Source organism: Salminus brasiliensis, chromosome 15, assembly GCF_030463535.1.
Source record: "Salminus brasiliensis chromosome 15, fSalBra1.hap2, whole genome shotgun sequence".
In the NCBI taxonomy this organism is placed as follows: Eukaryota; Metazoa; Chordata; class Actinopteri; order Characiformes; family Bryconidae; genus Salminus; species Salminus brasiliensis.
In genome coordinates, this window is record NC_132892.1 from 8871235 (window position 1) to 8943323 (window position 72089).

At 40.5% G+C, this 72089-nt stretch overlaps 1 long non-coding RNA gene across 1 annotated transcript; it reads right to left on the reverse strand.

Moving 5' to 3' along the window:
* Positions 1-8251: 8251 nt before the first annotated feature.
* LOC140535990 (uncharacterized) lies at positions 8252-44686 on the reverse strand. Its single transcript, XR_011977571.1, has 3 exons — positions 43853-44686; positions 33100-33281; positions 8252-8734 (listed from the first exon to the last, which is right to left on the reverse strand). It is a non-coding gene; the product is annotated as an uncharacterized lncRNA (long non-coding RNA).
* Positions 44687-72089: the final 27403 nt, after the last annotated feature.

The window sequence follows — 72089 nt, forward strand, 5'->3', positions numbered from 1 at the left end:
CCGTAAAACAAAAGAAGTCATCACAGTGCCCTTGGTACCTTTTTTGGAAGCCTTCTTTCACCATGTGTCTATTCTTCTTTCTCTAGCTTTTCCTTTAACCCAGATTCCAGCGGCTCAGGTTGAGCTGAAGCCAGATCCAGCAGGCCTCTGCACTGGCCTCCAAGATCCTGTCAACGCCAACGCTCAGAGACACAGAGACGCGTGCAGGCAGTAACGCTCCATATACATATATATCAAGGCTGCGTGCACACATATACACATGTTATAAGACAAATGAGTCATCAGTGCTGTTCTGAGCACAGTAATAGGTCTTCAGTCCTGTTCCCTATATGCAGATTAACTATGTGACTGTTAGCGCCTTAGGAAGTCCAAGAAACTGTGAGGACTAAGCTTCCACAGTTCAGTTCTTCACTGCATTACAGTTTGCATTGGTTTCAAAAGAGATACTGGATAAATCACAACTAAATAATATGCCTAGATTGTAATAGGTAAATGCTGGTGATGAAGGGAGGTGTTAACGGAGCCAACACTGGAAGGACAGAGGAAAATCACAGAGAAATCCATTTACTGTTTCCAACTAACATTTGCAATGGCACTGATGACTGATTTATGTTACAAATAGAGGTTATAACATTATAGAGAATGCTAACCTTGGTAACAGCATTCATCACATACCCTTCTTTCACTCTCTTTCTGTCTCTCTTTCATACTGGTGTGTTCCAATGAAGGGTGGGATACTTTCCGTATGCTACCCTAGGGGTTCTGACCTTCAGAGGCAGGGCTACTGGAAAAGGCGTGGATGGAGTTGGTTGCTATCGTATTAAAAGGGAGCAACTGGAAGAAATAATTAGCATGTTATAAAGATGAGGGGGGTGTTGGTGTGACTCTCTGGAGTGTTGAAGCGTGATTGGCGCCAAAACTGTTGAATAATGGAACAATTCAGAGAGGAGGCTCTGATGTATTTTTAGCCGATCCCAGCAGTCTTTTCACCGTTTTGTCATTAAATGAAAATAAGTGGTGGAAAGTGGGAGTGGGGGAGATATATCTTAGCTGCTAACTACCTAACAGACTAGCTTCCTCAGCCTGAAGGAGAGATATTGGGTGTCAGGTATTGATTGATAGGGTTACATTTGCAATCAAAATGATTCAACCCTTAATGCAAATTGGGTTTATTAGCAAAATGTACAAACTTTTGGGTGTTTTTGATAAACCTATGAAACCAGAACAATGGTTCTGCGACAATGGTTTATTGCAAACAGCTAAGAGTTTGTAGATTTTAAACCTAGATAAACTTATATTTGCAATGGGGGTTAAATCATTTTGATTGCAACTGTAGATAAAGATCGGCAGTGGTGACTACATGGGCCCAAAGAACATAACTTAATAATAATACATAACTTACATACCATACTTGTAAATGAGAGTATTTTCACAAAGCATGTCAGAAAAATGTGGACAGACCCTCAAGTCAGAGAAAAGACTTCTGAAAGATTTCTGATTCAAAGACCTTCTTCTCACTTTTCAAGTCTTTTCATAAAATTGCATTATTAATTATTATGCCTGAAATGCTATGTTAACACCTGCAAGATTTCAATGCTGTCAGCACAACAAGAACATAACATGCGGGATCATTACTTATAAGTTAGCACTGTCACAAATATGTTTGTAATATTTCAGTTGTCAAACGACATGGTTTCTCTTACATTTGACCACTATCTTATATTGTATGATGTCTTGATTTTTGTCTTTCCTGTAGTTCAGATAGAATGTGAGATTACATGAGTTGTAACAAAATAGATAAAGATGTCATTCAAAAAGCCATTTTCCAATTTCCCTTTACTGTTTGCAATTAAACCATCTGTCGTCTGCTTTGATTGGCTGCCCTGTTTTATATGATGAGTGTTCCAGTCCGGGCTGGGTGGAGCTAAGCTGCTGAAGGATGAACAGGGGGATGAATGTAAATGAATTGTTACAGGGAAATACAGGGAATGTTTTCACTGCTTAGTTTTCATATTTGGAATCTATAGACTCACGTAATAAAAAAAAAAAAAAAGTCAAGCGAGTACATGGCCTAAACTTTAAAGTTGTTGACCTGAAAATTAAGCTCGACTGGAAGGAAATGGGAGCAGGAAAGTGAACTGCAATGTCTCCTCCCTTAACTTCCACGACTGAGGTGCCCTTGAACCCCAATACCTGGGTGCTGATGTGGCTGCCCACTGTGCTGGGTGTGTGAGCTCACTGCACCTAATTACTAGTGTGAATATGTGTGTGTGTGTGGGGGTGGGGGTACTGCTACAAATGAATTAATTGTGGAGACTTCTGTTGCACTGCTGTGTAATGGCTATAAAGTGTAATCTTATGATATTTGGGTAAAATCAGTATGTGAACAAAAATATATAATATAATATAATAGAATATAATAGAATAGAATAGAATAGAATAGAATAATATATATAATATATACAAATACTACAAAAGTGTATAAAAAGGACACTTTTATTTTATTGACTTCACTTCTGTTTAGAATAGGGCAGAAGTGGGGGAAGGGGAGTAAAGACTGGGCCAGGAAAGGGGGTGGAAAAAGAGCAAGGCTCTGCAGAAAGATAGACAGCAGAGAAAGACAAGTGGTGGGAGAAAAGAAAGAGAGCTGAACACAAAGCTGAAAAGTTCATTGGGTTTAAAGTTCTCACTGCGCCATGTGCATTCTGGGAGAACAATCACACCATATTGGGGACAATCTAAAACACACACACACTCTGCCCACTGGAATGCTCTGGATCCGAAAACTCTCCCATCTGAGTGTGTGTGTGTGTGTGTCTTTGATAGTTGAGCACAAAGCATCTTCCTGACATATTTTGTATACAAGACGCCATATAGTTCAGTTAATGAACACATGCATAATAGCTGTAAATACCTCTCTGTGAAAAAAAGTACTACTAGAAGTAGACCTCCATCATGTTTGACCATAGGGATTATGTTTTTGATGGCCTCGTTTTGTGAATGTGTTTGGAAGTCGATAAAGTTCGATAAAGCCACTATTCAAACAAGCATTCATAGCAATCTTTCAGTATTGTTTTCTTCCTTTCACATCCAGGGAGGTTAGCTACAGTGCCATGGGCTGTGAACTTCTTAATGACATTGCACATAGTGTCTGAAGATGAATTTGTAGCCTTAAGATTGTCTATACTTTTCCAAAATGTTGGTTCTCACATCCTCAGACAATTCTTTGCACTTTTCTCCATGCTCAGTGTGTTACACAGACACAAAAACGGAGTCAAAAAATAGGACAAGGGCCCGAATTCACAAAGCTTAGAGCAGGAATACTGATCTTGGGTCTGTTTCTGTCAGTAAAGTCAGAGTAAATAAGCGAGGAATCTGATTTTAGACCAGTGCTGAGAAGCTTTATGAATGTAGGCCCTAAATACATATGGGCTACTTCAGTACTTGGAACATGTAGAACTTCAATAGAACTTCTTAGTACTTCTGTCAGCTCCAGAACTTTAGTTTTTGGAAGTGATTCATCTGTTCTTGATGTACTCTTGGTCTAAAAAGGGCAAGCTGTGTGACCAATGACAGAACAGTACCAACATAAGAAAATGTTAAGAGAAAATCAACACAGCAAACTCATTAATAACTACATTAATAGCTACATGTTCATTAATAAATCTAAAGAGGTTAAATTATTTAAATCAAAGGAGAACATCCACCAACTTGCAGAGTGTAGCTTCAAACCTGATCCAGGTCATGAAGACATGGACATTCAGGGGCCTATGAATACATGAATACATCTGAAATCTCCAGGGTGGTGGATCTCCAGGACACCCCTGCTTATATAGTCCAAATCCATCAACATTTACATTCATGGCATTTAGCTTATGCTCTTATCAAGAGCACCTTACACTGTTATTGTTCAGGTTATTGTTAGGAGTCTTGCCCAAGGACTTTCATTGGTGTAGCAGACCATAGTAACCCAGACTTACTGCTTACTGCTTGTCAGCATTAGGGCATGAAAGCAGTGTATAATCAGTGTATAGAAGTGATTTACAACTATTGCCTATCCACAGGCCATTTCCACCACTTATTTCAGTCTTTGTTATATGCACATATACACACACACTCACATACACACACACACCTGTTTTACCCATCAGTGACTTAAGAAGCTGCTTTCTGCCTGCTCTTCCTGTCCTGAGTGGGTGTGTCTTTTTTAACTCGGGCTGGTTTAGACATAAAGGACCCCTGTGTCCTCAGAGTTGGCCATTCTCATCACTGTTAAACTTAAGGGTTCTCAGTAAGGCTGAATGACTCAGGACAAAACCATTTAAAACCCAAGACAGATGAATAAGTACATTTATGAACAAATGTTGTCCAAAGAACCATTTGTAGCACCTTTATTTTTAAGAGTGTAGGGGCAATGTACCATAGCCAATTAACCTACCACGTGTACATTACACCAAACTGCTCCCAGGCAGAGACAGGGAACGAAACAGGGATTAAACCCACAACCCCAGAATAATCTACAAATGGCTCTTTGAAAAATCAGTAGGAAAGATTTCTACTTACAGAGATCAGTCTAAACAACCCTAAAATAATGTGACCATGAACTATTTTTACATAGTTCCCAATATTTGTAATTGGCTTTTTTAAAGCTGCCCTTAGAGATAATTCTAGTTTCAGTAGAGGGACTCTTGGCCTACTCGGATAAATACGCTACAAGCTCAACAGACCAAGGCAGTCCAAGCATTCAGCCCTAAACAGCCTCCTGAAATGCGTCAGACTCATAAAATAAACAACCGTTTGAGTACAAGACAGTCCTAATCGTCCGATCGGTTGGCCGTAGCACTGCACAACAAGTACAAAAAGAACTTGGGAGAAACAAAGAGATCAAACATGTGACTTAGAAGCGTACTAATAGATGTGTCTCGAAGGTGTCTGCCAAGATTGCTTTCTCCCAATAACAACAGGACAAAGAAGTGAAAGGAGAGAGGATCATCACACATGTCACTGTAGCACTGTCGTCCGGTTTTCTTTGAAACTCTAACTTAAGAATGCTTAGGATGACCAAATTTTAGCACTCTGCTGAGTTTGAACATGTGTAGAAAAAAGCCCACACTTCACCGCACAATCCACATTATATGAGGAAGGCCTTAGAGCACAGCTTAGAGAGAGCACAAGTCAAAAAGAGCTACACACAGCTGGTAGTTCTACAAAAGGACAACAATAACGTTACTGCAAATGACACTAATCTGTATCTTTCTGGGTCCCCAAGATCATTTGGGTGGTGCCCTTAAATCATTGTGAGGCGTGTAATAGGGAGAACAGTGTCTCTATCATTGCTCGGCATGCCAGTTAATGTACCATGTAACTTTGATAAAACAGGCAAGACAATGCTCACAACCCCGCACATTTTTCACTTTCAGTGATGGTTCTGTATCTCTCAGCTTGTCCAGAAATGCCTGTGTAAAGTGTGTCCTTTTTGAGGGGTGGTTCTTCCCAACTGTAGGGGGAGCACAGGAGCAAGAAATGCTGCTTTAATTGCAGATTATGTTGCAATTTTGCAAGAAGTGTTTGTAATTTAACAGGAGTACATTACTTTAATGCTAATCTAGAGATTAGACTCTCTCCCATGTGCATATGTCCTCACCATGACCAAAACTGCCTCACTCCAGTCTTCTAACCAGCACTCCAGAGTGAAACACCACATTAGTAACACAGTAGGACAGTAACACAGAAGCACTCATAACAATATTCATAGCTTAGAAGCACCCCAACATTATTCACATAGCCTTATTCACAGGTTAGAGTATAAGTACAACATGCAAAACATCTTGAAGGGACAGCCTGCAAGTCTTTAAATGTAGTATTATTCTTTTTTTAAGTAAACATTAAACTGCCTACTGTAAACCTGCTGTGTTGTGACATTGTATTATAGCCATGGCTGATGATTTTGGTTAAGTAGGTAAGGCTATATGCATTATTTGTGTACATGTATGTAAGGAGTGAAGGGTTATGCAACAGGAGGTTTAATGTCTAAGGGAGTACAGGATTGCAAACTGCTGGGGAACCACTGATATTGAGGAATAAAAATAGATTTGGATGTTTTAAATGGAAATATCCCCTTATTCACAGCTTAGACTTTAGTAAAACATGTAAAACGCCTACAATTACAACCTGCATCTCTTTAAATTTAAGCCACAGGTCATTATTATGACACTTCTCTCATTGTATAAATAGAGGATGGATTTTTAGATCTATATTAAAATGCAATCATGCTATATTCACAATAACATCACACCAGACATATATCTGCATACACAATAAGAATGTTAGACTAAATTATAACTACACAATTATGGAGGCAACCTAACTAGAAGGCCTAGCAGAGGCCTAGTTCAAAGCAGAAAAGAGGCCTGAAAAGAGCACAGGAGAGCTGAAAGAGAGCTAAAAGACTCTTGCCTCAGTGTAGAGGTGCACATGTGGATCCAAATCAGTGCCACTAGCATTCACTCTGCCACCTGGTGGTTGTTTCATCTCTTTAAGAGCTCAGAAACCAGAAAATCTAGTGTTAACAGGCACTTCCTACATCCACATACAGGAGGCAGTATAAGCTTAATAAAGATTTAAACATTTTCTGGTTAGACCTTTCCTATTCAAACAGAAGATGGGGCTGTGGACCACAAGTAGTGTATTTCTAGATAAACTATTAATAGGGGTTAAGATTGGTGTGGTGATATGGGTTACTGGGCTGCTACAGCATCCATGTATTGTTGCCAGTTGCCATTGTTTCATTCATTGGACATTGTACCTAGTTTCTCTTCTAATCTGTTTGAAATGATCAGCATAACAGCAGTTTGAGTAGAAAATATGGAAAACTGACATGCCTCTGATGAGTAGATCAGATCTACCTGATAGGTGTTTGAACACAGGCTTAGATTGAAGAGAGAAGACTAGCCTTTTTGTATAAAGGCCATAACATGGTCAGTGTCACAGATTTGCTTATTTGTATATTTACTTCAAAATACAGCAGAATATTGACCCTCCTCATCCTTTTACTTTTAAAAAGTCAAAGCACAATTTTTTCCAGGATTAAATGAAAAAAAGGCTTAAAAAGACACCAAAGGGTTCGTATAATGGTAGTCCTTCTTATACAGTTCAGTCATAACATTAAAGCCACTGACAGATAAAGTGATAAATCTGATTATCTTGTTATAATGGCATCTATTAATGGGTATTAATACATTAGGCAGTGAGGAAACAGTTTGTTCTTAAAGTTGTGTTGAAAGCAGGAAAAATAGAAAAGCAAAATGATCTGAATCACTTTAACAAGGACCAAATTGTGATGGCTAGACAACTGGGTCAGAGCATCTCCAAAACATCAGGCAGGTCTTGCGGGGTGTTCTTAATATGCCGTGGTCAGTACCTATCTAAAGTGGTCTAAGACCAGTGACAAAGTCATGGGAGCCCACGGCTCACTGTTGTGATCCATAGAGGTCCACCTTAAAATTAACAATATCTTAATGCCATATATCACAGGACAACTTCAGACATCTTGTGGAGTCCCTTGATGGGTCAGAGCTGTTTTGGTGGAATAAGAGAGACCTACAGAATATTAGACAGTTATGACAAAAGAAAAAAAACTGTTATTTAAAAACTGCTTTGTAAAGAAAGGCCAGATGATGCAAATTCCACAGCTTTTTAACTACTCTGGCTCTACATACCTTTATCCAACATTTAGCAGCCATGGACTTCTACAATCAGCTGTAATAATCAATTAGCAGGAGAGAACCAATGAACCACAAAGCAGGAGAAAGCTATAAGAATTTAGCAAAGCGTTTTCAGGTAGCCATTTCATAATTAAGAAATGGCAGTTAACAGAAATGGTTGAGGCCAAGTTAAGAAGGTCTAGAAGACCATTCTTCCAAAAGGAACATTACATTACAACACATGCTTTTAAAGGAACATTATAAGACACTTAATATATTACGAAACAAGTTCTATGGACTGAAGAAGTTAAACTAGAACTTTGCTGCAATGAGTAAAGGTATGCTTGTTGAAGAAAGGGATAGAATTTCATGAAAAGAATACATTTCCAACTGTTCCATTCCAGATAACAAAATTGCACTTCTCCACAACTCAATGCTGGAGGGCTTTATACTATTCAAGCCCAGGCATTAGGCATGGTCAAGTCAAGTCAAGTCAGATTTATTTGTATAGCGCTTTTTTACAACAGTTGTCGTCACAAAGCAGCTTCACATAATTTGTAATTAGTAATTAATAAAAGACAGAGACAAAAAGAAGAAATAACGTAAGACATGAAGGATCAGAGACCCCCAGTGCCAGCAAGCCAACGGCGACAGTGGCAAGGAAAAACTTCCTCAGAGCTGGAGGAAGAAACCTTGGGAGGAACCAAGACTCACAAGGGGGACCCGACCCATCCCCCTCTGGTCAAAACTATTTAAACATTAATGATAAAAATTACCAAACGAGGTATAACAGACAGTTAATAGTGGTGATATTAATGGTGGCAGATAGTTACGAGTCCATTTAGGTTTTAACATGGTCATTAAACAGGTAGCAGTGGTAGGAGGGTGTGCCGCTGGTCTGTTATGGGTGGTGGTGGGTGGGGGGTCTGATGGTCGGATTGGTAGGTGGCAGCTGGTCTGACGCAGGTAGAGTGGACCTCATCTTCCAATCCTCAATCTTCCAGCAGGTCGGGCTGGGTGGCCATTTTACTCTGAGAAGGTAAAAAGAGAGAGTTAGTTCTGGGTGGATTTATGGAGGGCAGAGAATGTTGAGCAGTATCAGAATGTGTCTGACGACTCTGGCTATAACAGCCTAACTATAACCAATATGTTCATGTTTGTTTGCTCCTGAGAGTCCTATTCTATTGCCAATACTTCTCTACAGGCACTAGAGAAGCTGTGTGTGTGCATTTGCACATCTGTCAGAACCATGCAAGCACAGTGTCTGTAACACCAACAACTTGCAGGTGTCTGAAAGTGTTCTCTAATTTTGATCATTTGCTCATTTAAGTTTTTTATACTGTGCGTTAGAATATATGCAACTCATGAAATATAAAAATTAATATAAAAAAATAAATTCACATAGGACTACATAGTGACCTTGACATTTAGGAAATTGTGTGTTGTTCTCTAATTTTCTCTGAATTTAAAATCTCCAGTGTATATATATATATATATATATATATATATATATATATATATATTATTGTTTTATTTTTATTTTTTTTCCTCCCTGTTCCAGAATGTATATGTGTTTCGACATAAGCGAGACGAGAAGTTTAGTCACTGTCTGGACTTTTCACCACAATGTTTAGATTTGTTGCTGTGTTTATATTGCATGTCTGCATGGGGAAGAAAGTGTTCCTCTTTTGGTCATTTCCAGTTATCTGATTTATTTGGAGAATATGGAATTTTGTGATATGATGAGTCAACAGGGGGAAAAAGGAATAAGGCAAAGCCACAAAAAACAGAGTTGTGTAAGATATTCTCATATGAATGGACATTTGCTAATTTGCGTGCACATCCTTTGAGGACAGCCTATACACTTGTGTCAGGGGGTGGGACGGCAAATTAGTAAAGTATTTTACAAAAGCCACTTCTGATCTCTGAAAGACGTATGTGATGAGCCCTCTGTGTATTTGCCAGGGTTTGTTTGTGTTCAAGTGCATTGTCCTTAAGTGACTCGCAAGTCGCATAGGAACATTTTGGCAGTGGTGATATTTTTTAAACACAAGACACTGGTGACGAGCTCAACTGCTGCTAATAGTCTCAGCTAGGGCTCCATACAGTACATCCTCTGTTAGCCACACAGTACCCTTGATGTTTTGATAGCGTTTACACTTTGCTTTTTCTGTGACTTAAAAAACATTTATCAAGATTGTAACTTCTTTGTTTCACCTTTGACAAATATTAGTTTGTCAAATTAACTTAGTAAAGCGAGTTTAAAAAGGCTAAGACCATATTGAACATCATGAATCCCATCATTGCCCTCAACTAGGATTTGTTTCTCAACACCTACCTTGAAGAAAATCTTGTTTTTTTGGGCTCAGATGTTTGTAATAGAGATGTGTGAAGAACCTTTGCATAGGAACCTTAATATCAAGTGAAAAGTCTTTAGATCTTTAAAATGAAGAAGGACCACGTCCCAAACTCCACCTGGCCCTCAAGCCTCTTATATACCCCTGCTTCACAATTCAACTCTGTGACGAACAAACGTCGCACACACCTCCACCCATCTCCTGCCCTTCTTCCATCGCTCACCATGCCAATAGGGGGGTCCAACTTCATGCGCAGACCACAAGAAACCCGACCCAGACTCCAAGCAAAAGTATTTTAAAGTTTAAAGTGACATGAATTGCAGAATTTTATTTACTATTGGCAGTACATGCATTTCAGCTGCATGGGCAGTCAGCACAACAGTCACAACTCATTAATACCAATCAATCATCACTTGAAAGCCACAGCCTATTTGAGCTGAGTTGTTGACCATGTGCATCCCTTCATGGACACAATTTGACATGTGGCTACTTCCAGCAAAAGTTGTCTCAAACTGGTTTCATTTACATAAAAATAAGCTTAATGTTCTTCAGGGTCCTTCCTAGTCACTGGACCTGAATCAAATAGAACATGTTTGGGATGTTGCAGGACACAGTCAAGTCAACATGGACCAGAAACGCAAAGGTATGTTTCCAATATCCTGAGAAATCCATGCCACAAAAAACTAAGGTTGTGTTAAGAGCACAGGAGGCCCTACCCAGTGTAGTGTTCCTAATAATATGCTTGGTGAGTATATGTGCTTACACTCATTACTATCCGTATAAACATCCGCGCCGGCATCCATCATCACACACTCACTTCCTCACCCAAAACACAAACATGTGCACACATGGTCAAGCCCCCTTGCAGGTACCCTGTCTCTCCCACTGCACTCACGAAGCCCAGCAGTAGAGGGAAGTGGTGTATGTGGTGAGCACCGTCTGGCGCAGCACAGAGCCAGCTGTGCAAACAGGCAGCTGTGATGTCAGGGCCATGGGGGATTGTGGGTAAGACTGCCACAGACAGACTTTGAAGTTGCTTTTCATGGTAGTCCTGTAAGAGGCTGTGGATGCAGGGATGTGTGAAGAGGGACCGAATGGGCTGAGCGTTCCTGATATGGGAACAGGGATATTACAAAATTATAATTATAAAAAAAGGCGTCAAGAGTCGTCACTGTGTTTATGAGGAGACGAGACAGAAGGAAAAAAGAAAAAAAAGGACAACAAATCAACAATAGCGTGTGCGGTTTCACAATTAATCACACATTCGGACTGAGCTGCAGCGTCTGTGGCGTGAAACAGCCGCCAAGCTAAACTGTTTCAACGTGTGGCAAATCTACTAGCAGAAGAGGCGTACCGCCTATGCCGTGCAAAATATGGTTTGGGATGTTTTGTGAGAATGTCAATCAGTGCTGATTTTGTTCTGGGGGAGCGTGAGTTTCCGTGTGACGGTGGGAGTGAAGGAGGGATGAGGGTGGCAGGAGCAAAGGAGGAAGAATTTCATCTCGTGTCAGGTTCTCCAGACTTCCATGGAGGATTTGGCCCGTGGACAGCCGTTGAACACTGCAGGTGCAGTCAGCCTCCCTTCTTCCGCCCTAATGCCCACCTCTCATTGCGGGGGAGGGAAGGGTAACAAGAAAGAAAGAAAACATTGCCTGGGCGAAAGTGCCAGATGTGCCAGGTCATACCAGCCAACAGGCCGGGGATTAAATGAATGAGAGAATGAGAGAGTGGAGGAGGGAGGCGGGGAGCAAGGTAAGAAAAATAAAAAGCTTAAGGGAAGGGAGGCAGTGTGGTGAAACTCAGCTTTGCCTGCCTCCTCTTACATTTTTACATCCCTTTCTTTAAATCAATCTTTTTTGTTTACTACTAAGGCATCCCAGAACAAGTTTGGTAAATCTGGGGTTTTCCATCATGGGGATATCTTCCTTTCTCCTGCTGCACCACCTATTTTGGTACCTGGAGCACCCACAACCTACCAAATTAAAACAACCCTGTCAGTGGTCTTGGAATTCAACATGCCGTTCAGATTTGGTTCCCTTTCCTCACAGGGGGGCACATTAGAGTGCTACAGCTCCTTTATCTGATTATCTCCAGTCATGGCTCAAGAAGTACCATAGCAAAAATCGCACCATTTTTTTCTTGCAAGCCGCGGACCTGCTAGTATTACACTGAAGCTAAGAGCCAAGATTTGTTGTGGGCTGAACAGACCAGTACAAATCGCTACATCATCCCCAGCCTCAGAGAACAGAAGAGCTGAGTGGATAAAGTTTATTTTTGATGGCACCGTCCCAGCTACAGTTGGCAAAAACTTGTAGGCTATGTGTGTGCCTACTACTTTGTCGGCTTTTCCCACCTGTACAACACAGAACTGGCAGAAAAGCCTTTCCTAAAACAGAGATCAATTAACTCTCTAAGGCAAAAGTGCAGATGAGGGAAATAGAATTATGTTAACTATGTGTTTGGTTTTTTGGTCATTTAGCACTAGCTACTGCTAACACCAGTGGTAATATATTAGATGTAATTATACTGAAAGGGGGGCTAATATTTACAGAGATGCGTTCATAAAATGTCTCTCGGGTAATCAGATTAAGAGGTAGAAATTCACATTTGTAATAAATTAATTCTAATATTTAATTATATAATATAATGTTATGTAATAAAATAATTCTTATATAATATTATAATATTTATTTCATTTCATAAACCACCTGTCCCCACTCCTCACACCTCCATTCCATGCTGGTAAAATTGTGTTCCTAGCCCCGCATATAGCAATTTTCCAGCCGGATGGCTTGCCCAGTTAGGGGAAGAATTTAAAGAATTAAAAAGTACTACAGAGCAGTCCCTGTAATCCAAAAGAACAGGAATGTAATCAAGTTTATTGGGCTAAATAAAACATGGAAAATATGTCCATCTCCTTAATTATAGCCTCATATACATGTTAGAGTAAACATTTATAGCTGGTTGCCAGTCTAGATAGCTGTAGCTATAGCTGTTCAATGCACAATGCTCTTCAGTGAGGCTCAGCTAAGACGACCATGGCAGAAATAAGAAGTTCTACTAGCTTATATCTTATTATGAGAAGGAAAATGGTGATAAGATCTTGATAAGAGCAGTGCTTATGCTGAGCTAACGTAAGTGTCAAATTCTGTTTACCCTATCTGGGCAACTCAACCGAGCAGTCACACATGTTTGTCACATTTTTGCCATTCAACAAAAAAGATAATTGTTAGGAAGTGTAGAACATTATTTAAGATTTTATATAATATATAAGATATAACTAGAAGTAAATCTGAAGCTTCTATTTTCCTTTCCTTAGCTTTTTATAATATCGTTTAACGACACCAAGTGGATATAACACTTCTACACACACAGCTCAAGAAATACTTTAGCAAAAAAGTGGTGTAATTCTTTTCTCTATTCATTGAGGGAAATAAGGTCAAACAGCCGAGTTTCTGTTACAGCAATTTGATAAAAAAAAGATCTACAGTGCAGACAAAATGCCTGTTAAAGGGTGATGGGTTTGCGATACGCAGATACACTTTTCAAAACAATCTGAGAAGTTGTGCTGTTGTGCTGTTACGTCTCTATATGATATTTGTCTACTGGCATTTTTTTGAAGGGGAATATGCAGGAACGAGAACAGACACAACAGTGAGTAGACATGTTGTGAGAATGCAGACTTTCTTTTAGACATTCAATCTAAAGTTTCAGTTCATACTGTAAGATGCCAGCATCAACATCCTGACAGGAAGTCAACCAGCTCTGTATGTAAAAATAAACCTAGGTTTGAGAGTGCAGTTGTGCTGAATAAATGGGAAAGTATCAGTCAGGTGTTTAGGTAGTGTAGACTAGCTGGAAAGTCTAGCTTGAACGTTTTTCTCGTTCTCAATGTCCGGTCAGACCACACACTAAGTGAAAGTGAAATTACAAATGGGACTTCTTTCATGTTTTCTCCATATTTATGCCTGTCTCTCTTTCTCTCTCTTTCTCTCTGTCTCTCTCTCTCTCATCCTCTCACCCTACCGTTCAAGCACAGTTTCTGACACCAGTAAATTACAATGGTTCTGGCATTCACCATGATACACAATCTGTCATCATTGCTTCCAGCCATATGATCCAAACAGGCTGACATTAGGGGGATTTCTACCATATAAATGGTGTGTGGGTGTATTTCTGCATGTGAGTGTAGCCTCACTGTCTGTCCATTTTTTCCCTCACTGAACTTTCAGCAAGATAGAAAATCCAACAATGCAGCTCCGGATACAGCGGCACTGGGTTAACAAGTTGACTGGCTGATTAGTAACGCAGCAGTAGGAATGAATGACATCATTGAGCACGCAAAAGCAAAACTAGGGGACCTTCTATAGATCAGCAGGAAGTACAGTGGTAAAGCTTTATTGGAGTCTAATGTCTTTAACACATACTGACCCAATTCTCCAAGCTTTTCACCTTTTGCACGATGATTCACCGAGCTAAAGGAATCAGCTTTTTACAGTAGAGTAACTTTAAAAGCTGCTGGAAAGGTGGTTCAAGGCAACAGGGGTTGTCCAGTCACGCTGAATAAGGGGCAAATAAAACTGAGGCATTCACCAATGATGCATAGATGAGGAAAGAGTGACCGTTACCCAAAGTCATCATGGTCAGTGAGACAGTCATCCACCTGCCCAGTTTGGATTTCCAGGCACCATAAAAAAGATACTAATCGCTACAGTCAGTACGGCACATACGTCAAGATGGTGACCAGACCAAAAGGTTTCAGATTAATAGGTAATGAGGAAATGAAAGTGGTGTTTTTTGTAAGATGCTGACTCCTGGATGTGTTTCTTGTGGTTTCACAGGGACTTTCAGAGGATGTTGTTAACACGATGGTTGCAGTTTAAGACCTTTGAATCACCCTAGCTGTTTTTTTTTCTTTTCAGTAAATGATACATACAGTACAAGTCCAAATATCGACCTAAGGAGCTTCACAAGTTAATTTATTATTTTTATATTTATTTTTATATTTATATTTATTTATTATTAAAAGCCATATTAAATGTAAGAGCAGAATGTTTGGGTGAAGCTGACAACTACACAACTAACTAATTAAACTGAATTTTATTCATGCACGTTTTGTAGCTCTGTACAAATATATGCCTCTCTCTCTCTCTCTAATTAACATAGGTAGACTTAGTTCCAGTTTTTATAAATGTTTATGTATCGTTACCAGTAATGCAGCAACCAGCATCAATGCAGAAAACCCATAACAGTGCATAATAAATACAAATAATTACAATACAATAAAATAAAAACTAGAAAAATAGAAACATTTTGGCATCTAAACAATAAAGACAACTACAGGTGATTCTATAATTATGGATTAAATGTACCCAATATCTATTAAAGCTGTAGCTGTGAGCAGGCAGCATGTACCACCAGCCACCAGCAGGGGGCCCGGCCAGCAAAGTATGAAAGCTGGTGGGGTTGGAGCAAAGAACTCCAAGCCCCAGAATCAGAGGGCCAGAGAAAGAGCACGTAACCCTTGTGCTACAGGTTTTTGGCACCAGCAGCCAGTCAATCCCACTTGGGAACCCCCACCACGAGAGGCTCCTGAGTCCATGCAAAAATGGAAGAAAATGGAAGAAAAATGGCGGACTCCTCCCATACATAGATTATCGAGGCCTAAACGCGATCACTGTGAAAGACCGCTATCCCCTCCCCCTCATGGGACACGTCAGGCGAGTCCTCCAACTGCCCTTGGAGAACCGTCTCTTCATCAAGTTGGAGAAGTCTGTGTTCCACACAGAGACTGTGTCATTCCTGGGGTCATAATCTCCAAAGGCACCCTTCAAATGGATCCAACCAAGATTCAGGCCGTCAAGGACTTGCCACGTCCTTCTTCTCTCAGGTCCTGTCGCAAGTCCAGTCCTTCCTGGGGTTCGCTAACTTCTTTCGCCGTTTTGTACGGAACTTCAGTACAGTGGCGGCTCCCCTCACTGCCCTGACTCGAAAGACCCCAGGCCCCTTTCATTGGTCCATGGAGGCTCAAAGGGCCTTTGAAGAGATTAAAGTGAGGTTGACCTCACCCCCGGTTTTACAGCTACCGGACCCCAATGAACCATTTGTAGTCGAGGTAGACGCCTCTGATGTAGGTGTAGGTGCGGCCCTGTCCCAACACCTGGGGCCAGGTAAAAGCTCCATCCCTGTCCGTTCTACTCCCACAGGCTAACCCTGGCGGAACGCAACTATCCCATTGGGGACAAGGAGCTCCTTGCGGTGAAGTTGGCTCTGGAGGAATAGAGGCACTAGCTTGAGGGGGCCAAACACCCATTTATTGTTTGGACAGACCACAAAAATTTGGCTTACATACAGCAGGCCAAACGACTGAACCCTCGGCAGGCCCGATTGGCACTGTATTTTGGCCGCTTCCATTTTACGCTGTCCTATAGGCCGGGTTAAAAAAACACCAAGCCAGATGCCTTATACCGGCGGTGGGAACCCCGGGGATCCAATCCAGAGCCAGAACCAATCATCCCTGCCTCTCAAATAGTTGCTCCCCTCCGCTGGAACATTGAGCATGACATAGTGCAAGCCCTCCGACGGGAGCCTGACCCCGGGGGTGGTCCTCCTGGTCGGCAATATGTGCCCTCTGCAGTTTGCCAGGCGCTTCTGCAATGGGGACATTCCTCCCCATTTTCTGGCCACCCAGGTGCGGTCCGGACATTGGAGTTCCTCCGGAGAGGAATGGAATGGTATGTTGCCTCTTGTAAAGTGTGTACCAAAAAAAAGGCACTCCGGTCCCAAACACCTGGCCTTCACTCATCCGTGGTCTCATGTGTCCCTGGACTTCGTGACAGGTCTTCCACCATCCAAAGGCAACACGGTTATAATGGTGGTCGTGGACTGTTTCTCCAAGGCATGCAAGTTTGTGGCATTGCCCAAACTCCCCTCGGCCCAAGAGACAGCAGAACTGCTGTTGCAGCACGTAGTGAGAGTGCATGGAATGCCTTGCGACCTAGTGTCGGATCGGGGACCCCAATTCCAATGTGGGTACTCTTCTCCCTTGTTCGAAGAAAAAGGGAGGAGATCCTGGATCCTACGCTGATCAGGGATTTCAGGCGTGATCGTGCGGCTGGTTTGGGGCTGTCGGGTGCCGTCCGTAGAGGGGGGGGACTGTGAGCAGGCAGCATGTACCGCCAGCCACCAGCAGGGGGCCCGACCAGCAAAGTATGAAAGCTGGTGGGGTTGGAGCAAAGAACTCCAAGACCCAGAATCCCCAGCGGTAATCAACGCTGACCAGACCCACCTGTGTGGCACGGTATAAATACACCCAGCCAAACACAATTCCCTGTCGCACCTTTGTAGAGGGGCGAACGGTAACAGTGGGTTTAAGTTGAAAACAGAAAACAGAAAAGAGAAAAGTTTAAGTTGTGAACAGAAAAGAGAAACGCATTTGAGTTGCTGTCTTTAGTTTGAGTTTGAGTTTAGTTTGAGTTTGTTTTTCCCCTGTTTGCTTTCCCGCCATTTTCTGTGTTGCTTATGAATAGTGTTCATACTGCCACCCCTCACAGCTGTGGTGGCACAGTGGCAATACACTGGGCTCCCATTACCAGGGTTGGGAGTTCAAGCCCAACAGTCACCAAGCACACACCATAAGAGGAGTAGTTTCATTCAATCATAATACAACAAACTCTCACTACACTTGAGTCCACACTGTAACAGTAGCAATGAATTGAACACTGGGTGCAACCAAATCAACCAGGGGGGCAGGGTCAGTCATTCCCTACTGAACTCCAGGAGTTGGAGACTGGACTTTCATCTTTTTAATTTTATTACATTAATAATGAAAATAAAGAATGCTTTGCAAGATTCGGTTTTGCTCCAGCAGCAACAGTACATAGAATGCACTCCCTAAAATAAAGGTACTGCAATGAGCGATTGGAGCAATGCACTGACGTTAACATGACCTTTTCCTGCAAATCAGAGACATTAGCTATATATATGTATATATATACAGTGCCCTCCATAATTATTGGCACCCCTGGTTAAGATGTGTTCTTTAGCTTCTAATAAATTGAGTTTTTTTCTAAATAATATAGGACCACAATGAAAAAAAGAGTAAAATCCAACCTTTAACTCAAGTGAATTTATTCAGTAGGAAAAAAATCCCACATTAAGAAATAATTGTTTAACATCAAATCATGTGTGCCACAATTATTGGCACCCTGATGTTAATACTTTGTACAACCCCCTTTTGCCAACAAAACAGCACTTAATCTCCTCTTATAATGTTTCACAAGATGGGAGAATACAGATAGTGGGATCTTTGACCATTCCTCTTTGCACAATCTCTCTAAATCATCCAGCGACCTGGGTCCTCTCCTCTGCACTCTCCTCTTCAGCTCACCCCACAGGTTTTCAATGGTGTTGAGGTCTGGGGACTGAGATGGCCATGGGAGGAGCTTGATTCTGTGTGTGGTGAACCATTTCTGTGTAGATTTGGCCATATGTTTTGGGTCATTATCTTGCTGAAAGACCCAGTGACGACCCATCTTCAGTTTGTGGGCAGAAGCCACCAGATTTTGTTTTAAAATGTCCTGGTATTTCAAAGCATTCATGATGCCATGCACCCTAACAAGGTTCCCAGGGCCTTTGGAAGAGAAACAGGCCCACAGCATCACTGATCCTTCCCCATATTTCACAGTGGGCATTAGGTGCTTTTCTGCATACTCAGCTCTTGTGTTAGGCCAGACCCACTTAGAGCATTTGTTGCCAAAAAGCTCTATCTTAGTTCCATCTGACCAAAGCACACAGTCCCAGTTGAAGTTCCAGTACTGCTTAGCAAACTCCAAACATTTGCGTTTATGATTGTGAGTGAGAAAACCTGATGGTTGTTTTGGAGACTTTGTGACCCCAAGAAGCTACCATTTGTTGCAATTCTGTAACAGTGAGCTTTGGAGACCTTTTTATTTCTCTTATCATCCTCCTCACTGTGCGTGGTGGCAAAATAAACTTGCGTCCTCGTCCAGGCTTGTTTACCACTGTTCCAGTTGTTTTAAACTTCTTAATAATTCCTCTGACAATAGATATGGACAGGTGGAGGTGAGTGGCTATTTTCTTGTAGCCATTGCCTGACTTGTGGAGGTCAACACACATCTGTCTTACTTGAATGGTATGTTCCTTTGTCTTTTCCATGTTGAAGAGAAATGGGCTCTGTGTCACGTCATATTTATACCCCAGGGAAAAAGGAAGTTGTGAATTACTAATTAAATGTTCCTACATACTCTGATCACTTTCGTAAACTACTGTAGAATTGACAGAAATACTTTAATTACATTTTATTTCCTAAGAAATGTTAGGGGTGCCAATAATTGTGGAACAGGTGATTTTATCAAGAATAATTATTTCTTAGTCAGGGATTTCTTTTTTCCCTTAAAATTCAGTTAAAGGTTGGATTTTACTCTTTTTTTCATTGTGGTCCTATATTATTTAGAAAAAAACTCAATTTATTAGAAGCTAAAGAACACATCTTGACCAGGGGTGCCAATAATTATGGAGGGCACTGTATATATATAATTAGTGCCTATGACCTTATCTATAATGCAACAAGTAAATAAGAAGTTACTTGTTACTTGTACTTGAAGTGTTGTTTTACTATTAAACTCATTTTGCTGTAAATTATTTAAATGTTATTTCTTTAGGACTCCAGATGTAGAACTGTATGATCTGAAACTACTAATTTTTCTGACTTGACTGACTGAGATTTAGTTAATTATTAACTATAATTATTAAACAGATTACTCTGCAAGATGTCACATAGCGAGCATTCAGGTGATTTATGAGTAAATGAAAATCTAGTACTGTCAAGGTCAATACCTATATAATAGCAGTGGTGGAGCAATGCTCTTGAAGAGTAACTTCCAATGTCCATCCAATAGATGTGAATCACTAGAATGACAAGAAAGAGCAAGGAAGGCCAGTGGGGAAATATTCTTTTTTATTATTTTTCTTTTTATAAATATTCTTAATTATTATTCCTCTTGCTAAAATAAACTCATGAATGCACTCACATTGTAAACAAGCAATGGTAGACCTTTGAAAGGTATCAAATTATGTTTTCAAAATCAAAAGGTGTCTCACGTTTTGACACTATGATGGAACTTTGGACTGTAGCTTTGAGAGGCTAGCTGGGAAATGACTCAGAAGCGTAGGCTTTATGGGGGATGTTTTTACACCCTAGTTTCAAAGTGACATGGGGTGGTAGGATTACAGACACATAAATGACATTGCTTTGGCTCATTTCAGATCTAAGCTGTCCTGTTCCGACATGAGCTCCAAAAAATATGTGTACTGGTTTAGTTGATGAGTGATGCAAGTCTTGGAAACTCATGCCTAAGTCACCATTAAGAAATGTTCTTTTTCAGGACAGCAAGAGAAAATGTCTGTCATCATTCTTTAGCAATAAGTAAACACTGTGCCTTTAGGTGGAGCCCAGAACTGAAAGTGTGTCTTTTTCCCCTAAATACATTCAGCCACACACCCCCCGCAACGGGTCATTTATGCCTCAGTGGAAAGAACAACTTTTTTATTCATATAAAATGTTCTTTTTGGACAGCATTCTTTCTTTGAACATTCAAAGCTGAAACTAGTGGCCACCTTATAGTTCCCTCCTGGTTTGGGGGATTTCAAATTACTCAAGCATTTGTAATGAAAGATGATTAAAGATGAATTTCTTTGCTTGATTTTGTTTCATTCACATCAATAACATTCATTACATCAATTTTAGTATTTCTGAGCAACAGTGTCGGGGCCCTTGACCAGCATTGACCCATTCAGGAAGTGGATACACAAGTTCAATCAATCTCGAATACATGTTAGAGTAATATGTAAGGTTTATAGCTACTTCCCTATCTAGACAGCTGTAGCTATTGCTATTCAGTGCATATTGTTATTCAGTGAGTCTCAGCTATGATTGCTATGGCAGAAATAACAAGTATTACTAGCTGATGTAACAAGTAAACTGCTTTGGGTTTTAAAAAAACTGTCCATATTATCTTGTGCAGTGTTTATGCTGAACTAACCAACAAAACCAATTTGGTTTACCCTAAATAGGCAACTCAACTGAGCGGTCACACATGATTTTTGTGGTAACACAGAGATGGATTTTGTTATCAGTTAACAAATATATATATATATATATATATATATATATAAAACTTTCATTTTTTCTCAGCTTTAGGACAATGATCCTTTTACAACATTTACAGTGAATGTAATCACCATTACACACTCTATTCAAACAGGAATAAGGGTCAAAGAGCCAAAGATGGGCTTTGCCAAGTTTTTATTATAGCAATTTAATACTGAAAAAGGTCTACAGTGCAATTAATACAATGCCTGTTAAATGGCTAATGAAGGCACCTAAAGGCATCTCAAAGTAGGCCATTTTGACCTGACCTGCTGGAATCGGCTGAAGGCTTTAACTGTATGTAATTGTATGGGATTTTGCTGTTCGTACCATTGAAATTGACAAGTGTTATAGTGTGTACAGTACATGTTGGCAAAGCCTACAGCCAATACCCAGATGTGTGGTATGATTATTGTTCAGAAAGTTCATGAATGACACAGTCACTACACTATTTCTGTACTGCAGCCCTGCCAAGGCCACATGGTAAGTAAATAGAAGGCTCCAGGCTTTGGGACAACATGATAAACATCCGACTGACGCTGTGAAGACATTGAAGGAACTTACTGTACTCATAGTATTCCCCTTCCTTTTCTTCCTTATAGCAAACAATGTCTATAATTGGTACACAAAGACTATGGTGGTGAACCATATACTATAGTTATAGAGTCTTCTTTTTCTATATATATTTTTACTGTGAATTTCTTTGCATGTCTTTTTAACCTATTTTAATGCACATATTTCACTGATGATTATTTTATTGGATAGTTTGAATACACCTAATCTTACACCTAACCTTGGAAATTTGCAAGGATCAAAAACTGGGCCTCAGAAACCAGGAGACATTCAAGGGCAAACACATAAATATCCAGTGTAAACATTGAACAATGGATAAGAAACACATGAGAGCAATAAGGAGAGAACCTTTTGAAAGTCATAGGTGACAGGCAAAGAGGTGGGCTTAGGGAAGAGCAGGAAAATTCAAACAAAAAGAGTCACATAGCAAAGACAGACAGGAGGGGGGGTTAGTTCATTTCAAAGGCAAGGCAGGCCAAGATGGTTATAGAAATTGTCTCTGCATCTTGAAAAACAGCTGTTTATACATTCAAATTCTTGAATGTTCTTGTCCTAGAATATAAAAAAACAAAACAAAACAAAAACTGGAAAAAATCTGTTTTTCTGAGCCCTGCTGACCACATCATCTAAGCCCTACCATCGCAACACATCCATCAACCGATCTATTAAAAGAACAAACGATAAAAACAAGCCAGTCCTCTCCTCTTTGCTTACATTCCAACTGCATTTTCCAGCCTTTCAGTGACAATAGGTTCCACCAGCTCATCACAAGTAGTGCAGCTGCTGAAGAAAGGAAGCAGAGAGGGGGGAAAAGGCAGAATGTTTTTCACGTGCCGACCCAGTCTGTGCTAATGAGAAGCACATGGCCACAGTCCTGACCACCACTGGGCTTAAGGGCCCAGTCTGCTGTGCTGTCACATTTTCTCCCTCTGCAGACTGGGTCAGTGGGCCAAAGCGCCTACCAACACCCCCCCCCCCCCCCCCCCCAAGACTCCTTCACCTTCATTTATTTGTTCTGTCTGTTCGTATGGTAACTGAGAGCTAGCTTGATGCTTTCTGCAAGGCCAGTCGAAAAACAAATGGTATACGTTCTCAATGGAGGGAGGTAGGAAAGAGGTTGTGAAGACAATGAAACGTTCACAGAACACACAGGCGTATTTGTTTTTATACAACGTCAAGATCATTTAGGGTCATTTTTTCCCACATACATATACAAACCTCACAACTAGATGAAAGAGCTCCTGGGCTGACCCTACAGTCAGAAAGTGTAATTCGCACTTTAAAACACCACTAAAGAAGAAGCTTTACAGGATTACAGTATATTACACAAATATGACCTGTCCTGCATGCTTCTCCAAAGTTATCTAATGCAATTAGCAGTTTGTTGTGCCTGAAGTAGCAACGATAAAGGCACCATTTTCTCTGATACAAGGAGCGACAGTGGAGCAACACAATGATTTTGAAGCTACTATTTGATGGTACGAATGTAGTAGTAGTCAATGTGTTCATGAGTAAAAATCCCCAAAACCTAGACTGTTTAGGTCAGGACCATTTTACTGCTTCAGATATAGTAGGCCATGTCTGTTTTTTCTCGGGTCATACCACAAAGCCAGGGCAATTTTGTTAAACAAAACTCACTGTACAAAAAACAAACTCACTGTATATACAAAAGACCCGAAGAAATCATTTCTTTCCATTATTGCTATAAATTATGCCACACTTGTGGAAAGCGCTGTGAGAGATGCCTAAGCTTACTGCCACTATAAACACCACATATCACAGCAACATCTGCATTCAAAGGTTCAACAGATTTATATGCACATATGGAAGAATGGCTTTTCCAGCATGTGTTTTGATTGGCCGAGGAGACCACAAGAACACTATTAATTTTAGATTTCAGTGTACAATAAGTTGTTGACTTGACTTATTCGCAACCTTAATCAATAATGATATTTGGAACGCCTAATATTGTGGCAGACATTAATGCAGCTGGGTTATGTGGGTTAAAGCTGCTGTAGTAATGTATAATGGCTGTATTTTACTGCAGATTCTGCAACACAAGCCTGAGGTGGACCATCTAGGTAGGGGTGTCTAATAGAGTGCACAGTGAGTGGAGTTTAAAACCCACTCATTCTGACCCACTCGTACCAGCGCAACACACACTAACACACCACCACCATATCAGTCTGTGTCCCGCAGTGTTGAGAATGAGCCGCCACCTAAATAATACCTGTTCTGTGGTCTCTGTGAGTGAGCACTGTGTCCACTTACTGTCCACTCAATTAGACACTCCTACCTAGTTGACCCTGTAGATGTAAAGTCAGAGACAGAAGCTCATCTGTTGCTGCACAGTTTGTGTTGGTCATCCTCTAGTCCCCCTTCATCCATGGTCACAGGACGCTGTTGGCTGGAAACTACTGTGCCTGATCCACTCATACCAGCGCCATACGCACTAACACGCCACCAGCATGTAGTGTCACTGCAGTGTTGAGAATGACCCACCACCCAAATACTACCTGCTCTGTGGTGGTCCTGACCTTTTGCGGAAAAGGGAAAAAGGAGGCTAACAAAGTATGTCGAGAAACAGATGGACTACAGTCTGTTAATATACAGCTACAAAGTGCTTCTATATGATAAGAGAAAATGCTAAAAACGGGTTGTATTTTTTCCTTTTTGCAATGAAGATGTTTTTACTCTGTAATTTCTTGCTACAAAGTCAAATTACCCCTGATCACCCCTGTTGAGTTCTGGACCCCCTCTCTACAGTTGTTCTGGGTCTGCTACCACTGATGCTATAATCTGAAAACAAAACTTCGATCACTTGCTCATTTCTTCATTTTTTCTTAGTCCTCTTGCTAAATCCAATGGTTATCATATAACTGTAGAAGTCAGACAATACAGCTGCTTGCAATGAGAACGCTCTCCCTGGAATTCATGTTAAACCTATCTATTCTAAATTCTACGTTTTTCAGGAAACCACATAACTGTTTGTGGCAGCATGGATGAAGACGTAAACAAAAGATGCATGGTTCGTGAGTGCAGAAATGCAGCGGTTAGATAGTCCCCACCTCTGCTTACTGAAAACAGAGGCCACAAACAAGGGCGCTTAGGGCTCATCTGCGTTCGGTTGTGTTGTTGTTGTTTGGCTCCGGCTGTAGACGCACTGTCTGCTCTCCGGGGGATAAAGAACCTTGGCTGAACTTTGGTGTTCATGACTAAATTAACTTGGAAGAGGAGCCAGCACTGGGTTTGACTGTATAGGTTAGGGATGACTTATGGGTAACGACAACAGCAAGAGCAACAAGTCTTTGCTAAGGACTAAAAAAAAAAAAACACATGGGGAAAACTACTGACTCCCTTTTCTTTTGTATTTGTAGGTCAAATATTTTATAGCAATTTCTTCCCTTCTAGGAAAACCTAAGGAAAAATCTAAGAAACAACTTGGCTCTGGTGACTGCAGGAACAATCACCTTGGAAACGAAGAAGCAAGCATTAATCCCCCACGTACATAAACTATAATTTATGGTTTTGGAAGAATTTTAAACCTCCTTCGGCCTACAGGAAACTGTAATTGCAAGCTGCTTTGTATGTCTGTGAATGTACTCACAGCCCAAAAGTGAATATGGCATATGGATAACATAACGGTTAAACTGATGCTCCAAAAGTCAATGGAAGGTTTCTGAGGTTTACATATTTCCCTAAGGATAAAATCATTCAAGCGCCAGCAACTGGAAGGTTCATTTCCCATGTGATTTAGTCACAGTGTTAAAGGACAACTATACGCAGTGGAAACACGTGTAGTCTTTTGGTGGAGAAGTAAAGAATAATTTAACAACCTGCACAAATGCAAAATCTTTGCCACATCAGAGATTAGACAACGAGAACAAGCTACAGGAACCCAGGCCTTATGAGAAAAGTTGCAATGATGCATAAGTGCAAGTCTAGCCTACACTATGTGGGTGGGTGGAGGAATCAGCACATACAGTGAAAACAAGCATAAGGAACTGTTAGGAAGTGCATTGTTTAGTCTACTGCCCACAGTGCAGAGGGCCTACAGTCCTCACAACATTATGTAGAACACCAGAAGTTCTCTTGCTCTCCATGCCTTTTTCTGTGCCTTTGCTCTCTGTCAGATTACCTAATTATCTATACCAGCTCTTCACAATCTGAAAACATGCACTTTTATCACATTTTATCACAGCTTTTCCTGTTGTCCACTTGTCCATCGCTGTTGGTAAGGTAATGTAATCAATATTTCCGCCAGACAGATAGACAGACAGAGACAGTAATATAGATAGGCAGACAAGGCAGGCCAATAGATAGACAGGCAGACAAAGAAATAAATAGACAGGCAGGCAGTTAGATAGACAGGTAGACAAATAGATGGGCAGACGAGCAGATAGATAAATAAATAGACAAATAGATGGGCAAACAGGCAGGCAGATAGATAGACAGACAGACAGATAAATAAACAGATGGGCAGACAGGCAGGAAGATAGAAAGATAGACTGATAAACATATGGGCAAACAAGCCGATATATAGACAGATGTATAGATGGGCAGACGGGCAGGCAAATAGATAGACAGACAGATCGATAAATAGATGGGCAGACGGGCAGGCAGATAGTGGGACAGACAGACAGATAGATAAATATATGGACAGACAGGCAGGCAGATAGATAGAGAGACAGGCAGATTGATAAATAGATGGGCAGACAGGCAGGCAGATACATAGAGAGACAGACAGATAGATAAATATATGGACAGACAGGCAGGCATATAGATAGACAGACAGAAAGATAGATAAATATATGGACAGACGGGCAGGCAGATAGATAGACAGACAGACAGATAGATAAATATATGGACAGACGGGCAGGCATATACATAGACAGACAGACAGATAGATAAATATATGGACAGACGGGCAGGCATATACATAGACAGACAGACAGATAGATAAATATATGGACAGACGGGCAGGCAGATAAATAGAGAGACAGACAGATCGATAAATAGATGGGCAGACGGGCAGGCAGATAGTTTGACAGACAGATCAATAAACAGATGGGCAGACAGGCAGATAGATTGACAGACAGACAGATATATAAATGGGCAGACAGACAGATGGATCTTTTGTTACAGTAGTGAAACACAAACAGTTACATATTAGACAAAAGAAGAAGAGAGGAGCAAGTGAACATGCTGCCTTAATAAGAGTCTACATAGTCTAGACATAGTCTAGCGGGTCTAGCAGATTGTCTGGGGAGTGAGCTTTCATTTTTTGTTACAGCCTGACCCTTGATCAGGTCATAACAGTTGAATAACACTAGAAGGGTATAGAATAAAAGGTCAATATGCTTTTTACACTCTAGCACAGTTCAGTCAAGAGTACTGTAGGGCTCTTTAGTACAACACAGCTAAATGCACTTCTCTGTCGTCTACTGTTGAGTGCAGGGAATGTGAGGTATTGTCCAAAAAGGCCAGAAGCTTATTGAGAGTCCTTCAGACGGCCACAATCATCAGCGAGTCCAACTTCACTTCTACCAGAGAACCAGTTTTCTCAGTTGTTTTCTGAGCATTTTTGTTAAAACTGTTGACATGGCACACAACAGCATAGCGTAGTGAAGATACTGCCTACAACAACAGACTGGTAGAATGTCCTCAAATGTCCACTGCAGTCTCTTTAGAAAGTACAAATGTCTCTGGCTCTCTTGTACACTGTATGGATGTTAGAACTCAAGTCCAGTCTGTTACCCAAGTCCCAACCAGCTCTATGTCCATAACATTGGTGGTGACTGGTGAAAGAGGATGTTTGAAATCCTAAAGTGAACCATCATCTTCTGACTTTACTGACATTAAGCTGCCGCTGGTTCTGTTTACACTTTGCCATTTTCCTGTATCCAGTGCTACATGTAGTCATGTGTATGTGATTGAGGTTTGTTCACATATCATGTCCCCTTTTCTGTTCCAGGTTAGCTTCCAGCTCAATTCTTTAATATTCATTGGTTTCCTTAATCTCTATTTAAAGCTATTTTTTGTGCCTTCCTCATCTCTGAAGGCTTTCTTCTGCTAATTTGGCAGATATTTTATAAGTTACTAGTAACCCATGGTTTGTTATTGGGGAATATTTGAGGGTCCAAGAAGTCTAAGCTATAATGCAAGATGTAATATGTAATTGCGATAATGTCCTCATCGTGTGTTTCAAAAACCCTCAAAGCTTCTACAGCTTCTGTTGACCAATTCCTTGCTGTCCTAGTGGTCACTGGATGTCTCTGACAGATGTTTTCAGTAAATCACAAGGGCTTAATTTCAGTGGGGCTTCCACTCAGTCTACTTATGGTGTTGGACCTCACAGCAAAAAAAAAAAAAAAGTAAAATGTGAAAAACATCATTAATCTACTCCTCATACTCTCAACCTTGATTTTCCTCTCCTGTTTTGGAATAAATCATGCACACAGATTCCAGAAATATCTGGAACTCTGCCATAACAAATATATCACATCCCTGAACTCCACAGAGATCCGAAAACATCTTTGCTTGCAAGATGGAGAGGCTCCTCTGGCACTGAATGCACCGTAATAAATTGTTGTCATTGAGGACAGAGCTGAGTCACGAAACGTGCTTTGTTGACATGTTTACACCCTCACAGTAGCTGACTGGAGCTACGGATGTGATCAAAACAAGGAACTACCATCACTGTGCATGTGTTTACAAGTTTTTGAGGTTTATGCAATGAAACGAGTACCTGTGCCATGATTTCAGGTGTGAAATCTTTCTTGTCCTTTAAACATGCGCCAACCTACACACACTGACCACAGCTGAAGGTGTCGTTGGGGTCATTAATGATAAAATGAGTTATTTAGGAAAATTTTTATTCTCCAGTTTAGAACTTTTTGGAAATCTTGACTTAAATAAAAAAAAAAAAAAAGCTGCTATTTTAGTTTAACTTTTAACTTTTTAGAACTTTCCACACAAGAGCCATATAACCAACAAAAATAACAGATCGCATAAATACGTATGACAAGCTCTTCTTTCCATTGTTTTTTAATTTTTTTTTAAATGTGATAAAATTATTTCTGCAGGTCTGTGACATTGCCATATTGTATGCCATAAATTCTCTTTCCTTAACCCTATAAACCCTAGACTATTGTGGGACTGGCCTAGAGGAGGCATTTTCACTGACTGACTGATTGACTGATACACATTGTTGAAATGTGCATGCGCAAGTACTGGCTCGTTTGTCTAGAAGGGACATTTGCTCTTACTGATGGCCTGAGGGCTACATCTTGCCACAAAGCTAACGAGTACATGTGCTCCTGAGAGGAGATGTAATCTTAGCTAAGCTAAAGTGGGGTGCTTTCATTATTTCATTATTATTTTAAAGGGAAGTGGTTTGCTGTAGCATTAATGTGTCCGTAGCTAAAGCATATTATATTAAAATTGCTACCGCTATGATAGCAGGGTGGATATTGGTCTTGTCTAATATTACGTTAACTGCTCTTTTGAGGCGTATCTGGCGGCGTGCCACCTAGCTGCAGGTTCTGCACATAGGTCCTTTTTTTGTTTAATATCTGCCGCAACCTGACACATACCTAAAATCATGGCAAGTACAACCAGCACCAACCTTGACCAACGCCAGACCCTGCTACAGATGAGGAATCAGCCACAATCTTTGCTTTCAAACAGACTGCGCAAAGAGCTAGGAGGCAGAAGTGCGACAAGCAAGCCGGCGTACATGAAAAGCTACCAGCTAACTCCAGTCGCACAGCAATTCCCTCAATCCTGCTTTTGAACACAGAGAACAAACTGGACTCCACAATCTCCAAATCCAGTTCAGAAACTGCTGTGTTTTTGTGTTTACTGAAATATAGATGATAATCTCCACTCCTGACTCCGGCCATTCAGCTTGGCGGCCTGCACTCTTTCTGTGCAGACAGAGACGCTGAATAGTGCGGTACGACTCGAGATGGGGGCCGGTGTGTTTACATCAACACTGAATGGTGAAAAAATGTCGCACTAGTTTGCAGTCACTGCTGCTGGAGTTTGCAATTGTCACAGCAAGACCCTTTTATTTACAGAGAGCTGAATACAGGTGTACATAGTAGCGGCACATGTACATATATAGCTCCTAGTGCTAATGCTAATGCCTCACTGAACAAACTTCATGTGGCTATCAAACAAACACCCAGACGGACTGTTTATTGTCGCAAATTTCAAGTCAGCGCTCCCTAAATTCCACCAGCATGTGGACTTTGCAACCAGGGGGGCTAACGTGCTGGATCTTGTTTACACAAACATTCCTCCCATGTACAGAGCCGAGCCAAGGCCCCACTACGGTTATTCAGACCACATCTCCACATGTGATGCTTATTCCAGCATACAGACCGCTCATCAGACATGCCAAATCGGACCTGAAGCAAGTGAAAACCTGCCCCCCAGGAGCGTTCTCTGCTCTTCAGGACTGCTTCGAGCACACTGACAGCTCTATAGCCAAGAGAGCCAAGCACTGCCTCTATTTCCTGAGGAGACTGAGGAAAGCTCACCCCCCCTCCCATCCTCACCATGCTCTGTAGAGGGACTGTGCAGAGCATCCTGAGCAGCTGCATTACTCTCTAGTTTGGGAATTGCAATGTCTCTGACCGCAAGACCCTACAGCGAATAGTGAGGACAGCTGAGAAGCTTATCAGGGTCTCAAACAAGTGCTAAGCTGAGAGCCCCTCTCACCTCATGCACACTCACACACACCTTTTTCATACACACGCATATACACATCTCTGTTGATGCTCCCACCATGTGCCTACTTGCACATTTATCAGGTTATTTGCTGCTAAATATTGTATCACATAAGAACTGCTCTCTTCCAAAACTGCTGTGCTCATGTGGTATCACGTACATTGCACTTTATGTATCTGTACTGTATTGGTTCTGTTCCGTGTTGCACCATGGTCCCGGAGGAACGTCATTTCGCTCCACTGTGTACCCCCGCCCCATCCAGTATCACTACCACAACGGCTACCTGCCTCATCTAACATCACTACCATGGCTTTAGCCACAGCCTGGCTCGCTTTATGGGTTCATGGGTAACAGCTATGCTAGGATATGTTCATGATTTTGCGACTGTACATTGTTTATTATGACAAGACAAGACTACATGGTCTTGTGTTTTTCAGCTGTCAATATGTTAGATTAGACAGTTATTGGTATAAATTCTTGCTGTGTCTGGGTTGGGAGACTCCCAAAGTCCTTGGGGAGAAGGGTCAAGAAAGTCATGGCATACATTGTTTTTAGCAGTGCTCTACAATTTTCTGTACCACAATGTCACATAATATAACCACATGTTAACAGTAAGTCCCAAGCCATGTATATGAGGTCCTGGGCACTGAACATAAAAAACTGTATATGGTACTCTTATCAACATATGTGGTTTACATCGTAAGGTTCTGAGGGCAAGGCTTGAGTCCTTTACCAGATAGGGACACATAAAATGGTATATTAAACGTAATAGATGTCATATTTAATAGATGTCAACTTATTTAAAATTAAGAGCAAATATTTTGGTCCCAACCTCCCCATTATTGAAATGCCACTGACAATTTTATGATGCCAACGGTGGTCCGGCTTGTTTTTTTAGACATAAGAACTATCATTCTATCATTCTACCTATAGTAAATTATTCAATATCTATTATGATATATACATAATCTACTATGAAGGATTTACTATCCACTATGAATTTGTCAGTAACTAAGTAATTAATTATTCTGTATCTAATTTGAAGTTTTTAATATCGAGTATGAACTGTTCAGTATTTAGTATAAATTATTCAGCATCTACAATAAATTATTCAGTATCCAGTGCAAATTATTCAGTAATTGGGTTGTGGGTTCGATACCCGGGCTCGGCAAGCTACCACGGTTGGGCCCTTGAGCCTTCAACCTCTCTGCTCCCCGGGCGCTGGAGTTGGCTGCCCACCGCTCTGGGTGTGTGTGCTTACTGCCCCTAGTTCACTAGTGTGTGTGGTCACTACTACAGATGGGTCAAATGCGGCGGACACTCCCACATTCTAGGTTTACAGCTGTAAGGAGTATAGGCCCAAATCTTACAAAATCATGAGACTTAGATCATGAGAAAAAAGTGCAGTGGTAGTTTTGTTAAGCATTGGGATTTTGTGTTCACTTGTGTTCTAAGAGACATTTTGCTTTGGCTGGTTGGGTGTTTTGGGGGAGTTCAGCTAAGCTTAGTTATAGCCATGTATCCAGCACTGTAGCACTGTTTCTAGAGGCACAGACTACCTTAGCTTTGAAGGCTTCAGCAGCATTCCTAATGCCTTTCTTTCTGTAAAGGGTTTCTGAAACTGACCAGACTTCAAACTCAATCTAACACAATCTAAACCTGCCTAATTTTAAAACTGAAAATGATCAAATACTAAGACAAACTAAGTGGACAACCACAATTTTATAATTGTCATTCAGTAAGTGTCAAGTTGTCAGTCTGAGAACAACGGCTAATGTTAAATCGCTCTGAGGAGAGAAGGAAAGGGAAGCTGGTTACCATTAGCTTTGTTAGCAGGATAACAGACTGTTCACTATAGAAATAATTCAAATCTGACTAAAAGCACACTTATAATGTTTAGAATAGAATGACCCAGATGGAGCGACTGCTGCTGAAGGACAGAAAGCTGAAATTATTTTTTTTTTTTTCTCCATGGTTTTGGATCTGTAGCCACTCACTAAGATAGACTTTGCTGAGATGGCTCAACTACAGCTCCACTGAGTATCAGGCAGCTCGGTCCAGCTGCTGGGTACTGACAGTTGAGCTTTTGACACAAGTTGAAGATAAGTTCAACTGGGAGAAAGGCAAATTGAAAAGCACAGGGTTGGGGGAATGGTCTTAGGAGTGTTTTCAGGTTTGCATGATTCTCCCTTTCAAATTAACTCTACAACTACAGGTCCCTTCATTTTTTCCCCACCCGTTTTCAAAGTGTGACATCACCAATCAGTGAGCTTCCACAGCACCCCCACCCCATGGCTCTTTTAAATGCACATGAGGGAATTAGTTTATTTGGACATTAACTAGACAGAGAACAGAAATCTGACATCAGACACATGATAATTTTGAAATACCACCCAACCCTACTGCCAGTGTCACATACCTAAATCCACTACTATCACAGCTTGGTTTATCTAGATACTAAAGAGACACTTGGATCACTGGTGCAAATTAAAATGCTGGTCAGTTCATGTTATTTGGCTCATTTAGCTGGAATACCATCTTGAACTTAATGACTCCTTACCTTCTATTTCCTGCGGGCAGCTATGACCAAAACCTTTGCCGTCAAATCCAGAGCGCTTGCCGGCTGAACACAAACATGGGCTGGGCCTCATGAAGTCCTGGTGGTCTACTGGCGCGGGCTGGCTGCCATTGAACCTGGTCAAGGGCACCAGCCAAGCCTCAGCAAACAACCATGGGCCAAGACTATCAGAAGGGGAGAGAAAGAGAGGGTAGAAAATGAGGAAATGAAGTAAAATGTTTAATAAATGTATAATCTAGCCCAATAACCATGTCATCAAACAGCTACTTTGGAGCGGAAAGTTAGTATTTATTTATATTCTACAGTGATAAACTATTTGCCAACTGATATTGTAAACAAAAAAGCTAGCTAACAAATCAAAACATGTGAGTAACAATGAGGTCAGTTAAAAAATAATAAAAAAGCTTTATTCAAATGTAGTGCATGTTTTAGATCTTAAATCATATCTGTTTATATTAATCACTGCAATAGCATTAAGATGGCATGCAATAGAGAAGTAGCCTCTTATGTGGGTTAGCTCACTACCAAAACACCAGAGCCTCCGTGGCGAATATGAATACATGCGTCCTGGCAAAATACCAATGCAGTGCATGGTTTTAAGGCGGGTGGTGTAGAGGGGGTGTAATATGTAGGTTATGTACTGTAGTTATGTAAGTGAAGAACTGAGGTGTGGGCTCATATACAGACTATAAGAGTCTTGAGAATTTCCAGTAGTTCACTGGTGTGCCTGCTTGAGGTGTGCAGAACAGCTATTCTATCACATGACATTTAAGGATTGTGGATATCTGATATATGCATCTTATGGTCTTCTCTTGGACTTCCTAGGATGACCTGAGCTGGCAATGTTGGTAGTTGTTTTACTTTTCACCTTTTTTGTAGACAGTGGACTGACTGATTTCTAAGTGTTCTGAGAGGGCTTCAGAGAGCTCTTTGGATCAAACTTTCTATATTATGAATTAACATTTTCTATTAATTCTATTTTACAAATATGTAAAATGTGATATATCTGAGACGTCTCCCCTCTTTATTTGCACACACAGCCAAGATAAGAGTTCTTGGCAGGGCTGAGAGAAATTTAATGAGAGTTCATATTTTCCCCAGTGTGTGTGTACAACATTACTTATGGGTGTTTATTCTGTGTGTGCTTCCACAGGTGTATATTGCAAAGTACACTTTAACCTGGATGTGCTTCTGATATGATTTATTGTTGTTGGTGCTTGTGTGTGTCTTTAAAGGTGTGTGTATCTCTGTGGGCACTTAGGTGTGTGCGCTTGCATGCGTGTCCACCCCAGAGAGTTGGTCTCAGAGGCTATAAGAAAACACACGAAGCATGACTCATGCAACCAATCCACCTCAGCATTTTACACTCCAGGATTTTAATTAGAAAGCATCCAACCCTCCAGACAACTGCAGAAGAGCCTCATATGCACCGTTCTCCATCATTCAAGCAAACACCAAGAGACACTGGTATGCCGTGCATGCAAAAAGTTATCGGGCACCCCTGGTCAAAGTTTCTATTACTGTGAATAGCTGAGTAAATAGAAGATAAACAGATCTCCAAAAGGTATAAAGACGAAACCTTACTTTCAACATTTGAACCCAGATTAGTGTATTATTTTTGTTTTATTCAATGTTTCAGTCTCAATTGCCAACAAGCTAACAAGGAAAGACCAGGTAATGCAGATTTCAAGGCTTTATACTCCAGAAGTTCCGCTAACCAGCTGCTGAACACTTTAAAGTTAAAGTAACTGATGGCCACAAAGCAGGAGAAAGGCTATAAGAAGATAGTAAAGCATTTTCTCGAGGCCGATCCCTCAGCTTGTAAGGGAGTTGAGGTCTGGAGGACAATGGGCATAGGATTCCCAGACAGGCAAATCAAATATCCTTCCGGAAGATGTAGCAGACCCTTGAGTGATAGCGCACTAGTGAATCTGCAAAATATAACATTCATGGCAGAGCAACATTACTATAACATAAAAGCTGACAATCCGAAGGCCTATATCCTTGCTTAATATGGTGCTAAGATTGTAACTCCTAGTGAACCATTGCACAGGCTTATGTAAAGGTATTTTATGCCATATAAAATGTTATTATCAAATTACTAAGGACTTCTGTCCAGCTTCTGAAGTCTTAATCAGACACAGTGGGGAAGGGCCTAAAGAGAGCACATAAAACATAATACAATCTTTAAATGACAAGATATTATAGTGCCTTATAATGTTTTGCTGAAAAGTACATATAAACACTTTTATAGATATTAAAGATGGATCTTGAAAATGCTTCTCTCTCGCTCTCATTCTCTCAGTTCAGTTAAATTTAATTTTGACATTTATTTTCATGAAAACACTGTATTAAGCAACAAATACATATTTACACATATAACTAACACTAATATGACTGTCATTTAGCATATAACTGTCATCATTTGCACAAACCACATTAAAGAGCACTGTACAACTTGGCACTATCTCTGTGAAGGTACACTATGTATTTCAATGGACAGCACTACTACTGTCACCTAAACAGTAGTAGTAAACAGAGCACCTATCATACTAGGGACATTTAGTGCCCACAGAGAGCTAAATACATGGCTACACACACACACACACACAAACTCAAACACCCCTGACATAGTCGAACTGCTGGAGAAAAAAACAAAACGGCAGGGCTCATTTTAATTGAGGATCTAGACACTGAGCCTGTGGAATGCTGCTAAATCTCCAAGAACTCCACAAGCCTATCATCAGTCAACCACCGACAATCATCCCCACTACGACCATAACAATACATAGTCCTCAGCATGTCTGGTGTACTTTAGCGGCTCTCCCTGCCCCAGGCTAAAAGAGAGGCGGGATGGTGGTGGTGGTGGTGGGGGGGGGTGTTTCGTTTCTTTCCTTGCGAAAAACAAAAGAAAAGAAACGAAAGAAGGGAGTGAAAGAGGGAGGGAAGCACCTGATGGCTGAGTCAGGACTACAGTAGAGTGCAGCTGTAACAATATGGAGTAACAGCGTCTGGAACTTGAAGTTCACACTTGTTCACACACACATAGACATGGCCTCAGTGTCACACGCTCTTATGGTGCCATGCAAGCATATCTTCAGTAAGTACACACGCTCTGGTCTGGTCAACACTTTAAAAGGGTGCGAGTTTCACAAGACCATGTGTGTGTATCCTTTACTGATATACTTTACAGGACATTTAAGTAGTGGCTACTTAATTGAGGACAGACTGTTAAGCAGTTCAGGTTTTGCAGTTTATTCACCAGTGCATTAAATACATTCATGTGAAAAAATAAGAAACACCAATTGAAAGTCTTTGTCTTATATAACATATTTAAACATCTCAACATTTGATCATCATTTGAATAATTCGCAAAAATGTAATTAATAGAAATGCAATTAGGAATGTAAGATTTTTGTGGGGTGTTTATTTTTTTTTCTCATGACTGTTTGTAGTACTGTAGCATCAGTGAGAAAGCAGACTCAGAAAAGGCCATTTAATTGGAATAAGGAGCTCTTTTATTATATTTTATTGTCTTTTAGAGCCAGCTGGTTCCCTCACAACCAGGGGACGATTGAGTTGGATGGTGGTCACTTTTTAGTTGGTGTGCCATTTGCGGTGTGAGGGAGCATGCCTGCTCGTAGCAGCAGTACAGATGAGGGCAGCAAGCAGTTTCCTCCCCCTACACTGCACACCAAAGTCCAAAGTCTGGTGGCTCAGTGGTTAGAGCGCCAGGCTATCAATAACAGGGTTGTGGGTTTGATTCCTGGGCTTGGCAAGCTGCCACTGTTGGGCCCTTGAGCAAGGCCCTTTACTTCTCAGCTCCCTGGGCGCTGGAGTTGGCTGCCCACTGCTCTGGGTGTGTGTAATCACTGCTCCTAGTGCACTTGTGTGTGTGTGTGTTCACTACCACAGATGGGTTAAATGCGGAGGACAAATATGTGCACCTTATTATTATTTTTGTTTGTTTATTAGGACACTTGTAGAAGACAAAAACACTTGAAGTGAAATGTACAATGAGTACAATGAAGTAAAAAGTCCGAAATGAGTTCTTAATCTTATTCTTAATCATAATGAAAAATGAGCTTTTCAATCTACATTTAAGAGGATTTCACTTACTGCAGTCAGTAACTTATTAACACATGGCGATCTTTACAGTACGATATCTTGGAGAGATACACTGCTTGGTGTATGAATCTTATTATTTTCTAGCGTTGAGTGCCTGGCTAGTGTGCACAGGCTCCGATTTGAATATGAATGTTCTTTGAATGTTACTTCCCTAAAAAGTGGACAAAAAAAGTGTGAGACTTGGGAGGCCTGCTTGGTTTGTGTGGGATCAGCTAAACAGATGAATCGTGGGAAGTATTTACAATGTTATGTAAAGTGTGATGGTGATGACTGTTTGGCTTGTGGGAGAGTTTTTGAGATTATAGAGTTGCATTTCATCAGTAATTCATAATTGGTTTTTGGCTTCAAAGGATTGGTTGGGTCAACATATCGAACTACGTGTGATCTACTGTGGCTTTTTTAGCCCAGTTCTGAATTTAATATAACACAGCAACAGAAATACAGCCAGCAGCCAATCAACGCTGTTGGCTGTGTGCTTGGAGTTTTTGGATAATGGAAGTAAATTTAGTGCTCATCAGTCAGAAGGGAAGTATGGAATTGGTCATAATGGTTTCATGAATTTTAACTCTTTGGTGCAAAGGTTCTTTATCAGTTTAATGGTCACTTCTCCATGACAAAAATGGTTCTTTATTAGGAGCGTAGTTAAAATTCATGAAACCATTATGACAAATTTCCTTCTGACTGATGAGGACTACACTTACATGCATTATCCAAAAACTCCTTAAAGTTAAAACACCTTTGCAAATGGTTCTTCTACACAGAACCATTTTCTTTACTAAAGGAACTTTGAAGAACCTCTTTTCATAGTGTGTAGACAGTACAAAAGCTGTGAATATGGAAATGTAAACAAATTGCAGATTATTTTATATAGCCAGAATAATAAATTTTTTGTGGTTGGTATAGTGCAGTGGTTAACACACTATCCTTCCCTGTAGAAGACAAGGGTTCGATGGCCAGTGCACCAAGCTACACCAGTACAAATCCTTGGGAAGGACTCATAACACTACATCCGTCTGCCTGTGTGCCATGATTCAGTTCTTAGTAGCTATTTTCAGCCAAATGTAGTTTAAAAAGCCATAAAACTGAAACTGTATCTGTTGCATTACATTTTGATTGTTTTTGAATTGCTTCATATAACAGCCAAGTTGCATGGAAATTATGTGGAATGCAACTCATTGCATGCAGCCATTCAGCATCTGTCCATTGGCAAACACGAAATAAAGAAAAAGAAAAGAAAAAAATAAATATATATATTAAAATATAAAACTATAAAATTTAAAATGTTTATTTTATAAAATATAATTTTTCTCATTAGGCCCAGCCAAGTTCTTTCTGCAATGTCATAATGTCTATGTATTCCTTGTCTATGTATTCGGTCCCCACAACAGGACTAAAAAAAACTTATGACCACATGCACATACACATGCACTGGTCTTGCTCTTGGTGCTGCTGACACTGGCTGTCTGACCCATCCTCCCACATATGGTCAGTGTGGTCACACAGATGCTCTGCTGTAGTGGTAATCAGAGCCATAGGCCAATGCTCAGACATCTGCTGTCTGTCTACTGTCTCTCTCACTCTCTCTCTCTCTCTCTCTCTCTCTCTCTTACAACACAACACACACATACACACACACACACACACACACACACACACACACACAAGCACACTGTAATTGACCAGCTTAACCCTTTTTAACATTTCATTTCATCATTAAGTAATTATGTATAATTAATTGCGTTTAGTTATGGTCAATAAATTATTTTTACATGTAAGGTATATTTTGGATAAACACAATAATAATTTGTTGTCAAATTCAGTTGTAAGAATATATCTCCCTCAAGCTAATTTCTATTGGTCTATTCAACCAACAATATTCACACAGTGTACCAAGGAGAAAACTAAATTTCAGGATGGACCAAAAGAAATGCTCCAAAATGACTTGGAATAAAATCTTTCTACATTGACTTCCATTGACGGTTTTTCATACTTCTTCTACAGTAAAACATTTAAGAGATACAAGGTTTATGTGTGACAGCTGGGATATATGGGGCAAGCAAGATACAGTACTCAGGCCCAGCATGACACTATTCTCCTAATTCTTGACCTGAGTACTTAAATGGAAAGGCACAAGATGATGATTTCTTTTGAAAGCAAAGAGAATATTCTTCTGAAATGTGGTATTTCACCATCCGGCGTCTGAGCAAAACACGTGGATGGAAGGAACATTCTTGTCAATACATTTCATAAGCTTTGATACATACTTTAAAAAGAGAAGGCTTGCAAAACCTGATTGAGAAACGTGTTAAGGCTGTCTGAAGAAAAAGGCTTCGGCTGAGCCATTTTTCCCTTCTTGGCGGAAGTTGTAACTCCCCTTATTGCTCGTGTCCTCATGATTTCATTAGTGTGCCACCCAAGAGAAGAGCGGCCTTCAACATAGCCAGACCATCCACGCCCAGCGACACGTCTGCACAGACCGCAGACTGGAATCAACAGACGGTTCAGTGGCATGCAGTCAGTCAGAGCATCAGCTGGAGAACTATTGTAGATAGAGAACATTAATGTTGCACTGTAATACTGTACTGCTTGTTGTTCACTGGTCTGGTGCGTTGTTTTGGGCATCTGGTGCACAGTTTGAACTCTTACATTGTGTAAATGTTGATCTTGGGAGAGTTTGTTGCTTTTTACTGGAAAACAAAATACAATACATAACACATAAGTCAATGTAAAACTCCTTGTAGATAATTGTGAAAAATGTGGGTAGCTCTGTCTGTGAACCAAATGCCAATGCTATGATTAAAATATTTGGCAAAACTAAAACATTGATTTAAACATTTTAGTCAACTTTATTTAAATACATTTGTATTCACATTTATTTTACATTTTGAACGTGCATTATATAGTTTATTGAGATTATTACAGTATTTTAAAATCTTAACTAAATTTGAACTAAAAAACATACAGACCCCACATATAATGACACATTAGTGTTTTTTAGTCCTTCCTTCAGTGTTCTACAACTAGAAGATCTGCTCAGATTCTCTCAGAATCTAATTAAACATGGTAGAAGGCAGCAAGGCACAATTTACCATGCTAGTCATTTGAGAGTTACTTACACACAAGAAGTTTACATTGCGTTTCACACAATTGAGAACCACACATTACACAGCATTACAGGATGCTGACTATTCGAGACTGGACTGGGAGTAGACCAGACGGGTAAAGACTGGATAATACACAGTACCACCACAGGACATTCTGATCGTTTAGGACCAGGCCCAAATGTAGACACTTTTTGCCATTGTTGGGAGAGTCAAATCAGATTCAAAATATGTACAATAATACTGAAATGTGGACCGGACATTAGGACCAGACAGAGCAGTATTTGCTAGAAGCTACACTAACATACATGGAAGCTATGGTAATACGTATGAAATACACACCAGTTTCCCCTCACTGCCTCAAGTGTCCTTTTTTACTTACTTACTAATATTCTCACTCTTTACAAAGATTAGTGTTTTTGGTTGGGTGTACTGTTGGTACAGTCATTACAGTATTGACTAGCATGCACAAATCAAAGGAAAACCTGTAAAGGAAAATCTGTAAAAATAATAATAAATAAAACCTATAAAAAATACTGTTGGCATAAACATAAACTATATGTCTTATTAATGCTTAATAGAATAGTCATTTCCACCTGATCATAGAAATATACTCTTACAGAAAGCCTGGCATAAGCTGTGTTATGTGGATTTGAATGTGGGTCTCCCATGCTGTTTCTGTTTGTATGGCATATATGATATATGGTATATATGTAGGATGACCATAGATGTTTTCTTTTCCTCTTTTTTTTGCATCTGAACAGTGCGTCCAGCTAAATTGCGTGAGTCAGGGAATTTGCTTTGATTTTACATCAGTGTTTACTTCTACAATTGCCTCATATTTGGTGTATGAATTTTTATAGCTTAAAGCACTTTTTTTTCACTTCTCTTTAAATCACCCTTTTCATAGTAATAGTTGGTCTATATGCACCTGCATCAACACAAACACTGCTCAAACTGCTTGAGAGAAAGACAGAGACAGAAAAAGAGACAACAGGAGATGACCATTGACTACAACCTTTAAAAATGCCTAAACACTGTAAGTAGTAATGTAAACCAATTGTTTTATTTTCATTTATTTTAAGGTAGCTGACTGGGCTGAGTATGTGTCAGTGTACTAATGCAGTTGCATGTTTTTAAACCCTCACCCATACACACTGCTATTATCCTACAACTTACCTACTTGAAACCCTCAGCCTTAACATGGTGCATGACCACAGCAGACACACGTGTCCCCAGTGTCCTCTTAATATATGTATACTATAAGGGTGTAAAATTACAGCCCGTAGCCCATCTGCTGTCACCCTCCACCCCACTCATTATACGTTAGTGTTAAACTCCAGTCCTGGAATCACTACAAGTTGTGCTTACCTGGCTTTCAAACTCACCTGATTGGACCCAACTGTTTATTGTCAGGGTTAATGAGCGTGTTTGAGTATTTTGAGGAATAAAGCATGGTCCTTTTACATGTCAGCACTTACATACTACAAGACTCCCATAGGAGGACTAGCATCCATGTTGAGATGTTTTTTTTCATTTGACATTTATGCCTTATACTGAGGTCTGGCCTAAGTCTGATAGTTACAGTTCACCACTGCTTCTTGGTTTGTCCAGATTATTCAACTCAGGGTTGTTTGTAAGGATTTTGAAACTGAAGATGTCCGTGTCTATCAAACAAGCTTACTGAAGTTGCTAGTTAGCATTCTGTGTTGTATTTGTGTGAGTGTGTGTGTGTGTGTGTGTGTGTGTGTGTGTGTGTTAGCGTGTTAGCTGTCTGCTTCTCACAGTGGAAAAACTTTTGCTAGCAGCGTCGAGTGTAATCCCGCAGCCCGTAAACAGCCTCGTTAACCTAATTTTTTACAAGCTCCATTAAACAATAACCGCTCTCTTCCTGTGCCTCAGCGCTAAATATACTCGCAGGCTCCCAAACGGGCTCACTGCTGGCTGTGTTTTTACAGGGACCCAGAAAAGGCACCACTGGGACCAAGCACCGATGTACTACATGAATCGTAAGCGTAGAAACACAGTTCCTCCCTGTAAAATGCTAATTGCTCTTCCCGATAGTGTCTGTATAATGTGTTTTTATCACCGTTACCACATCCATGGGGTGGAACACCTTAGAGATGGGCAACTTTTGTTTTTTTTTTACATAAGCTATCATATATGCTCTGCAAGGAGAAAAATGGCACAGTTGTTGAGAGGAAATTTTGAATAGGGCTCCATGATGGCATAAGAGAAGTAGCCATGTCCCTCCTGCTTACCGTTCAATAATTCACACTCACAATATTTTATGAATCCATAAATAACTCATATTGAAAGCTAGCATCCATAAGCTGGGGTTAGATTTAACTCTAAAAAACAAGGCCTCTTGAAGAAAAGAATAAAGGAAGTCTATAACTCCCAAATACAATCATATAATATTTTATTCTGCAAATATCTTTACGTGTTTATGTTGGCAAATCTGTTTGGTTAAAAAGGTCTTTTTAGCAACAGGGTCTTAACAACACACCTTGTGGTTCAAAGTCAATCTATAGCCAGACCATCTGGTCTATTAGTTACAGGCTATAGGGTTCATGTCACCTTATCTGGCCAGATTAAGTGTCCCGAATGTGACCTACACGCTCCAGTGACCCTAGTCGAAGTAGGAAATGCTGGAATAGACAGGTTGGCCAAGCACCGGCCAGAGGTGGGTCCTGTCCTTAATGACTCCTGCTTCCTGAGTTCAACTCAGCATACAAAACAAGCTCCTTCAGGTCAGTAAACACCCCCAAAACACCCTGATTTGCCTTGCTTCAGTTGAGTCTACAAAGTCTCTTTTCCATCAAGATGGCTGAGAAAGACATGAATCTTTAAAAATACAGTGTTGTGTTAAAAAGGTGCTTATGTTTCTTGACAAAATTCCTTATCCCAGCCTTGCCTCCAGAGCTCCAACTTGGATTCATGGTTATTTTTCACAGACACTTTTCTTAAATGCCTCACAATACGACACTTTATTTTGCTTAGTGTGGTGGAGCATTCGACTCATGCTATTTCTGCCCTGGTAGTCTGCAGTCGAAGACAAGGAGCTAAACGAGAGCCATTTCCACCACAGCAAGTTCCCAGCAAACAAATGTTCTTGAGAACATTTCGACCTCCCCTGACAAACAAACCCACTTCGACCCCACACTTCAAAAGGCTGCCTGTGCCACGCCTGCTCATCTCCACGGCATCGCGAGGGTGGTCAGCTAACTAAAAGGCCTGGCGGTGCTGTCCTGCTTCCAAACTAAACCAACACTCCTTTATGTGTGGAGATGACGAGATTAACTAAGAGGACCAGTGTTGGGTTTCGTTTTATTTCCGGGAGCATTACATAGCCAAATGTGAGCAGCCAAGATAAAGATTTTAGCGGCAAGCTAAGCAGTAGGGGTGACCGTAACTGTCCATCTGTAAGCTTCATTTAAGCTCACTATGACACTGCAAAGGCTGCAAAAATAGGATACTGAATTAAACTCTGAGGATAAACTCACCACAGGACCAGCAGAGGATCTCATGGCAGCAGTCCAGGGGGTATAACCTCTGTATCTTCATCTTCAGAGGGGGGGAGGCACCGTCAAAATATCAGAAGGTGGTCTGTAGAGACAGATCCATTTGTGTTTTTAACATAACATCTGGCTAAAGAGCATCTCAGACAACCTCCTGAAGCTATCTGAGAGATCATAGTTATAAATCTGTTGTAAAATGGGTCTTATAATGCCTTATAACACCTTATAACAAGGCAACTATAGTTGTGTGTTACAGTGGTATTGAGGCTTGAGGTTGTGTATGTGGCTATGGTTATCATATGATCAGATTCGTCCACCGTTCACATAGCTATGGTAAGTCATACTCATGTCACATACTCATTCTTATTCCAGATTAAGTTACGATCCACATTCCACTCATTCACATAGGAGCTGGAATTCTTACTTGTCACTGAGGATGAACATGTTTCTTTATCTCCTCTGTTTTTTTTTTTCACATTTTTCCGCATCCTTCTAGCATTCCGTGAACCATCTCCCAGTTTTCTTGAGAGGCAAGATACTGTTTTTGTGGCCACTAATTATGGTATTTTTTCAGCTATAAAATACTTAACGGTGCAAGGGTTGGCACAAACAGGATATGTCTCGGATTCCAAACTGTGCTTTTAGAAGTTCTTTAGATTATATTTGTGAAGCGCAACACCTCACCTGGCTTGGAACTCACTCACATTTAGCAGACATCTCCACAGTGAGGATGCTATTAGCACTAGTGCTTAACTAGCAGTTGGTGCTTCACATTAACAACACTGTGAGTCTTCTCACAGTATTTCTAGAGATTTTCTACTTGTTTTAACCAATAGAAATGTAAACAAACTGAACTTCAGACAAAAATGTAACCAGTGGCACAGCAGTCTTCGTATTGGCCATAAATAAAACTGTATACTACAACTATAACTATAACCTAAATTACCTGTTATGGCTGAATATATGATACCTGTAATCTGTGCTGGCAACTCAAATGCACATGCATTGAAATGGCCTGAGAACTTCACATTCTAGGCCAAAAAAAAATGTGCATATCTCGACCTCTGCCCAAGGAAATTAAGACTACCGCAGAGTAAGATTTCAGATTCTTCATGAACATCATTCCAGTAGGCATTTGGATCTCGTGGATGTGTCATAGTGCGTGACGTGCCAAAGCCAGATCTTAGATGCATTCCAAACTTGTTTCAGCATTAGTGTAGCTCCGTCAGTGCTGACTGGCTTGCTTCCAAAAGAGAGGAACATGAGCTTCCTAAGAACAAAAAAACAAGCTGCATTCAAATAACAGGTATTTAGCAAACATGATTTATGAGTGTATGGCAATGCAATTCCCAACCTCCATCACCTCCTGTATCGGTTGCATACAGCTCTCTCGTTCTCTCCCTCAATGAAAAATTGCAGCTGCCATTGTTTGAAACAACAAAATCATGTCAAGGTTTGAACTGCATGGCCCATGTAGGACTAGGATTCTTATGAACCCCTTAAGGCTGATGTGATCAGGAGACTTGGAGACCATTTGTCCATCAATCGTTCACAGACGTCACTTTACTGAAGAAGCTTTAGCCGCAAGTTTTCCACACTTTATAAAAAAATAAAGGTTTTCTTAGGATGGGGGTGGAAAACATGCAGTTGCTTATAGATAAGGAGGTCAGAGACACTTCAGAAATGTCTCATGGGCCTCAGGTGGTCCAGCGGACTAAGGCACTGTCACCATGATCAGAGGATGCTGGTGTCTATAGGCTGATGTGTTGGAGCCGGGTATCTAGTGCTTCCCTCCAGGCGTGCTGGTTGACCTACAATGTTGCGTCGGTTCGAATAATGAGTGGCTTGACTGTGCGCACGTTGGAGAAACCACATGCTAATCTGCCCTCACTGGTGACGAGGGCATCGCATGCAGTGGGGGGGATTACGCAACAGGGTGGATTACGTATGGGTTGGGTAATTGGCAAAATGGTCAAAAATCTGAAAAAAATGTAAAACAGTTACAAGTAAAATGGTTACAGATCTGCATGTACCTAATCAGCCAATTGTGTGTCAGCAATTCAGTGTATAAAATCATGCACATACAGGAAATGCAGCTTCAGAAAGGGGGAAAATGTGATCTCGGTGACTTAGAGTGATTGGTGGTTGGGCTTGATTTAGTATTTCTGTAACTGCTAAAACACTTCTTTGAGTCAAAAATCATCAGGAAATCGTGTAATGCAATCACGTCAGCATGGACCAGAACCTCTGTATGTTTTCTACATATTGTGGAATCAATCCCATAAGGATTGAAGCTGTTCTGGAGCAAAAGTAGGCCCTAAACAGAACTGGGATAGTCTACCTAATAAATTACTTGGTGATTGCATGACTTTAAAGGCTACATTCGCTCATAAGCATGTTAGGATTATTAACAGAAATGATTTAGTTGTTTTTACAGCAAAAAAGCGAAAGATCAGGTGTTTAAAAAGATGTCTGTGTCTTTTCCCTTAGCATCAGTGTGCTTACATTTTTCTTGCGAGACGTGGTGCTGCTGTTGTTATTGTTGTGACCACTAATAGTGTAATTCTTGACGCATTTTTTAGTGCCAGTATAATACCAAATAAAGAGCAGTTTGGGGCAAACAGAGTGATTTCTGGGTTCCAAACTATGCTCCACAAAGTGATAAACAACAGTGCTTTAGTCATGCAACTCTTGGGCCGCACCAGTGAATTTGATTAAACGCACATCGTCCTGCTCTTAACATCTGCCTGTACTCAAATCTTAAATATTTCCACAACAGCTCCAGGTCTGTGACTTGATTAGTTTACTTCTTACCATTTCTGCTATAATTTAATTATGATAATCTCCTGCTTACACCTGAACCACCTGCTTACGCCACCCCATTTCTCAGTTTTGGAAACATTCAAATTGGAAGCAGGTTGAGGGTGGTTTTTTTTTTTAACACGCCAGACGTTTTTACATTTTAGGTGCTTTCCCACCTGTTATACAGTGTGTTTTCATATCAACTCGACAGTCTGGAGCTATGATGTCAACGGCACGCTTACGGGTCACGCAAGCCTCCTTTAATGAGCTGCACATGGGGGTGAGATCAATGATGCCTGTCGAGTGGGAGAGAGAGAGCTTGATAGCCCACACCCACCCCACATCATCACCCTCACGCACACATTGGGAGTGCATTCATAAAAAATGTGCTGACACACATCTAAAGATGTTAATGCACACATTTATGAATCAACTTATGCATTAACTGAACCTTAGTTGGACATGAGTGCTGGCAAAATCTCACAGGGAAAAATACTATAACTGCTTTGCAATGGTGGTAATTGTAATTTAAGTAAATAACTATGGTTAAATAATGGAAAACCTGATATATGGTACATAGTTCTTCAAATATACTGTTAATGCTTTGTTCTACATAGCATCAAAAGGAGGTTCCATTATAATTACTAATCACAGAATCGTCTTATGTTGGATGTAGAACCATTTTTGTGGTTTGGATCTAACAATTATGTGATTTGTTTTCCTCAGAAAAAGATATGCTTCTCATATACTAAAATCACTGATTTATTTTATACATTACTTTATTTATTTGTGCTGGTGTAAATGTTTGGTTGTTTGCTACATTCTTTGGCTGTCTGCCACAGTGTTCTGTGAAGCTTTTCTACCTTTGCAAAAGATGTTTAGTAATGTAGCTTTTCCTCAATCGTTTAGCAAATAACTCACCCCTATATTATGAGGACCTTTTCTCTATGAGGGCTATTTATTCTACTTTAGCAGCAAACTGTGTCTAATCACGCTGTTGTGGTTTTGGCCATAAAATGGCTGGTCCCTGCTGCTTGACCCTCGGATTGGCTGTCTGGCTATTGCCTTTGCTGGACATCAAAGAGCAAGGGTCAGCATTGATGGTAAACTTTAACATCAAGCACCTCCTAGAAAGCCTCTGAATGTCAGGGTCATACTAATATAATGAAGTTGCTAGTTCTGTGTTTAACATATACCTAGTTGTAGCCCCGATTCAATGTCAGGAAAAAAGTCCCTAGTCTATCTTAGGAAATTCATGATGCAGAATATATTAAGTAACTACCTTCTGATTTAAATTAGTGGAAGTACCTTGTAAAGATGCTTAAAGGTACTTGAAGGTACCTTTAGGTCGCTACAGCCACTCTAAGCAAAAAAAAAAAAGGCTCTATATACTACTGAGAAAGGACTGATTCTTTTGGAACAGTGGTCTTTTGGTGCCCGTTAAAAAAGTTTATCAACAACTGGTTTTTGGTAAATCCAAAGACCCATTTAAGCATCCAGCAGGTTTATGGAGTTGTCATATATGAGTGAAATGTCAGATCCAGTTGAATTTCCAGTCAAAGTAGTCATTAAAATAATGCATTTGTAGGAAATATTCCTGAAGAGATTAGAACATGATTCACTTGAAAAGCCAAAAAGTCAGTAGAAAATAAATAGAAATTAATATAAGTTCCTAAAACTGAAATTTCTGAACCAATACTGAGAAAATGGGACTAAAATGAGAATAAGATCTAATAGACCACACAACCGCTTCATCAGAAACTGCTCTTAAAGCAGCATCATGAGAGAATTGGTGTTTCTTGCTATTGGGATTCCTATACAGTCAGGTAGTGGAATTTGCATTTAAGTCACCCCTTAAAAAGGACACAATTGAATGCATTTCTAGACTTCTGAGAGATACAGAAAGGGGAATAAGTGTGTGAACTGATGTGGTTGAGTAATATGACTCGGGTTGCATCTTGCCAGCATTTTCCTGCCAGCTTCTCCAAAGTTACATAGTGCAGTTAGCAGTGGTAGCCATGATATAGACATTATTTACACAATATAGTTATTTTTAAGGTAGAAATGCTACATAATGTTGAGCAAAGCTTTCACCTTTGCAAGAAAGAGGAGAAAAATCAAGCTCCACTCTCAACTTAAGATCAGAAAAAAATCAACAGATGTTTCTGTCCATCCTTCTGCTGTAAGAAGACAACTCAACACTGTGGATCTGAAGGGATGTGGAACTGACCAAGAAATGGAAACAGACAAAAACTAACATGTGATCAAATGAAACTGAAGCTGCTAATGTTCTCAGAACAATGGACTGACCACCCAGAGTCCAGACTTCACAGAATGTGTTTGGGATTATATGAATAGTGAGAAGCATAAAATTCTTCATTTTCTAAGCCAGAACTTGTGAGTTAAGGAAAAATCTGTGTAGATTTCACTAGAAGAACAGAAAGACCGTCTCCTTTAGTGGTTGATGCTTCTGTGTACAGTTTCCTGCTTTTCCTTAATAATTGCACTTAAGTGTATTAATGGTCATTCTGGTAGTAAATGGAATAGATAAAGGGTATTGGACTTTTTCACAGTACAGGCAAACAGATCAGATGCAGAAAAGGGGAAAAAACAAAACAGACAGCACATGATCTGGAAAGATAAGCGACCACTGGCACACCATTTTGTCATGACAGATCAGGAATTCCCTTCTCTAAAACCACCAGCTTCCGCAATCCGAGTTCCCTGGGTCCAAGAACCACATTGAAAAATGGCCTGAAAACAGAAAGAAAGAATAACAAAGAACAGATGAAAATTTTGGCCTGAAAGTTAGGTACGCAAGCGGTCTGAAGGGTTTCTTGCTGAGACAACACACAACGTTTCAGAGTTCAATTGATCACTTCCTGTTGCTTTCTTTTTCCCCCATGATTCCAGAGGAAAGGAGTGGAAACACGGGATAAACATCTCTCTTCTTTGGTGTTTTTTTTTTCTTTTCCTTTACTGCACCTGCCACACTTGGCTTTGTCCCTCTGGGAGACGCGCCCATTAGAGGTGATTCGATTACACACAAACATGCCGGACATTTTCTGCCATTAACCGCTAGTATCTATTACAGCCTCTGAGACGCCGCCTGAGCAGAAACCCCTCCGCTTGCTTTTGCCCTAACTTGACTGGAGCGGCTGTGCGATACCCGCCGAGAGTAAGGCTCAAAGGCAAGTAAGGGGGGGGGGGGGGGGGGGGGTTATGGGGTTTTCTCTGGCTCACCTGTCTTCAGCAGCTTTCGCTCTATGTTAACCCCGGTGTCAAGCGCTAACTTGTGCCCCCCCAAAATGTTTCCCACGTTCCTCTGCCTGGACTCAGGCAGAATTGGGTGGGCGGTGGGACCAAGTGCGTGTGAATTGCCCTCTTTTTTCGCTTTTCTCACTCACAGCTCACAAGTTCTTCCTATTAAGTCCGAACAATCCGTCGACACCACTTCCTGAGCGGCTTCCTTCCTGTCTGGAAGGGTGGGGATCAAGGAACGGGTTGAGATGGGTTAAACGAGATAAAGGCCTTTCTTTAAGCAGAAAACAGGGCACATGTAGGCACAAAAAAGCTACATCAGCTACGATGCCCTGAGAACAGGGAGGAACAGGAGGTTTTTTGAGGAATGATGGAGAATTTGAGGAACAAATGACGGCCGCCATGAGCCTACATCAGACTCACGATGGGTTTTACAACCCAAATATTCACAGCTGCTGTTTGATCTTATAATGATGAATCCCACTGTCCTCGTAACTTGAACAAATCTCAAATGAGAAAATGTCAGAATCTTCGTAAGAACTGTGTATGTGGGTTTTAAGAAGAACGTTTTTTCTTAAGTTAGTTAATAAGCTGTCGTTTGCAAAAATATAACATATTAAACAGTGAATAACTGACCATAACTAAATTATTAAGCAACTACTAGAGTAAATTAGACATTTTTCAGATCACCTTAAACATTAGTTTGTGTATTATACATTGTGATCTTGTGACCAACCCTTTACTAAGTATTATATCTATATAATATGCTTATTTTGTTTTCATTCAAATCTTTTAATTCAATATTTTTGACTAGCTGAGCTTCAATGTCTAGTTAACATCTCTAACTTCTACCTAACCACTTAAATGGCTAATGTCCCGCCGGGTAATTCTATTACCAAGAAATAGGCCCCACCAGTTTACACAGTAATTACTGAAGTTACTGAAATTACTGTAGTTACTAAATAATACACCTTACTGTGCAATACGCCTTGGAGTATTATGGGATTACCTGCCTTAGCTAAATGATTTGCAAATGCAAATGCTCTGGAAAATGTTTCATTCACTCAAGCCTTTGCTTAATAATGTGTATTTTCAGCTACAGACATGATAAAGTTACGTCCAAAATACAACATCCCCCTCTGCTGAAGTATTGCCAAAGCTTCTTTAGGAAACCAAAGGGGGTTCTATTAAGGCGTCATTCCAAAGAATCCTTTTTGTAACCTCATTTTAGGAGTGTATAAGTTTGATACCATCCTGTAGGAATCAGTGAGCCAGGCTGCGATTGCTTTTGTTTACAAGCGTGAATTCAGTCCACATTCGAGTAACTACACCCAAACAGACTCTCTTGGAGAAGCAAAAGGGTCAGATTTCACAGCTGAGGAAAAAAAGCCCACTGCCAGCTAGCCACTTTCCTAAGAGCCTCTGTTAATACCCAGGCTGAGGCAATGGAAACTACACATTAGAACATACAGTAGAAGGTCCTTCCTCCAAACAAGTATGTGTGCAGATAGGTACATAAACATGTTACGTAACAGGTAGGCCCAGTGTTCTGAACCATACGTGCTAGCACTCACTTGTGGATCACCTTGACTTTTGACGGTTAGCTGACCATTCTCCAAGCAGTTCATAAACAGAGCACTTTTAGCGGGGCATTGCCAGACCACCCTCAATCATGGACATCCCTGTCAAAGAGCAGTAGCAAAACAACATGCCGTGCCAACAAAACTCTGACAGGGAAAGAGAATGGGGAACAGGCCGATGGTGTTGTGAAGTTCATCTTAATCCATTCATGGATGTTGAAGTATTGGAGATGGTTTGGCTAAACAAAAACTACAAATTCTTGGAGCCTTTTTTATTTCAACATTCATGATTTTCAATTCAAGTCAAAACCCACTGCCAAAAGTAATATCTTCAGAACTGAAAACATCTTCAGTGTATGGAATAGACATACTGTTTTCATCTGTTTGATACTGATGTTATAGTAATATTAACCTTAATCATTTAGAAAAATCTCCGTTGCTTAACCTAACTGTTTAATCTGTCTATTATACTATTATATTATACTATATGTCCAAAAGGATCCAGACAACCCTCTCTGATTACTGAATTCATCTGCTTTTTAGGTGCACTTTTTTGTGGAGATAGGTGTTCAACTGTGCACACACAGGTTCTAGGTATAATCTCAACAGAAAAGCCCTGCCAAGGCACATGAGCCTAAGGTCACCATGCCTGATGCCATGTTGGCATGAGGGGTACAAAGCGCTCTCAGTATTGGGCATGCAGTACATTTTAGAGGAGTCACATGGCTAGAAGTAAATAATGTAAATAATGGTTTATGCTAGAAATGCTGAATCACTTTGATCATACAAATTATTATTATTTGTATCATTTTTAATATTTATTTATTTAGAACTTATGCAAACTTTGGATTTGCTAACAGCAGCTGCTGATAAGAAAATAAAAAAGCACAGATTATTTTTTTGTGAAATGAATGGAGTAGAAGTAAAAAGGACTAAGAGACAAAAATACTCAAGTATTTCAAAAATGTACTTGAATTCTAAATCAAAGTACTAATACTTGATTAGCACTGATTATAACATATACATATGCACTCACATTTGTACTGTTGCATAATAATTACAGAAATGACAGAAATTACATTTCCAACAGAAAACCAACAGGCATCTCAGCATGCCTCGCCGACGTCTCTTCCTGGATGGCGGCTCACCACCTCAAACTCAACCCCAGCAAGATGGAGCTGCTGTACATCCCGGGAACTGCTGGACCAAAAAACGATCTTGCCATCACCTTTGAGAACTCGCTGGTCACTCCTTCTACAGAAGCACGAAGCCTTGGTGTAGTCATGGATGATCAGTTATCGTTCTCAAGTCATGTTGCAAACGTAACTCGGTTCTGCAGATTTCTTCTGTACAACATCCGGAGAATTCGACCCTTCCTCTCTAGAGAGGCCGCCCAGGTGCTTGTTCAGTCTCTTGTCACTTCCAGACTTGACTACTGCAACTCTCTTCTGGCTGGTCTCCCTCTGCTCACCATCAGGCCCCTGCAACTCATCCAGAATGCAGCGGCACGGGTCGTCTTCAATGTCCCTAAATTCAGCCATGTCACTCCACTGCTGTGTTCTCTACACTGGCTTCCTGTAGCTGCCCGCATCAGATTCAAAACCCTGACGCTGGCCTACAAAGCCAAGACTGGACCAGCCCCTCCGTACTTGATGGCAATAGTCAAAAGCCGGTCTGCACCAAGAGCCCTTCGAGCTTCAAGTACAGCTCGGCTCGACCCGCCACCCCTCAAAATCCACGGAAGACAAGCGTCCAGCCCTTTTCTGTCCTGCACCAAAGTGGTGGAACGAGCTTCCCCTGGGTGTCCGAACGGCCGAGTCACTCGCTGTCTTCTAATGCAGACTGAAGACCCACCTCTTCCGAGAGTACTTGGGCGAATAGAGTACTATGGTCGCCTTATTGTATTGTGTTTAGTAATGTCTAAGCTTAGAGGTATCTTTGAATTATTAGTCTATTCTAACTAGCTAAGGTTTCTTTCTTGGGTAAATAGCAAAGCACTTTGTAAGTCGCTCTGGATAAGAGCGTCTGCTAAATGCCTTAAATATAAATGTAAATGTAAAATACATTTTGACAGTATTGAACTTTCTTTACATGAATATTGATTTTACAAGAACTCTAAACTACATTCATAAAAACCTGTTGAATGTAAATTCAAATCTACAGAACGTTTGGGTTTTTTTGTTTTTGTTTTTTGATCCTTTTTAGCCTTGTTTTGGACCAGCTCAATTTGTTGGAGTTGCAAAGCTAAAGAAAAAAAGGAATAAAGAATTTCTTTCAGTTAAGTTCAACCAGCTTTTATTCATGGCCAAAAAAAAACCTAGCAGTAATAAAGTAATTGTGGCTGTTTAATTTCACTTGAATAAGTTATGATCTCTGCTGGAATCCAGTGGTTAGCAGTGGGCTGTGTAATAAAAATAGCTTTAGCTTTTTTGTGTCACATTTGGACTCCATTTACTCCGGACACGACCTCTCTCACAACTTTGAAGTTTTACAGCCCCTTCTGTGTCACAAAGAAGATCAAAATGCGGGGAATGCAGTCAGAACAAATTGTCCCCTGGGATTAATTTTATTTTTACACTTAGTAACCGAAATGCCGTCGGACTTGCCGGCAGCTACGCCCGGGGGCATCTCGGAAAAGTTTGTTGCAAGAACTTATTTGGAGCGCTTCAAAGAATTTGCCATCAGTGAAGACGGAAAAAGGGCATATGTTGCTTTTAAGGAAAATCAGCACACAGTGAAGCCATTTAGGCCAGGCCAAGGTGGTGGAAATACCCACAGTGCATTATGTGAGCATGGATGCTCTCGGTTTTCTCCTGAAGCCTGGAGTTTATTTGTTAATATCAGCATTAAATGAGGGTTGCGGACAGAGCCTTTGATTCTCAAGCCAGCCATATACTGCCATAAGCTTTAAATAGCACCAGTAGACTCTTTGGGCTTTTGATCCATGTCTTCCCATAAGATGAAACCTCATTCGTCATATGCGCATATGTTTCTATGCATGGGGTATACCAAGCTAGGACATCACGCGGGGCGTTTTGGCACATGCCACTCTATGGTTTCCAGTCTAACTTTGATTTTCCATGTGCTAGCAGCCTAAATCTGCCACTCGCATTTACCACTACTCACAAATTCCAAAAAGAATGAAAGGAAAAGATCTTTATGGGTTGCTTTCTTCACATTTCATGCATGCTGCTTTTAGCCCTATCTTACATAATGGATTGTCAGCGATACAGAGACTTTGATATTGCCCCCTTTAACTTGAAACTGGCTGCAGGTTGGGCTTAGTAAAATGCATCAGCATCAGCATAGAGTTCTGTGTGATACCCTTTTCCCTCACTACATAGGAGAAGTATAATGGTGCTTTTATTGTTGGATGCGCTGAGATAGCTGATGATCTTGATCTTGTGTATGTACAAATTCTAATCACTAACGACTCACAATTGAGTTGTTTCATCAGAGTAACAATAGCAGAGGACTGAAGTGTTAACTCATATGCATGAGCTTGCTTGTTTTTTATGCTAGATTATGACATGAATAGCATAAAAATCCCCAAACTGTTTAAATCACATTATTAAAAGTGAACAGTAGATTTAAAACTAGCCTTTTTTTGTTACTAGTTTCAGAGTGATCCTGGTGGACCCTGTAGAGAAACCCTCCGGCTCCTCCTCCTGCCAACAGAAAAGGCAGACATGAGTTCACATTACGGCCGAGGATGGCTTACTAAGCAAATGTACAGCTGTTCACAATGAAACACTGAACCCCAGGAGATGAGAGAGATGGAGAGGGGGCTAATGTCCAAGTTTACCCACTCTGGCTCCAGCGGTTCACATATGGTTTAGTGGTTTGGAGCAAACGGCGGAGAGATGGAAAGACATAATGGAAGCGTGGAGACGCTCCTGGGTTTGCTGGTCCTTTGAGAGCAGAGAGCGTGGATGCAGGATGTAAGGAGGTGAACGCATGCTAAATCACCTCCTGACTTTCCTTTTTAGTCGGGCCCAACCTTGAGTGAAGTTTTCTCACACAAACACACACACACACACACACACATGTACCCACACTCTTGTTTTACTATCTTACCTGGGGTTTTACATTGAACTAACTATGTATTATGCACAGCCTTGGGCTCACACTGATTTCCATCATTAAAATCATGTAAATGTACATCATTTCCCCTAGCCTAGGTATTAGCCCACATGTGTTTGGAGTCAGAGGTTTTCTTTTTTCCTAATTTGGGTAATATATAATAGAATCTTCCATGTGTAAATAATCACATCCATGCCTTAAAACTTCGGAATCAGAAATTCTTGCTTAGGTAGTTGACATTGCATCACATACATCAATCTGTGTAACATATAATAATCTATGAAATTGGACAAAACTTTTACATATGCTAAAACCAGAACCTCTCTCTGTTGTGTATACTTTAATCTGTGTGTATTTATTGCTTACAGTGTCAGACTTGCTTGTGTTGTTTTTGACACTGTATATGTGTGGTTACTTAACAACTTACATAAAGAGCAGTTGAGGCAAGCATTGGATGATTTTGGCATAATTGGTGGGTTAGCTACATTGGCCTCACCGTGCCACCCCATCCATCCTTTCTGTTTGTAATAGATCAGATTTCTGAAAATCAGAATCTGAAATTTCTGATTTCTCTTGAAATTTTCTAATGTAGTTGCAGTAGTATGCTAGTGCTGTGAAATGATATATATATATATGCTGTGTGCAGAATTATTAGGCAAATGAGTATGTTGTCCTGCTCCAAGCTCTATAGCCTTGAAAGCCAACTACCAATCAAGTAAATCAGGTGATGTGCATCTCTGTAATGAGAAGGGGTGTGGTCTAATGACATCAACACCCTATATAAGGTGTGCTTAATTATTTGGCAACTTCCTTTCCTTTGGCAAAATGGGTCAGAAGAGAGATTTGATGGACTCTGAAAAGTCAAAAATTGTGAGATGTCTTGCAGAGGGATGCAGCAGTCTTGAAATTGCCAAACTTTTGAAGCGTGATCACCGAACAATCAAGCGTTTCATGGCAAATAGCCAACAGGGTGTTGAAAAAAAAAGGCGCAAAATAACTGCCCATGAATTGAGGAAAATCAAGCGTGAAGCTGCCAAGATGCCATCAGGGACATGGCCAAGGTAAGGGAGGCTGAAAAACGACCACCTTTGAACAAGAAACCTAAGATAAAACGTCAAGACTGGGCCAAGACATATCTTAAGACTGATTTTTCTAAGGTTTTATGGACTGATGAAATGCGAGTGACTCTTGATGGGACAGATGGATGGGGCCAAGGCTGGATCAGTAAAGGGCAGAGAGCTCCATTCCGACTCAGACACCAGCAAGGTGGAGGTGGGGTACTGGGTGGGATGGTATCATCAAAGATGAACTTGTGGGACCTTTTTGGGTTGAGGATGGAGTGAAGCTCTACTCCCAGACCTACTGCCAGTTTCTGGAAGACACCTTCTTCAAGCAGTGGTACAGAAAGAAGTTCGGTATCGTTCAAGAAAAACAGTACACCTCTCTGAACAGTGTCTGGGAGGCTGTGGTGTCTGCTGTACGTAATGTTGATCGTAAACAGATCAAGCAACTGATAGAATCTATGGATGGAAGGCTTTTGAGTGTCATCGTAAAGAAAGGTGGCTATATTGGTCACTGATTTGTTTTTGGTTTTGTTTTTGAATGTCAGAAATGTTTATTTCTAAATTTTGTGTTGTTATATTGGTTTAATAAACAAGTGAGATGGGTATATATTTGTTTTTTATTAAGTTGCCTAATAATTCTGCACAGTAATAGTTACCTGCACAAACAGATATCCTCCTAAGATAGCCAAATCTAAAAAAAAAAAAACACTCCAACTTCCAAAAATATTAAGCTTTGATATTTATGAGTCTTTTGGGTTGATTGAGAACATAGTTGTTGTTCAATAATAAAAAGAATCCTCTCAAATACAACTTGCCTAATAATTCTGCACACACTGTATATATATATTCTGTAATTTGTTAGCATAGCAACAGCAGATTCTGGACCTACAATATATCAGTAATACACCACACAAATTTCTCTCCATTTAGTACTGAAATAGAGTTCTTTGACTCTTTTCTGGTAGAACCCTTTTTGATGCTATATGAAACCATTTTTAAAGGTTCTATATAGAAAATGTTGTCCACCTATGTGAAGGACTCTTTAACCATGCAATGAATCACTTAAATAATTCAAAGATGTCAAGAATCGATGAAGAAATCCTGTCCTTACTAAAAAGAATTCTTCAAGAAGTCAGAAATGTGGACGTTTCCTATGTGGTTGTAATGCAAGTACTATGGAAATTCTGATTGGTAATCCTGTCACACTCAGAAATGTCTTGGTGGACAAACAGCAGTGCACATACAGTATATTGAATTACCCTCACTTTAATAAACATCATGTTATGCAATAACCTTATGTATGTTTATTGTTGCCATTGTTCATTTCATTTCAAAATTCGTGATGAATGAACCAATATAAATACCCCAACATTACTTTTTTACATTTATTTTCACTGAAACTTAAGGGTTTTTGCCATTTTGGATACACAAGGTTTTTGCATGACAACATTGATATGCTTTTATAGCTATTGAGAAATAAGTCAAGTCTAGTTTGTCCAGATGAGTGTTTCCATAATCTGTACTGGTGTAACTTCACCAGTACTTTTACTGTTGTTGCATGTGACTACACAATCATTAGAGATGCTTAATAGAAAGTAAGACCTACTGCTACATACCCCTTTAAAAGATGGGTGTAGTTCTGTTTCTTTATACCCCTGCTTTCCATTTTCCTCCTTCTCTGGCAAAAGAACACAGCTAGTTAATATAGTCTAAATATTATATTTATTAATAATTCACATAATAACCTGAGATGAACTCAATCTTGTTAAACTATGTTTATGCCTGTGGTTGTACAAGACCATTATGAATCCAGACCAAAAAATATGTTGACAACATAAAGACATCATCTACAGAAAACTAGAAAAAAAAAAAACATTGGCCAATATAGACATGTTTGAGCCTACAGGATGCAGTGTGTATTGACTAAATTCTCTTTTGTATGTTCAGAATATTATATATACACACACACACACACACCCAGCCATCTGCATGCCCACACACACCCTGACTGACACTCATGCACTTGGATCCTCCTACGCTGTCCTTAAGGACAGAGAATTCCCCTTCTAGTTCTGCATACACAGCAACTTTACATCCACTCCTCATGCGTCATCTATACATGTGTGTGAGAGTGTGTGCAAGAGACAGAAAGGCGGAGGTTCCTCTGTGGCTTTAACAGCACTTTCTCACATATACACACACACACACACACACTGAATCTTGAGAACAGTAGCTAACACCAGTGCACTGAACTCAAGGGATTGAACATCCAACTGTATTTTCCAGGTAAACTCTCCATGCTCTCGGGTAGCTACTCATGGGGAAACAAAGTTACTGAGTTACATTTACATAATTTTTTATGCCAATGTTATTTTTTTTTTACAGAGTTTTACATACATGTGTAGAAAGAAAGGAACAGAAGGTCTCATCGGCAAAATAAAGGAAAAAACAAGAGCCCAACAATCTGAAATCACAAGATCCAAATTACAAAAAAAGACACAACAAATGCAAAACACAGTGGAAAATCTAGACACAACTGCAAGGTCAAAATCACAACAGCAAATCTACAGTCACAACAGCAAATTCACAGACACAACAAAAGCCCCAAATCTCAACAGAAAATCTAATGACACAACCAATCCAAAATCCCAACATCAAATCTAAAAGTACAATAACTCTAAAATCCCAACAAACCCAAGTCCCAACATCAAATCTAAAGACACAACAAAAAATTCCACAAAAAACAGCAAATCTAAAAACTCAACAACAGACAAAAAAACATCAAATATAAAATGATCTAAAATCACAACAATCCTAAAAACACAACAGTAAATCTAAACACAGCACAAATCTAAAGACACAACAAATCCAGAAGAAAAAAAGAAAATATTGTAGAACTGTTCTAATGTAGTTGTAGTAGTATGCTGGTAACATGCTATCCTAACTAAAGTTCAGACCTTCTGCAAAGTCTGTACCCACCCTGTGGCCAAAAAAAGACCTAAACCACACCACTAAACCACAACCTTAGTAAGAAAATAACATTTATTTTTTAAATATGTTATATATGTTTACAGTAGGTGAGTAAGATAGTAGTACACAATCTTGCTTATTATTTTCTTAATACAAGAGCAAACACACAGACACACAACAACAAAATGCTATGTCTCAAGCAAACATCATAAGTATCTAATGTACTTCTGGACCAGGTTATTATAAGATCAGTTGATGGAACTTTGCTCTTTGGCCTTTCAAGCACAGAGACACTTGTCCTTTAGACCACAGATGACCTTTTGTTAGCTGGACATTAATTGTGCCAACATGTCAACTCCTCTAAAACAACCTGAGCTTAATTTGTTTTAACCACTGAAAGATTTGAAAATTGTGTGCGTGTGTGTGTGTGTGTGTGTGTGTGTGTGAGTGAAAGAGAGAGAGCATGGTGTGATGAACTACTTCTGCCTGCCTCAGCCATGTCTCTGGCCCAGGCCTTCCCTCTGTTGTGCACTTGAGGAGCCGCACAGGGAATTCTCTGAGGGCCGCCATGGGACTCTAGTCAGCACAAGTATGCACTACACCAGGTAAGCTTTTCCCTGACTCGACTTTCAGACTCGTCACAACCTTCTCATGTAATTAAGAATCTTTTAGTGGTTGTGGTTGGTGCAGTGACAAGCTACAGATAGTCACAACACTCTTTTTACAGTACATTTTACATTTACAGCATTTAGTTGAGGCTCTTATCTAGCGCTACTCATATTACATGTGTTAGGAGTCTTGCCCACTGACTCTTATGGGTGTAGCACAGCCTAGACACCCAGACTGGGAATCGACCCCCAGTCTCCCACATGGTGTGGTAGCTAGCAGTGGTACCTGTTGCGCCACACCAACCACCAACAGCACAGATTGCGTCTTTCAGCAGTTCACAAATAGTGACCGAGCCAGCTCTGTGTGAACGCCAATTGTCGGCAGCTCGAAAATTGGGTCTAAAATCATGAATTTTGAACATGGCATTACCTGATGCACCTGTAGCCCATTTGGGACTAATTGACTCACTTTATATAGTAAAGGTGCACGTATTTGTCACTCTACAGTGTACACTGCACAGTGAAATGTGTCCTCCGCATTTAACCCATCTGGTAGTAAACACACACTCACATGTGTTAGGGGCAGTGAGTACACACACACACCCAGAGCGGTGGGCAGCCAACTCCAGCGCCCGGGGAGCAGAGAGGGCTCAAAAGTGGCAGCTTGCCGAGCCCGGGAATCAAACCCACAAGCCTGTTATCAATATCCCGGCACTCTAACCGCTGAGCCACCACTGCCCAAACAGCCACCACTGCCCCAACAGCCACCACTGCCCCAATTTATTTAGGCTTGCAAGTTGCAAAATTGTGTGTTTTCCCCATTTTATGAACCATAGTCAGCCATTGAGAGTTTTGGATTTGCCTCAATAAAAGCAACTCTGCCAATTCAACCAGTCTCTCCCCTGTTGTTACATCAGTGCCATTCACCACAAAAATAAATATCTTCAGAATTATAGTCTCCATAAAAAAATGTCTTCACAATGTCAATCCTCAGAATGTTTATCCTCATAATGAGCAAACACAGTTTTATTGAATCACTAAACCACTAAAACACACAAGAGTCCACATAAAAAACCCATAAAGATAGCAATACAAGACTGTATGCTGGTTGACTGAACTTGTGTGTATGTAAGTGTGAGTGTTATTGAGCCTTGTACAAAGACTGGCTTGAAAGTCAAGGGTTAACTGCTCTGACGTACAGTTTGGTCTCCAGTGCCATTCATCATAAAAAACTGAAATCCTCCACCTTAATTTCATTTCCTTCTGCAGAAGAAAGATACACGTTGATGAAAAAGTCACGAGGGGAAAAAACAGAAGGAGAGATGGAAAAAAAAAGGGAGGAAAGGAGGGGTCAGGGGTAGCAGGGGAGGGTCACAGGGTAAAAACTAGCTTTTCACCTCCAGCAATCACTGCTGTGCTGAATTAGAACAATTGTGGCTGCATGACTTTGTGGGTGAATGACTTTGTTTTGTTTGTTTTCTCTTTGTTTGAGAGAGAGAGAGAATTATCATGTGTGATTGCATCTGCATTGCGTGCAGTAAGGAAGGTTGCGGGTTCTGTGTTTTGGTATCAGTCAGTGATGAATATGAAGGGCTGAGAGATTTCAAAAGATCTGAAATGTCTGGAAAACAGAACCCCAGTACTTTGAATTTCAGCAGCCTCTAACAACCTTATTTTGCAGGTACAGCTCATAAATGCTTATTGTAGCCTTTCAGAGGTTTGTTTTGCCTACTTTAGGTTTCTAGGTCTGAGAGATTCTTGGGCCATCTATCATGTACTTCTCTTCTGAGATCCACAGACTTCTTTGTCACTGATGTTCAGGCTGGCATTGCTTAACCATATTACGAGCTGAGAAAAAGGCTACCAAATAAAGCCTTGCTATCTTCATATGGCCTTCTCCTGCTTTGTGGGAGTAGGCTATAAGAAGGATTTGTGGGAATTTGCATGATCTAGCCTTTTCTAATGATGGTTGTGAATAAGCCATAGCCTAACAAGTACAAATCTTATATTGGGGTTCCCAAACTTCGGCATGAAGCTCCTTTTATGGCTCCAAAATTGTACAAAATGGCTAATGCACTATAATCTAGCTTAAATTTGTACAATATTGTTTAATATTTACTGTAGATTAGTTCATTTGCTAGTTCACATTAATTTTAGCCTCTTTTCCACTGCAGGGCCAAATGGTTATAAGGGTGCGCCATACCGCTGCGTATTGGTATGGACCCATTAGATCGTTTACGTCTAATATTCCAAACGATGTTGGAATCTTCAAGTCTGTTTTGAAACTTACTTAATGGGTGATGACTCCAGTATGCAGTTAGCACTATGCTAACGAGCATCTTTAACAGTGGTTCTGGCATAAAAGACGATGTACAGTCACAAAATCATGAACATATTCCAGCAAAGCTGTTTTAAGCATGGCAAAGGTAATACTAGCTGCATGGTGAAGGTAATGGCGCAGTACTGCTGTTTAATAAGCCTGGACAGGGGGCCGAGCTAACGCAGCGATAGAACTGTTGGACTAGCCGTCAAGCAGGTATGCTAACGCTGCCTTTGTGAAGTTGGATGATTATAATTCTTCAGTGCACTAAAGTGTACGTGCTGCCACACTAATGAAGAGTGCTAAATTGGAACAACTATTCTTGTATTTATTAGATACAGTCTCTGCCATTTTCTGTACTGGTAATATAAAAATGCACAAAGCAAGACGCACAAATATTTACGTCATCTTCGTGAATATGGAACCAATCAGTGGATTTCTAAGCCTACCAAACCATCCTGTGACCCCAAGTACGTTTAGCTAACCATGCTGAGAAAACCGGTCCCAGTCCGGTTTGTATGCCTTCCGTGCCCATAACTGTTCGGCCCTGCAGTGGAAAAGCAGCCTTCGACAAGGAGTCCCCAAACCTTTCCATGCCACTGAAGGCACGTTTGGAGTGTGTGTGTGTATAGCCATGTGTGCATGCACTTGATGTGTATATACACCTGCTATACACAGGAATAACTGTTGCCTCCTGCATGTTAGAGAACACCTGGCCATCTGTGATCTCACACCATGCTCACACATTCACTCACACACGCACGCACACCACTCAAACATGTTAAAGCAAAGCCTGATTTCCTCCGCCGGTCTCTGAGGAACATCTCGTCTAGTTTTTATAACTCCAGCCTTCAGGGTCAGCTCCCCCACCATAAAAAAATTACATCAGAGTTACAAAACCCAGACGTCTCGTGAAAAAAGGCCTGAAAAAAGAACCAGTGCCTAGTGTGGCAACAGCAGGCCTTTAATGCCTCTTCATGTTCTGCATTTCAAAGGTTAAGATATATAACTGGGTTTTCCCAAGCTGTTGCCTGAGGGCTCTTCATATATTAAGGACATATATGAACAGAAACAAAGACCCCAAAGCCTTTTGATGTAATCTTCACATTCACATTGTACACTCACAGGCCACTTTATTAGAAACAGGTGTCTTGTTCAAGGTCTATTTTGTTGGTGTACAGTGAGAGACTACAGCCTATCCTCTAGCCCTTCATCGATGGCCAACTTCTGACCGAATGTTCACTTTTTACTGAATATCGAAGGGCAACAGTATGTCACCCAATTTTCCACTAAGAAAGGTGGGTGTTGTCTATAAATGGTGGTAATGAACCTCATAGCTTACTCCACAGTTAAAAAGGCTAATGTTAGTTATTTAATCTTGTGTGTTCACATTTTAATCCTCTTTTAGCCACCATTTAATCAAGGCAGGCAATATTTTAACAGCTATTCATACCTATTCATGCCCTGATGTACAGAAGTAACTTGAAGCTCTGAAGCCCTCCTGCCCCATCCCCAGATCACAGCTCTACTCCCAACTGAAGAAGGAAGTGAGCAGCACTGTGTTGAATTATTATTATTATTATTATTATTATTATTATTCCTCTTTACAGTTATGTTTTTTTTTACAATAAAAAAATAAAATACGGTAAAATATGGCCCTTTCTTATAGAACTGAGAACTTATAGAACTGAGGCCTAAGGTGTCAGCATACCCAGCAATATAATTGGAATCAAACACATTTAGAGTTGCAGAATGTGGGACCCATCCAAAACATTCTCAACACTCTAGGACCACTCTGGAAGTCCTACGCCATACGCCACTGACTGGGGCGCCTTAGGACGCTCTGAAAGAGACACTGCAAAAACAGACACACATTCATTTATGATATTGTGGCATATGCTCCCATGATTCTTTGGGGTTTGCATGGGATTTGTATTTAGTTAATCAAAAACTGATTTGCATTGTAGTTTATGTTATTATATGTTGTTATAAGTTTTGGTGTGGTTGGGCAGGGGTTTTGAGGGGTTTTGGGTAATCACTGTCAAGATGTCACCTAAGCAGAAAAACAGCCTTTTATATTAACTCTATTGCCCAGCAGTGAGCTCACACACGAACAAAGTAATTGTTTACACCCTTGTCGAATTCTGTTCCCTATAGGGCCTCATTATCAATAGAATATAATTGTGGTGAAAATGAATTTTGGTAATGTTTTTGTGCAGGTGTCCTGTGTTGCCCCAGGTAGTATGGGTAGCTGTCTATGTTGTCCATATCTACTGTAAATGAAAAGGTACAAAATGAGACTTGAGCTGTGTTCAAAACTGTGCCTATTTCACTATATAGTGCACTACTGAAAACAGACTAAGCAGAATAATCAGTGCATATAACAACCCTAAAATGCACTGCAATAAGTAGTTTACAGATTTTGTACACTAGTAGTCAGGGAAAACCCATGATTCATTACTTTGTTTGGTATAAAGATTCACACACAGCTTTTCTGAGGAAGACCTTGTTGCCCAGCAGTGAGGTGACATATGAACGAGCTATCCAAAATTGTTTACAGCCCTGTCGAATTCTGTTCCCTATAATAGTAATAGGACAGAGTTTCGAACACAGCTTTGGTCAGTAAATAAAAAAACTCGTGCCTCATAAAGCTGAGTGGGGAGTGAGCGTGCCGGTTGCTGTTAATAGTATTTTCATCTGTATTCTATATTCTCTGAAATTATACAGTATTGTGCCCTCATTAAACTAGACTAGCCAGGTCAGCAAGTCATTTGTCAGTCAGTCCACCGTGGTTACACTATTTATTTACACTGATTTCCTTGTTTGCATTTTTATTTTTTGGAACCAGTTAATTTCACCTCACCAATTTTTAAAGAGGTTAGGTTAGGCCACTACATTTGATCAACATAAGGAAAATGTTACTTTTCAAAAACACAATATTTACAAAATGTTTCAGGACGGCCCTCTATTCAACAAACTCTAATGAATAGCTTTAAGGTGCGCCCACTACTGACACAGGCATTTGAGAGTGGCAAAGCTTGTACACTCTGCATAGACAAGCAGTGCCAATAGAACGGGGTGCTCTGGAACAGCCACGTATGAGCTTAAAGTCACTGTGCCCAACTAGCATTAAGCAGTGAAGCAGTATAACTGAGTAATGGAGCTCCATCCAAAACCTTTGCGATGAGTCGACATGCCAGAATTAATCATACAACCTCAGTACCTGACCTAATGCTTGCGGCTGAATGCACCAATGACACCTCTAGAGTAGAGGATGGTACTGTATATAAGGGGGGGGGGAGGTGCTATTAAAAGCATTCATTTAGCAAGAAATGCCAGATGTCTACAAACCTAGCGCAGATTTTATATTGGTAGACACTAATTTAGAAAAAGTTAAAAGACCTCCCTCCTCCTTTTATTGACTTAAGGGCAAGTAACACTCTTCAGATGACCTCATATGTTCGGCCCATCGCCACTGATTATCATGATGCTCAACAGGTCTCTTACAATGGCCTCTGCATGGGCTAACTACTGCTACTGCCACAGTCCACTGACTGTACAGTGAATGAAGAGAATGTCGTAGAGTCGTAGCTGTTACAGTATTTACACACAGTCACTGACACACAAAAACCTTGTATCTCCAAAATGGCACCTTTACAGGAACGGAAAAAACCTTTGTAACTGTTAATGGACATCAGTGTAAAATATTTAATTTTAAGGTATTTTGGTTGACATTTTGATTTGAAAATCTTGGCACAAAGTGAAGAACAACAGACAGATTTAATCCTGTCAAAGGAAAAAAAATAGAGAAGGTTTTTGCGTAAGAGGTTTTTGCGTGACAGCGGCGATATGTCACCTAACATGGGGTGCAATTGTGTAGACTGGGCATGTACTGTTAGAAACCAGAGGTCAAGTTTAGAGGGATGTAAATGGCCGGAAAGTGCAAGACCGTCTGTGTGGATATGAAGGCACAGTAAGTCTGTGTGTGTGTGTGCGTGTGTGTGTGTGTGTGTGTGTGTGTGTGTGTGTGTGTGTGTGTGTGTGCACGCATGTGTGCTGCAGAGGCAGTTTGTATTTGGCTGAAAGATTTAGGCTACTGGACCGGAGGGGGACATCCTGTCTCCCAGTGTCGGGGTCAATAAGGTCAAAGTTGAGAGACTAAAGACAGAAGCAACTGTCTCACTCTCTCTCTCTGTTTTTCTCTTTATCTCAGTCTTTCACTCTCTCTCTCTCTCTCTCTCTCTCTCTCTGCCTATTTTCTCTCTTGCCATCTTTTGTTTCTAAATTTCTCTCTCCCCTGTCTTTTGTCTTCTGTCTCACCCACTTTCTTCCTTTCGCATTTCTTTCTTTGCCTTTTTCTGTCTCACCCTTTTCTCTTTCTTACTACCTCTCCCTCTTCCTCCATCTTTTTTTTTCTTTCTCTCATCTTTTTCTCTCTCTCCCTTTCTTATTGTTTTTCTTTCACCTTACCTTCTTCTGTGTTTCTCCGCTTTTGCTGTCTTACTAGCTCTCCCTCTTCTCCACTCTTCTCCTTTCTTTCTTATTGCCTTGTTTCTCGCATCTCCTTCTCATTGTCCTCTTTCTCACTGTTTTTCCCTTTTTTTCTTGCTCATCACTTTTCTCATGTTCTCTCTCTCTCAGTTTTTTATCTCTCTCTTCTCCTTTTCTTACTTTCCCTCTCTCCCTCTTCTCTCTCACTTTTCTCATGTTCTCTCTCTCACAGTTTTTTCTCTCTCTCTTCTCCTTTTCTTACTTTCCCTCTCTCCCTCTTCTCTCTCACTCTCTCTCTCTCTCTGTTTTTCTCATTTTTCTCTCCCTCTCCCACTGTTTTTCTCTCGCTCATCACTTTCTCTCTCTCCTTCTCTCTCTCTTTTTCTTCCTGTTTCTTTCTCATGCTCATCACTTTCTCTCTCTCTCTTTCTATCTCTCCCCCTTTCTCACTGTTTCTTTCTCTTTTTTCTCACTCATCACTTTTTCTCTCTTTTAATCTCTCCCTCTTTCTGAGTTTCTTTCTCTTTTTCTCTTGCTTATCACTTTCTCACTGCCTTTTGCTTCCCGTTTCTTGCCCTCACTCATCACTTTCTATCTCTTTCTATCACTCCATCCTTCTCCCTGTTTCTTTCTCTTGCTCACCACTTTCTCTCTCTCTCTTTCTATCTCTGCCCCTGTCCCTGTCTAATCTCTCCCTCTTTCTCAGATTCTTTCTCGTTTTCTCTCGCTCATCACTTTTTCTCTCTCTCTTTCTATCTTTCTTTTTCTTTCTCTTCAATATCTTTCTCTCTCTTTGTTCTCCCCTCCTTTTCTTTCTGTGCCCCCCCCCCCCCACATACACACACAAATGGGGTGATAATGTGTGTCTATCGCTTCACCGGATACTGACAAGGGGCTTCCTGGCTGTTGCTGTAAGAAGTCAGTTTTACAAGGGTCAGAGAATGTGTGTGCATGTGTGTGTCTAAGGATGTGTGTGTGCTACATATTAACTGTTTGTGTATAGAAAAAAAAGGTGTTTTAAGCCCCCAAGACAAGCTATTTTGGGATATTTGTGTCACACACACACACACACACACACATTCACTGCACACACACCCAATCAACAGTGCAGGAATGCTGGAGCTGATGAAGTGCTATAGCTGGCTCCAATGGGGCAACACCAGTGCTGCTGAAAGAGAAGTGGGTCAAACTGTTTCCCCCAGAGGGCACCACCCTGCCCCCAAAAGCACACACCTCCTCCTAACACACACATGCACACACTCAGTGTAAAGAAACACTATAGTGTACTAATCCTACCAACTGAATTGGACTTCTTGTTGTTGGTCCCTTGACATCATCCTTTAACCATGTGTGTGTGCGCGCATATCAGTGCGTTGGCTGTCTGAGTGCTTTTGTTCACTGACTGTGTGATGGTTCAGTGCTATTATGTGCCTGTCTGCTGACTAGGCATGGGCGATGATAGCACTCAGATGTGGGTCAGACTGAATTAGGGGAAAGGTCCTGCCTCTGTCACATTCAGACGACATGTGAGGACGCCAGCTTTTCACTGCTGTAGCCACTCAGTGGGGCTTCTATACACTGCAGTGCCAGACATCAGAAACATGCCTCAAAGAGTGGGTTTATTAAATGCTTTCTTTAATGACATACACTACTGGTCTTAGCAATAGCGTTCTTACTGCCACTCGGCCTGTCAAACCTGCAGCTCCAAGTCTTCTCTTTACACCTGAAACCAAAGTTTATAATATACCTATGTCCTGTCGTCATCACCTACATGTGCTGCGTCTCTCTATACTTCACACTGACTGTTTAGTAGAGATACATGCATCTGATGTCAGCATGGGGTCAGTAATTACAGTTTCCTCAAACACATTTCCATTAACTTCCATTAACTCAGTTTTTTCAAAACTCTAAACACAAACTCAAAAGAGTTAAAAGCTACTTTGTCAAAACTCCACTTCTCAAACTAATTCCATCCACCAAAACAGTACAGTACAGTACAACACACAACACACTTATCTCTTACAGAGAATCAAACAAACACTGATGTGATCAATTCAAAACACTACTATCAAAAGTGTGTGTGTGTGTGTGTGTGTGTGTATGTTTTGGCTTCATGAAGTCATGTTATATTTTCAAATGCATATGGGTGTGTGGAAAAAACTCTTTCATTTTGATAAGGTCCCCCAAAATAGCATGTACAGTTCTCTATGCACATGCAACACAAATGTGACCTGTATTATGCAGTATGTAGCAAAACAGAATGTTGCCTTTTAAAGGCCAGTGTTTCCAAAGTGTGCTAAATGATAGAACTTGTGTTTAGATGTTTACAAAGCGGTGATTTAAATTGATATCTGAGTGAGAAGAAATGGAATCGTACTGACAGGTTAGCAGTCATGTTAGTTTGAAGTCATGTTGTTACATGAGCTTCAAGTTTTCAGAATTGTGTGCATAGTTTCATTTTGTGTGTGTGTGTATGCAATAGGAAAAAAATTTAATAATGGTGTCAAGAATGAATAAACAAATGCATGAGGTCCTCTATACTGCTAATATTATGGCTTTCCACCAGCAGCACCAACTTCAAGTGCAATACTTGAGACAAGCTCCAATTTGCCAAATGAACGAGCACATCATGCAGCAATGATATCATCAGTGTCAGATAGAATTGTTCCCATGTACACATATCTCATTTTTTACTGTTATTTAATGGAGGACAATAGCCTGCCTCAACTTGCTGTAATTGGTCAGAAAGTCCGAACCATCCAACATTTCAGACTGCAAATGACCATACCATGGTTTCATCTAGACCAGCTCTTTTGGTTAGACCACATTTTGGTCCTTTGCCCTGGACCACGGTCCAAGGCACCTTTCTTGCCTGCTATTTTGGTTCAGGCCGAACTGAAAAGTCGGAAGGTCCAGACCAAACGTGGTAGGTGTGAAAGCATTCTAAAACTTGGTCCAGTGTTAAGCTTTGCTACAAAGTGTAATCATGTGAGTGACCAAATACACAAGCTGCTGACAGTGCTCTTGGGGATGTCCATATATTTCATAGCCCTCTCTCCATTGCATATCTGTTCCTTAGAAAGCTCCTTGGTTTCCCTTGTCCTGTCCAATTCACAGTCTGAACAGTGGTACGTGAAATAAGGGGGTCTTTTAAAAAAGGACTTTTATTCATAAGTGGACGTCCTTTTTATTTCTTATTAACTATTTTTCATCTGTGCAAACTTGTACTGCTTTTACATCACTCAAGTTGAACAGATTTGTTGTTACAAAATATCATAATTACATAAAACCAACATCACCTATCTAATTATTTCATTTTGAGAACTACATTACCCAACGCTATGTGATGTTGGCACAATGCATTTGGTCTCTCTTGGACTTGAGCACTATGAAGTTTGACTTGTTTACCACATTATCATTATTCTGCAGCCATGTCCGGGAAGGAACAACCCAGTGTATGTTTATTAATTACTGATTTACTATAAAAAACTCTTAACATGTTTATCTAGAGTAATTCAAGCTCGAACATCTCACATGTATCACACAACTATCAGATGTGTAATCCATTCATGTGCCATTCCTTGCAAGGTGATGTTTGACAGTATGGGAAGGCTGGATGCTGTAGGATTTCCAACAGATTCATAGTGCGGAGTGTTTGTTGGACAGAATCAATGCCAGATGAGCTCATGGCTTGTTCCAGTCAGGCAATGATGTTGCATGCAGCTGTTAATATGGCACAATGATCTGGCAGCTTTTTTACAAGCCAATGTCATGCCCTTAACATGGGTAAAGAAGCCGTGTCAGCCTTGGGCACAAAAGGCCATGCAAGAGAGAGAAACAAAGAGTTAGAGAGAGAGAGAAGAGAGAGAGAGAGAGAGAGAGAGAGAGAGAGAGAGAGAAAGAGAGAGAGAGAGAGAGAGGGAGAGAAAATGATTACCATAATTACCATCAAACCCACCTTCCACCTCCTCAGAAACCCCCATGACTCATGCTGCAGTAACCAAAGTTGAGGGATCAGCAGTTTGATCATCTTCCCACCAACTTACCCACACAAACAAACCTACTCACGTCTTCACGTCTCAGCTTCACACACGTACTGTGTTTGTGCTGTTATTGTACTCCAGAGTATCTGTAACAGGGGCAATAAGCAGCTACTTCATAAACTCAGAAAATATTGAGCTACTACCTTCGTTTGGCTATATTATTCACATTCAATTATGTAAGATGCATATTTAATAACACAGTCTATTACATTAAAAAGTGAATTACATTCTGCTGCACTTCCAGAGTTTTCTTTTTGTTCCGATGTCAATGCATAAGAAGCACACCAATGCAAAATGTGTTTCTCTAAAACAAGACTGTTACTGTGCCAATATATTTTCTTATATTCCAAATCATTTACAAGTCTTAGAAACTTTCTATTCCATACATTAGACAAGAATTATCTGCATGTTTCAATAAACTTTGAGAAAGAATCAATTCATAGGAAAAGCATGCAGAGCTGTTTCTGAAGAAAGATCAAGGTAGATCTATTTAGGTTAGCTTTTGGCTCTTCTTCCAAATGGAGGTCTTTGAAGTAACTCACCCTATTTGCTGTGTTTCTGTGTAATTACTGAATAAAAAACCTTGGAATTTAAAACAGCAAGTATGCCCGTTAAAGAAGCATTATGCACATTATGCTCCTGGGCTCCCCCTATAGTTGGGAAGTGCAATTTGTGCTTTGAGCTTCTCCTAAAGGACAAACTTTACATATGCTTTTCTAGACAAGCTGAGAGATTCAGAAGTGTCACTGAAAGCAACATGTGGACTGACATGGGGCTCGGGTTATGCAGCCTTATGCAGTACTTGCGAGTGTTGTCCTGCCCACTTCACCAAAGTTACATAGTGCAGTTAGCAGCATTTGTGAGCCCACAGTAGCAACGATAGAGACACTATTCTCCCCATAACAAGTCATTGAAAAATCACAGTGATTTTGAAATTGTTATTTTAAGGTAAAGATTCTACATAATGTTGCTTTCAGAGGTTAACACTGTTTTCTTAAAG